Source organism: Nuphar pumila, chromosome 17 (genome assembly GCF_984573655.1).
Source record: "Nuphar pumila chromosome 17, dmNupPumi1.hap1.1, whole genome shotgun sequence".
Classification (NCBI taxonomy): Eukaryota; Viridiplantae; Streptophyta; class Magnoliopsida; order Nymphaeales; family Nymphaeaceae; genus Nuphar; species Nuphar pumila.
In genome coordinates, this window is record NC_143265.1 from 12,157,254 (window position 1) to 12,229,342 (window position 72,089).

A 72,089-nucleotide genomic window follows, 5' to 3' on the forward strand; every position below is an offset into this window, starting at 1 on the left:
ACCGTAAGTATTTTGTTTTCAATTATTGCATATCTTTTAAATATTTTATATTGATATTTACTGTGTAACAATTCATGTGCAACACGAGGTTTGAGCCACAAGAAGTAGTACGGGAGATTAGGAATTCACTTATTCAACATCTACCAGGACCAGTTGCTCAATGGAAAGAGTACCCAAAGGAGGTATTAGACAGATTGTGGTCTTCATTCATGGTATACAGTTGTTCCTCATAGTTAATGTGTTTCATATTTAATTTATTTAAGCAATGTCTACTAACTTTCTGAAAATATTTGTAGGCTTCGAATCGCTTTGCAACTACGGTGGAAGAAAATGATGCAAGGAAGGTGTGGCAGAAGGTGGCTGCCAATCGATTTGCAGACATGCTGCACACTATGAAGACTGCAGCAAAAAAAGCAGGTGAACCCAAAAAAGGTCGCGTGTTCGGGTTTGGGAGTAATATGAACACTTCACCAGTTATTGGTTCTTCCAGTTACGGCTCACCAACTTCTTGCGCCGACATAAGCTCCAAGCAGCCGACTATTCTTTCCGGTGATGATGTACGCGAGATCATTAATGAATCACTGAATAACTACTTCCAATACACCGTCGCCCCCTTTCTCCGAAATGAGATCAAGGCCGCTGTTCAGGATAGGGGATCTTCGATTCCAGGTCCCTCTCAGGTATAATCACATATATAGTTTTTTTGACTATCTTAAAGCACATCTGAGCATGGTAGAATCACATATAGAGTTTTTCTAGATGCCTTAGAACACATATGAACATGCTATAATCACATATTCAATTTTTTTACTGCCTTAGCACACATATGAGCATGATAGAATCACATATATATATATATATATTTAACTTTTTGTCTGTCTTAGAGCACATATGAGCATGATAGAATCACATATAAAGTTTTTTTGATTGCATTAGAACACATAAGCATGCTATAATCACATATTCAGTTTTTTTACTGCCTAAGAACACATATGAGCATATTATAATCACATATTCTATTTTTTGACTGCCTTAGCACACATATGAACATGCTATAATAACATATAGAGTTTTTTAACTGCCTTAGAACACATATGAACATGTTATATATCATTTATGATAGAATCACATATAAAATTTTTGGCTTTGCCTGCCTTAGAGCACATATGAGCATGCTATATTCACATATTCAATTTTTTTACTGCCTTAGCACACATACGAGCATGATCGAATCACATATATAGTTTTTTGCCTGCCTTAAAGCACATCTGAGCATGGTAGAATCACATATAGAGTTTTTTTATATGCCTTAGAACATATATGAACATGCTATAATCACATATTCAATTTTTTGACTGCCTTAGCACACATATGAGCATGATAGAATCACATATAGAGTTTTTTTATTGCCTTAGATCACACATGAGCACATGATAGAATCACATATAGTGTGTAATTTATTTCATTATATTTTGTTTATCAATACTGACTGTTCTTTTCTTGTGTAGGCTGCTAGCGATAATCAGGGTAGTGGAGCTGAAGGGACAGATAAAGACAATGAACAAGAAGACGCACAAAATCTTGGCGATGATTAGAGGACTGTGTTGAAGAAGTTCTATTTTTTTTATTTTTCCTAATTGTAATTGTTGAATTGTAAATAATTAAACTTCTTAGTTTTAAGGTGGAACGATTAATTATTATAGATACTTGTTATATGAATTTTTTTGTGTGGTTTGTTTTTTATTTACAGGAAATATAAATTGTACAGGAAATATAAATTGTACAGTTCTCCGTAATTAATTTTTAAATAAATTTTTTTTGATTTTTTTTCGTTTTTGCGACGGATTAGCGACGGATGATTCCGTCGCTATTCATATTAATCTAGCGACGACTTAGCGACGGAATTAAATCCGTCGCCACGCCGTGGTCGCCGTTTAGTACCGGCGGATTGGTGACGGAATATAGCGCTCGTTATTCCGTCGCAATTAGCGACGGACTTGGCGACGGAATTATTCCGTCGCCAGTTAGCGTCGAAATATTCGCGACGTAAGCATACTGTCGCCGCGTTGTCGCTAATCCGTCGCTAACATGGTTAGCGACGGATTAGCGACGGAAGGTGGTCATCGCTAATCTACTGCTTTGTTGTAGTGCCCGATGGGTTTCTTGGAAGTTTTTATCAAGCCTTCGGGGACATTGTCAGTAGTGATATTACAAGTGTTGTGAAAGATTTTTTCATCAAGGAAAAATGAGTACGTCAAGTTAATTCAACCATCATTCTCATCCCCAAGTCTTTTGAAGCTTTGTCCCTCAACAAGTATAGGCATATTTATCTTTGTAACTTTTTATTTAAAATTATTTTGAAGGTCATTATATTATCTCTGACAACCAGGGTGTTTTCTTTAGAGGATGCACTATCCAAGAGTGTATTCTCTTGGCCCATGAATTGGTTGATTCTTTCTCGGTCTACAAAGTGCCCTCTATTTGTGTCAAGGTGGACATTTCTAAGGCTTATGATAAGGTCGATTGGGACTTCTTGTCATGATCCATACAGCTTTTTGGGTTTAATGATCATTGGATACATCGTGTTATGCTTGAAGTTTTATCTCCTTTTCTATGTTTGTCAATGGGTCCCCGGGTGATTGGTTTTCTAATTCACGGGGGTTGCGCCAGGGCGACCCACTCTCCCCCTATCTTTCCCTTGTTGCCATGGAGTGTCTCACCCGCCGCTTGCTTTCTGCTGTTCATGGCGGTCACTTTTCTATATCCAAACTCCCACGGTGGCATGAACTTATGTAATCCTTGCTTCTTTGCTGATGATGCCTTGTTTTTTTTAACGTTGAAATCCATTCTACATGATTTTGAGATCTTGGCAGGGATGAAAGTGAATGCAAATAAGTCATTTTTCATCACCTTCAACGTTGATGAGAGATATGTACCCGCTATTCATTCCATTCTGGGTCTGCCCCTTTTGGAAGGCAAGTTGTTGGTGGAAGAATGCGAGGCAAGTTGTTATCTTTTCAAGTGCCGTCTTCCATTATTTCCATTCTAGAGAACCAAGCTTGCAAGTTTCTTTGGAATTACACTGCCATTGTCTAATCATCTTCACTTGGTTGCGTGGAGCAAGTTAACTTGTCCTTATGAGGAAGGTGGCATTGGTATTCATCGGCTCACTGAAGTGAATAGAGCCTATCTCGCATACCTTGCAACTATTGTCCTCCACCATCGTTCTTTATAGGGTCAGTTCATACATAATAAGTATTTGTTGGCCAAGAGTATCTGGTCGTTTGGATAGGTTAAGTTTTGGTTAAACCGATGGCTAGATCAGCTACTAGTGCGCTCCTTGACGATTGATCAATATATTGTGGTGGCTCTATTTCTTCATCACTTAGTGAAAAACAATTGCTCAATTCCTTCCTTCCCAGCCACCATTCTTACATCTGTTACCTCTACGGGCCCTTATTGTTTTTCACTCTTTGTCTACCAGCTGTGACTTTCTCATTTGGAAGGATTCCGATCCCCCTCTAAGACTATTCACGAAACTTGATTTGGCAAGCCATTCATAGTTGTGCTCCATCTGCCCCTTGGTACAACAAGTTTTGCAACATTCAGTTCATCACCCCCATGCTAGATGGACAGTTTACCTTTCACTATTGAACCGACTGCCTACTCTTGAACGTTTACAGCGTATGGTATTTCCTCGGCTAACCAGTGCCTCTTATGCTGCGGACAAGCTGAAGAGTCAAATCAACATTTGTTTATTCAATTCTCTTTCACTGCCAATCTATGGCAAAAAGTCACTTCTTCCTTCGGGGTTAAGCGTTCACCGACTAGCACCTTAATCTCTGAACTTCAGTGGTGGCAGGGGAGGCGGTTCTCCTTAGGTTGCAGCTTTGTTGGCTCTCTACATTTCACACTGTCATTTGGTGCATATGAACAGTTTGAAACATCATCATCCATGATGGGGTACACTATTCTGTCAGGCGTTTCAAGCATGAAATATGGGCCTCTTGCAAAGACATGTTTCAATGGGTCAAGGTGAATGATCATTCTCGCCGACTGATTCAAATGTGGGGTCGGTTTCATATTATCCCCAACACATAACCACAGATTCTACACAGAGATGTGCTAATTCAACTGGCCTCTGTACATATTGGTAATATTGTACATCTGGCTCTGCTGGTGCCACTTGTCGAAGGTGTGATCTGCTGTTCCATGAAACTTTAATCCCGTTGTCCGTTTCTCAAGTCACTCTTGCCTCCAATAATCGTAAGTGGATTTTCTGTTCCTTGTGGATTCATTGATGTTTATGAGCCTGTATGTACCCTAATATTGTATTTCTCAATAATAAGGTCGGGGCCTCTCCTCCATCGTTCTTATCGAAAGAATTCAAGGCAAAAACAATGATGGCTATCAATCACCTTGAGAAGAAAGTATTGTGATTGTGATTTACAATAGCAACATCCAAGAATCACATGGCATTGCAAATATGTTCAAAATACGAGCAAGATCAAACTTGCCATATAAGTTCGATTTTCTTAAATATGACATGAGAATATATTTTTAAGTGTTGAAAAAATTAACTTTTTTTTTTATATGTTAATATATAAAAATATATTTTATGAAATATTATCAAAATATTAAAAAAATAAAACTATATATATATATATATATGTTGGTGTCTTTGTGTCACCAGAGATGCACCACCAAATGGCTGAACCTTGTGACAGCCTGCATTCTAAGGTGCATGTGAAACTTTGAATGCACCTAGAAGGCCATGGACATGCAGCTCAAGATCGTATTTGATGTGGGGCTTAAGCTAGATCAAGCCCTTGGATATTAGATTCTTGGATTTGATATCCCTCAAAGTAGCTGACAACTATGGTTTTATAGTTTGATGCAGGGAAAGGAAAAGCATTGCACCAAAACATCATGGACTTGAGATCCGCGTATCTCAAATTCCAAGGATGTCTAGATCCTCAGATATGAGATCCGATAAGCCCCATCTGCACCCTAAGGGTCTGACTAATAGCCTGTTTGTTTCATATAATTTTTTCATGAAAAATTGCTGAGCTGGCATCTCCAGGCTAGCACAAGTGAGCCCCAGTTTTTTCCTACCACTTACCACTTTTACCTCCCTGAAAGCATTCTTATGAGATTTTTCCAGAAATCTGTGCCCATTCCCATGAAAGACCTTTTCTTTTCATGGGAATGAAACACATGAGTAGAATTTGAAAAAAAATGGAATCTTATTCCTCCCCACCCCACATCAATTCGTTTTTCTTTATTTGTTTTGTCTTAATATATGGGGAATTGAAATCATATTCCACTTAGGCCGTGTTTGGGGGGATGGTATCGGCAGGAAACGGATGACATCGTGCACGGTTACAGCTGAATAAGGAAACCCAGGGTCCACAAGAAGTGTTTGGAAGTAGGAATCCATGGGAACCGTGATTTTAGGCACGGAATCAGGGCCTCCAAAATCCGTTTTTTTTTTTCCTTTCTTTGAAATCCTTCACGACGAGCTCCTTATTTTGGAAGATTCCATTGGATAGATGAATCCCTTTCGAAGCTTCTCTGTTTTCAGAATCAAAACCCCTAACGTCTCTCCCCTTTATTAGGAAACCAGTCTCATGCTATTTAGCTATTAATTAGCTATATAACATGTAGACCCATGGACATATTCCTCTAAAATCCTTTTTCCCAAAGAAATATGTCTTTTTTTTCTCATGATGAGGTACCCTCGCCCAAGCGAAGGAAACCCCGGGTGGAGCTCCACGACCACCTTGTCTTACGTGGCCCACCTCTAAAAGCTATATGGACACACCCTTGCGCCAGCAGGGTTTGATCTGGTGCCTTCATCTCAGCACCCTCATAACCACCTTGCTGGCCACGCAGGCGGCCCCCACTGTGGTTTCCCAAAGAAATGCGTCATTTGATTCTTTCTGGTCACATTGCAAAAAATGTTTATACTTAGTTGCAGTAGATGTCTATAAGTTTTTAGTTTTTTGTTATTATTTAAGAATGCTAGCAAGTGATAGTTGAGTGTGTTTAATTAAATTTTCTTTCTTTCTTAATTCCATTTAGCACGTTTTTGACCAATTTAGCTTTTATTAAAGGTGAATATTCCAGTTTTGATGGAAACCAAGTAGATTTTGAATTGGATTTGAATTTCTATGAATTAGATCAGATCCAACTCTACTCCATGGTAACGAAGCTCATGCTGCACCAAATTGTTGCCCAAACATGATATGGATTAAATGTTGGTCCCTGCTCAAAAGGAGAGACAAAAAGTACTTGAAGCGGCCATGTTCATCTGATAATGACCGATTAATGAACCCAATGTGTATCGTCTCTGAGATGCTTGACTCCTCGGTCGATCACTACCCTCAATGAGTGCATGCCCTTCAACGATGGTGAGCATGATCCAATCCCAGAGCAATCAACTGTGTTGATTGTGTTGTGCACTATATTGGGGTCTCTCATCAATACCCCTTTTATAACATTAAACTTTATTAAGAAACAATTAAGATAACTATTCCCTCCAAATGGTAAGGTTTATCCAATAGAGACACATCTAGGAGAGTCCTTATACGTGGGTGACTCCAACATTCTTCCACTTGTTCCAACGATAAACCCTTAACGAAATACTTTATGAGAATAACTTGATGAATAAATTGGTCTTTAAAATTTATTCTACAAATCCTTAGTTGAATCTCTAATCCTTGTGAGATTAACAAAAATTACCATAATGAGAATCAAAATTGTATGTGATCACTTTATTCATATGCATATGTCAAAAAGAGTTTAACAAGCTCAACCTCAATACATGTTCGGAATACAATCCTGGTGCTAGCCCTTTAATAAGAGGATCAACAATCATCTCTTTGGTACCAATATTAACAATATGCACTAGATGATTCTCTGTCATTTCTTTAACAACAAAGTACTTTAATTTCATATACTTACATGACATAGTACTTTGATTATTATTCGAAAAGGACACTGCAACTTTATTATCACAGTAGACCTTCAGTGACTTCTCGATGAAATCAATCATCTTTAACTATGATATGAAGTTCTTCGACCATATGACCTACGAAGTAATCTTGTACAATGCTATAAACTCTGTCTCCATGGTGTGAGCATCATTTGTTGTCTGCTTTCCACTCCTCCAAGAGATCACGCCCCCAACAAGTAAGAAGACATACCCAGTAGTAGACTTTCTACTATTAAGGCATCCTCCTAAGTTCACATCTGAGTAGCCAATGACCTCAAGGTGATCAACCTTATGATACATTAACATATAGTCGTTTGTCCTTTGCAAATACCATATGACTTTCTTAGCAGTCTTCAAATGGGATATGTTTGGGTTAGACTAAAATCTACCAAACACCCCTACGGTGAAAGAAATACTTGAACGTGAACAAGTCTGCGTGTATTGCAAGCTGCCAACAACTTATGCATATGGATAAGCACTCATTTGTGCTTTGTCAATATCGTTATGTGGACAATCCTTTAGGCTCAGTTTATCACCTTTTAATATGGGTGATATACTAGAAGAATAATTCTCCATCCCATATCGCTTTAATATATTATTTATGTAGGATCTTTGGGAGAGACCTATAAAACCTTTTGATCTGTCTTAACAGATCTCTATGCCAAGTACATAATCAGCCTCACCTATATCTTTCATGTCAAAATGTGATGTAAGAAATAGTTTTGTCTCTACAAGTAACTTTATATCATTGGTTGCAAGTAGTATATCATCTACATACAACATTAATATAATGAACTTACTCTCACTTTCTTTAAGGTATATACATCGATCAATAATGTTTTTTGTAAACCTGAAAGTCATGATGACATGAGAGAATTTAATAAACCATTGTCAAGAGGCGTGTTTCAGTCCATATATTGATTTGTTAAACTTGCAAACAAAACAATCATTTTCAAAGAAACCAAGAGGTTGATTCATGTATACCTCTTCATTCAGATCTCCGTTAAGGAATGTTATTTTTACATCGATTTGATGTATCTTTAAGTCATAATAAGCTACGAGGGCAAAAATTATCCTCATTGACTCCTTAGTTGAGACATGAGATAATGTCTCATTATAGTCAATTCCCTCTATGTAGGTGAATCCTTTAGCAACCAATCTTGCCTTATATCTCTCTATGTCACCTTTGGAGTCTCTTTTGGTCTTAAAGACCCATTTACACTCTATGAGTTTTACTCCTTTAGGTAACTCGACAAGATCCCACACTTGATTCTTAGCCATAGAGTTCAACTCTTCTTTCATGACTTTTATCCAGTGCGAAGATTATTTGCTTTCAACATCTTCCATAAAAGTCAACAGGTCATCATCTATATCTATGAAATCATCAGGCTCTTGAAGGTATACCACATAATCAAGATATATGGCAGATTTCTTAACTCTTGTGGATCTCCAAACAGGTCATTTTATAAGTTCAAATTGAGCCTATTCATCATATTCGTGTTCTTCTACATTATCCACAACAGGTTCATTTTGGATTTTTGCATCAACAACCGGGTGATCAACCACATTGTTATTAGGGATAACAATATGATATCACTCGGTGTTTTCCTTAACATGTAGTGAGAGTAGATCCTGTATTTTCTCAAAACCAAGATTTTGAAGTGCACTTAATTCGATTGAACCATCTTTAAGGAATTTTGCCTTATCCATTTCAATAATCTATAGTGAATAAGATGGGCAATAAAACCTGTATCATTTTGATCTCTCTTGATAATCAATGAAATATTCACTGGTTGTTCTTGGATCAAAGGCTTTAATGTGGGGGTTATACATCTTAGCCTTTGTCGGACATCTCCATATGTGCATATAAGACAACGATGATTTTTTACCTATCCACAACTCGTAGGGAGTTTTAGGTATAAATTTTGTAGGAACCTTATTTAAAATATGCACAACAGTCCTTAAGGTTTCACCCCACAACTTGATGGAAAGTATTGAATAATTTAACATGACCCTCACCATTTCTTTAAGCGTATAATTTCTCTTTTCAGCTATACCATTCTGGTAGGAACTACCAAGTATGGTATACTAAGGCACAATGCCTTCCTCTTTAAGAAATCATGCTAATAGTCTTTCCAATTTGCCCCATCTCAGTAAATCTACCATAATATTCATAACCTCTATCAGACCTAACTATTTTAATAACTTTATCAGTTTGTTTTTCTACTTCTTTCTTAAATTTCTTAAACATTTGAAAAACATCAGTTTTTTTAGAAATCAAATAGATATACATATACTGAAAATAGTCATCAATAAATATGACAAAATATCTTTTGCCTATGTAATAGGGGTTAAAGGGTCTACATACATCCGTATGAACTATTTCCAATATTTCACTACTACGTTTGACACCCTCTTTATATGTGTTTATTTGCTTAGCCTTTATACAATCAACACATGGGTCATTGTGAATAAAATCTAAGGACTTCAAAATCCCTTTATTTATGATTTTTTTTATTCTCTTTTCAGAGATATGACCCAACCTTTGATGCCAAAGCATTTAAGACTTATCATTAATCATGCTATATTTGTTCCCAATCAACGCGTATTCAGAAGTCAAACACCCTTGAGTTTGGATCTTCAAGTTTAATTTGTACAAACCATTATAAACAAAAGCAGAACCAATTTTAATTGAATTTTGTATATGAATAACTTGAAGTTTTTTAATTTAAAACAATATCCAAATTTATCCAACCTTGAAATTAAAATAAAATTTCTACTATATGATAGAACATAAAAAATTATCTTGAAGATCTAAATCTACGCCTGTCTCTAAAGTAATCATGCAGGTTTCAAAACCCTTCACATGTGAACACATCTTGTTCCCCAAATAGATGCTCTTCTCATGCATTATTGATTTCCTTCTATTCAGGAACGACTGCAAACAGTTGACAATATGAACAGTAGCACCAGAATCAATCCACCAACTATTTTCAGAAATATGTAATAAATTATATTCATGAGAAACAAATGACAAATTGCCTTTCTTTTCTAACTCTTTTTTGTACTTTATGCAATCCTCCTTTCTGTGTCCCTTCTTCTTGCAAAAGAAGCACTTTATGAGAGTAGAATCAGGTTGTTTGCTCTGAGATGACTTTTCTCCTACTGACTTCTTCCTAGCATTTTTCTTAAATATATATATATATATTTTTGTTCTACCTTGGATCCATAAGAAGCCATATGTGTACTTTGCACCTTCTCTCCTTTCAATCTCTCTTTTTCCTTAACACACTTGGACATAAGTTTGTTGAACGTCCATTCATCATTATCTGTATTATAAGAGATCTTAAAAGGACCACATTCCATAGGTAGGGATGCTAAAAATAAATGCACTAGGAATGAGTCAGAAATGGTAAGCTTCATGCCATTCAACTGGGATGCTATGTTCATCATTTCTAAAATATGCTGGCAAATATTATTCCCTCCAAAATACTTCATAGATATGAGTTTTGACATTAGGGTACTGGCCCTGGCCTTATTCAAACTGACAAATTATGCTTCAATGGCACTCAGGAATTTCTTCATTATCCTGTATTGCGGGACGACACTACGAATATTCTTAGCCACCTTAGATTACAAAAGTAACAGGCTAAGTCTATTTGAGCGCTCCCACTTCTCAAAAACACTTTTTTGTTCAACAGTGCTTTGATTTGTCAAGGCAGTAGGCTCATCATTTCTTAAGGTTAAATCCAAATTCATATACCCAAATATGAAAAGTACAGTTTATTTCTAATTAATAAAATTAGATTCATCAAGAAAGGGAATAGTATTCAAGCTATCTAAAAGCACAAAACCAGAAACTGCATGGCAAAAGACCTGTATCAAAGAAAGCATATACGAGATAAACCTGATACAAAAAGCAATAAATAGAAGGCCCTTAATTTGATTATTTTTTAGCGAGTGTAGGGGTCACCAGAGTCCTACTTTGGTAAGAGCTTTGACACACGTAATCACTATGCCTACTGACCACAGCTGGTAAAACTAAAGCTCATGAGAAGCTAGACCATCAACACATGGCACCTTTGGGTACACATACACAATGTATCTCAACACACTTGCTTTATTTTACCCTACTTACATTCCAAACACAATAAAAATCCCTTTGGTTCACTTCATCCTTTCATGAATTTAAGTACAACATTAATATTGCATAAAATTATATGATAGAATAAAATTGACAACATACATGCATCCAGTTACTTTGGTAACATGAATTCACTAAGTTATCTAACTATTCTTGATTTCAATATCAATCATACATAATATATGCATAATCACAAATGAAATGCATAAAAAATAACAAAAACCAAGCTCAAATGGGTAAAACCCGGGGTCCTAAAGCAGGAACCGATCTGAAAACACTCTGAACCACTCTGAAAAACCTCGAACCGGTCATCTAAGGGTCTGAACCAATTCTAAACCTTATGAACTGGTGTCAAGTACGAACAAAAGTTCATAAAATCCTATAACTATATGTCAAAATCCTTGTATTTTCATATATTTATGAAAATAGTGTCTTAGCATCTTGAAACCAGTGAAAAACTGGAAAGAACTGGTCAAAAATGGCTCCAAACTGGTCTTGAAAAGGGCGGTATCAGTTCTTATTCTGGTTCAAGCCAAATAGTGCCTAGACCCTGCATGGATCCATTCCGGTTCAAATAAAATCCAGGTCTGACCTGATATAAACTAGATCTGGGTCTGACCCGGTACTAACCATATTCGGGTCTGACCTGGTATATTCTGGATCTGGGTCTGACCCGACACAAACCAGATCCAGATCTGACCCGACACAAACCAGATCCGGGTCAGACCTGGCACAAACCAGATCTGGGTCTAACCTGGTATAAACCAGATCTGAGTCTGACCCGATATAAAATCATAACTCGGTTCGAACATGGTCTTTCTGAATCAGACCTAGACCTAGAACCATTATGGGTTCAGGTCTGATCTAAAACCGTAATTGGTAGACCTGATCCACCCAAAATGGGTTTGGATCGAGCCTATCACCGGGTCGGTAAACCAGGTTACCCAACAACACAAAGAGGCCCATTCGATTTCTGAGAAACCTCAGAAACCAAACAACATGATGCCCTCCCATCAGTGACCCACATCGCCTGCCGATGACCCACGTCGCCTCGGTAACTAGAGGTCACCAGCACAGACGACCTGCTGAAAAAGCTGCCAGAAATGGTGATTCACATCGTCTTGGAGGCTCGTCGACAACTGCGACTCCCACCCTGCCCGATAGTAGAGGGGAACTCAAAAAAGGGCTAGTTTTCCCTACGGATGTTGCACGTCGTCGGACGTCCGATGACATAGGTGAAATGGCTGGCAAAAAGCTGCCTTCTTCCTGATAGATAGGTAGATGGAGCCTCGATGGCACGGGGAAGGAAAAAAAACAGAAAAGGAGTTTTTCAAACCTTGGTTGCCGCGTATCACTGGACTAACGCCAGCGATCCAACGAAACCCCCATCAACCCGACGACGATCTAACTGTAGACCCCAACACCAACAAAAGCCCCTACAGTCCGACGACCCCAAGTAAAATCTCACGACTTATCCTTATGTGTTTTTTTTATCTTAGAAATCACTGCCGAGAACGTTGTCGCCCCACGATGATAGTCGTCGGCGATCTACAACGACGGTAGCAGGTATGAGTCGGTTACCCCTTTCATTCTGGTGAAAGCCGTTTATGTGAGGGGGTACTCGAATTAGAAGAACGAGAGCATAAACAGGATGCTCCCAATGCACCCACACCCATAGCCAACCTATGACCTGTGTTGCCCCATGGTGACAGTCGCAGAAAAACACCAACAGACCCGTGCAATGGAAAATGGTGGTGTGGGCCCATAACCCAATGTTGGCACCTGCGCAAAAGGAGAGACAAAAAATACCTGAATCGACCATGTTAATCTGATAATGTCTGATTAGTGAACCTAATGCATATCGTCTCTGAGATGCTTGACTCTCCAGCCGATCGCTACCCTCAATGAGTGCAAGCCTGTTAGCGATGGTGAGCAGGATCGAATCCTAGAGCAATCAACTGTGTTGATTGTATTGTGCACTGTATTGAGGTCTCTCATGAGTATTCCTTTTATAGCATTAAACTTTATTAAAAAACAATTAAGATAATTGTTCCCTCCAAATGGTAAGGTTTATCCAATAGGGACACCTCTAGAAGAGTCCTTATACGTGGGTGACTGCAACATTAAAGAGTTGAATGCCTGAATCATTGAGAGATTTGATGGTGCTTTCAAACAATGGAGGAAGTTCCAAACTCCATTGAAAACCACTTACTTTCAAATTTTGTAATTAAACTTTCCCCAACTCCTTTAAAATACCTTCAAATGCCTCCTCCCAAACAGAGCCTTAATTCTTGATAATCACATTCTCTAATTTTGTCTCCACAAGGATGGGAAAACTGTCATCAAGCTTAGAGACCTAGCCATGCTGGCTATGCATGTCGTATTTACAAACACTTTTTCGATGGTGCAAACCTGTGGCACACCCCCCTTGTCCCCAAGGAATCACCTTGCTTTGGCATGAGCAAGTGACATAATTCCCTTGCTCCTTCTTATATGTAAGGGGCTAATTATGCCCATGGGTATGAAACCCTAATCACCTATCTAGCAGTCAAGGACCCCTCTCACTACACCAAACCCCTTTGGGCTGAATCACATTCCCTGATTAGATCAAAGTTTCTTTATTATCTTAAAAAACACAAGGACAAGAGACCCTTACTCTTGAGGGTCTAAACAATTAAGAGTTTTAACCTGAATCATACCAGATCCAACTAATATCATTAGATCTAGATAACATATATATGGATTCATATCGTTCCAAAATAAAGATAGATCTATTTGGATTGAGGTTGAAAATAGAATTCTCATATATGATTAGATTCTTGGTCGAAATTAGGTCCACTCTCACTTGTTTATCTTTTTCGCTTGAAGAAAAGAATAGGTTTTAACCATTTTCAGCAGGCCCAATATTCCATGGCCCTACTTTCAATTGGATCTGGACCTCACAAGACCCATGTTAAATTCATATTTAAAAAAGACCTAAGTCGATCGGTTTATCTCTTTCACTAAAAAGGCAATATGTTTCCACTATAAGAATTATGTGGATTAGCGACGGACGCTATCTGACGATAATCCATCGTAAATCCGTCATCAATCCATTTAGCGACGGATTAGCAATGGATAGAATCCATGGCTATTTCCTGGTCGCTAATTAGCGATAGAACTGATCTTTCGCTACTTTCGTCGCTAATTCGTGATAGATTAGCGAATGTCATGATACGTTGCTAATTCATCGCTAAATAAGAACTGATTTGGTTTTGCGACAGATACACATCCATCAATAATCCATTGCTAAAATTTAACGATGGATACATATCCGTCACTAAATTCCATTGCCAATTTATCGACAGATTACATTCCATCACAAAACATCGACTGATTTAGTTTTTGAGACAAATAAATATATGCCCCTAATCTATCGCTAAATTGGTGATAGATATTAGTGACGGATATTGTCTGTCGCTAATTTGTCACAAAATTTAAAAATAAAAATAAAAAATTGTATTTGAAATATAAATATCAAGAAAAATTTTCTTGTTATACAATTTATATAAGCTGTGTATAAAAAATAAAGTACATATAAAAAATACATATACAACGCATGTGAAACAAATTTAACACAAGTTATAAGTGAAACAAATTTAACAACCCACTATAATCTTCGCTAAGTTCTAATTAGTTATAAGTGAGCATATACAAAGAGTTTCATTTGAAATAACAAGTACGTGAAACAAATTCAACACATGAATCTAATCATCGCCAAGATTCAGAGCATCATCCTCTTCATTGTCTCAATCTGCCCCTTCATCCATGCCTCCATCAGCTCCTCTATGCTGATCATCTTCAATATTCTACAAGAGAACCAAAATGTTAGTATTGATAAACAAAATATAATGAAATAAATTATATGCAAAGCACCTAATGTAAGGCAATCAAAGTAACATGGTTGAATGACATATAGACTAGCAATAAAGTGAAGGACATTAACAGAAACCCTAATAACCTATCTAGCAGCCAATGACGCCTCTCACTACACCAAACCCCTTTGTGCTGAATCACATTCCCTGATTAGATTAAAGTTTTTTCAATATGTTAAAAAATACAAGGACAAGGGACCCTTACTGTTGAGGGTCTAAACAGTTAAGAATTTTAACCCAAGTCGTACTAGATCCAACTAATATCATTAGATCTAAATAACGTATATATGGATTCATATCGTTCCAAAATAAAGATAGATCTATTTGGATTTAGGTTGAAAATAGAATTCTCATATATGATTAGATTCTTGGTCGAAATTAGGTCCACTCTCACTTGTTTATCTTTTTCGCTTGAAGAAAAGAATAGGTTTTAACCATTTTCAGCAGGCCCAATATTACATGGCCCTACTTTTAATTGGATTTGGACCTCACAAGACCCATGTTAAATTCATATTTAAAAAAGATCTAAGTTGACCTGTTTATCTCTTTCACAAAAAAGGCAATATGTTTCCACAACAAGAATTTTGTGGATTAGCGACGGATGCTATCCGACGAGAATCCATTGCAAATCCGTCGCCAATCCATTTAGCGACGGATTGGTGATGGCTTAGTGATGGATAGAATCCATGATAATTTCCTGGTCGCTAATTAGCGATAGAACTGATATGTCTCTACTTTCATCGCTAATTCATGATAGATTAGCGAATGTCATGACACATCGCTAATCCATCACTAAATAAGAACTGATCTGGTTTTACGACAGATACATATCTGTCGATAATCCATTACTAAAATTTAATGATTGATACGTATCTGTCGCTAAATTTTGTCGTCAATTTATCGATCGATTACATTCCATCGCAAAATATCGGTTGATTCAGTTTTTGAGACATATAAATATATGTCTCTAATCTGTCGCTAAATTGGCGACAGATATTGTCCGTCACTATTTCATCACAAAAATAAAAAATAATAATAAAAAAATTATATTTGAAATATAAATATCGAGATTTTTTTTTTCATTATACAATTTATATAACCTGTGTATAAAAAACAAAATACATATAAAAAATACATATACAACGCAGGTGAAACAAATTTAACATAAGTTATAAGTAAAACAAATTTAATAACCCACTATAATCCTCGCCAAGTTCTAATTAGTTATAAGTGAACATATATAAAGAGTTTTGTTTGAAACAACAAGTACGTGAAGCAAATTTAACACATGAATCTAATCATCGCTAAGATTCAGAGCATCATCTTCTTCATTGTCTCGATCTGTCGCTTCATTCATGCCTCCATCAACTCCTCTACGCTGATCATCTCCAGCATCCTATAAGAGAACCAAAATGTTAGTATTGATAAACAAAATATAATGAAATAAATTATATACAATGCACTTAATCTGAGACAATCAAAGTAATATGGTTGAATGACACATAGACTAGCAATAAAGTGAAGGACATTAATATAATTTAAATATGTATTCTGAGGCTGACAAAAAAAAATCATAGTGATTCAATCATGCATATATGTGTTCTAAGGTTGTCAAAAAAAAATGTCATAGTGATTCAAGCATGCATATATGGTTTATAAGGCTATCAAATAAATATGTTATGTACTATTAAAGGGAATAACAGAATCAGATCTTGATTATCCGATCCATAGACAACTGTCTGGACCAGTGAGACTGATCTTTGACAGGTTGACGATACAAGCAGTCAATCAGTTTAGAGAGGGATTTCAAGCCCTCTGATGGAGGATTTTTAGAAAACTCTAAACTGAAAAATCGTAGATCACTTTGTGATCTTTCCAGAATGCCAAAGTTTGAAATTTTTGAACGACCCGACATGATTTTACATATTTTTGAAGTTGGTACATTTTCTGTCCTAGATATTTTGAAATGTGCAACAGGGGCTGATTCATGCAACAACTAAAAGATGATTTTTGAATATTCAACAAATCGATTCATGCAAAACTCAAAACATAAAAAAGATTTGACAGAGTATTAGCTAATCAGCACACATTTTAGCTTGAGGAACTAAGCACAGATGGTCGAAATATCCTGCAAACATCAAGTACTATTCAGGAAATAGAACAACCAGGATGAAAAATAATGATTTTTTGTAGGCAAAAAATGACGGTGACTTTAGACCAACATCAGCATCGATTCAACAGAAATCATAAACATTAAACCTGTAAAACTATGTGTTAACTTTTTAATAAATCAAACCATACAATTTTTCATGCAGCAGGCAGGGAAATATGCAAGAAATATGAAACACTATTAGGAAGTGTTTGGCGCTGGACAAACCTAAGAATGATTCTGTCCATTTAAAATTTAATAGCAATTTTTTAGGACTAAATAGAGTGATTCACGCAAAACCTTCAACATAAAGGTTATCGGGCTAGGTTTTAGCTTTTCAACAAGCTAAAGAACTCCCAATTTGGACTAGTATCCAGGCTAATATGAACAAAACACTGGGGTCATGTCTGACAACCTGAGTGCAGAACAACGAGTTTCTCAACAGAAATGAAGTTCGAACAAGCCACAACTTGCAGAAAACAAAATCAAGATTTGGGATCATTCGCTAACATAAACATAAATAGTTTCATTCATCAACTATTAGCAAAAGTTCATATAGGAAGAATAACCAAAAACAACACAGAAACTTGGAAACAACAAGAAATTCAAGATTTGAATAGGGTTATCTGATTGCAGCCAATGGAAAAGGGAGTAGCAACCTCCACCGCAATTTCAAATGCACAAGAAGCTTCAGGCTTCTCCAGAATCTTTAGCAACCCAGAACCAAAATCACACCTAATGTCTGTAAAATCAAGCCACTCTTCAGAAGTTCTCCTTCTCTCACCAAAATTTGATTTTTTTTTTCAAGAACCAAAAGCCTCCCTCTCATGGTCGACCTCCCCCCCCCCCCCCCCCCCCCCTTTAACATACATGGGGAAGGGGGCTCATAAAGAGAGAGAACCCTTCCCCATGCTTAGGGCTCTCCCAAGGTTGACTAGGCTAAAATTAGAACTATAGCTTTTATGAATTTTCAACAGCTATCTTGACTTTGGAGTCAAAGCTGAATTTCAAATTGAGGGCTATGGATGTCCACACAAGGTGGCGCCACCCATGGGTCCATTTAGGGTTTGGATCTTGACTCAGATCCAAATAATGTTGAAATACGGACCCTATACAAAATTGCATTAAAATAAAATGCAAATGAAAAATAAAAACTACCTTGGATCCTCACACACCCTCTAATACCACAAAAATAATTCTACAGGGCACTAGAACTATCTGGATCCGAAGAATCCGACACCTAAAAAAAATAACATAAAAAATAATAAAGACAAATGTCTCAAAAATGAATCCACGTTAAACACCATAAAATCAATACATCCAAACGAAGGAATTGGCGAGCATAGGATAAGCTACAGATCCACTTGGACTAGAGACGTCTTGCAAGCGAGTGGATCGCCTCGGGTAGCAATGCCCAGATCGGGTCTGGAGAGTTAGATTGGGATCCAACTCAGCTTCTTTGCTCTGCTCATCTGGATGCTCTGCATCAATGTCTCACACTTATGATTATGTTTCATTTTGATATAGTAAGAAAGCAATCCAAAATTATTCATATTATGAATGTTACAAGAATTAATATGTTATAATCGTGAGTGCCAAAGAAAATAGAAGTTAACCATGTAAACATAAGAAACATATTCATTGTTGTTTATCTTCAACATACCACCAGTGGCAAAACCTTTGTCCATAAAGAGTTTTCTTTTGGTCATAATTACAATCTCTAACTCAATCACAATTTTAAAATCATTTCGAGACAATAGATCTCTAGATATTAAGTTTTTACGAACTTCTAAAGCATAGTAAACATTTTCAAGTGTAAGGATTTTTTCTAATATGAACTTAATTTTCATAATCTTCTTGCCAGACACTTTAGTTGATGAAGAGTTTCTCATAAAAAGACTGCATCCCTCTCCCACTACTTTATACGACTTGAACAAATTTATATCATTTACCAATATCTATCAGTAGCCACCAAGAAGGTTTCAGATATTATAACAACAAGCTTTTTCATTGGCTCATTTGGCTTAGGACCAGTCTTCTTATAATCTCGGCATTCTCTTTCATAGTGACCAAACGTGCCATATATATAGCAGTTGATTTTTTTTATCAATTCTTTTTTTTTCTGCCATAAAATTCTTTTTGTTTTGCTGGGATTTCATTATTTTGTCACCTTTGTTACTAATCATATTCACTTAAGGCAATGCCTCTTTAGGAGTTAATTTTTTTTTTGTAACAAAAATGAGCTTCCTCCTCAATTCTGTTTCTCATAAAGATATTACATCCTTCTCCCACTACTTTATATGACTTGAACAAATTCATATCATTTAATACATATATAGTGTTTCCAGTGTCTAGGTACCAATCTCTATCAGTAGCTACCACGAAGGTTTCAAATATTACAATAACAAGTTTTTTTATTGGATTGTTTGACTTAGGACTAGTTTTCATATAATCTCGGCATTCTCTTTCATAGTGGACAAACTTGCCACATATATAGCGCTTGATTCTTTTTATTAGTTTTTTTTTCTGCCACAAAATTCTTTTTGTTTTGCTGGGATTTCATTATTTTGTCACCCTTGTTACAAATCATATTAACTTTAGGCAATGTCTCTTGAGGACTTAAATTCTTTTTGTAATAAAAACAAGCTTCCTCCTCAATACAGATGTCAGATGTCCTTAAGAAGATCATTTAAAGAGATTTTCTTATTTTTTATGTTTGAAGTGATTCTCACATTCTTTTCAAAAATCAAGTAGTTTCTCAACAATGACTGCAACTTGAAAATCATCATCAAAATATACCTTATGTATTGATCCTATAAACCAATATTTGCATTTCGTTAATTTGAGCAAGTATGAGCTTATTATTAACAATAATAAAATTAACATAATGATCTATGAGAAACCTCTTATTGCCAATATCTTTTGTGTTATACATGATTTCTATAACATTCAACAACTCTTTAGTTAACTCAAAAGGATAATACAGGTCAAAGGGTGAATCGGCTAAAGTATTCAGACTGTGTCATTTTCATCGATAGTTGTCTATACGACACTTCTATTTCTCTTTCTTCTGTTCTTTTATTTCGGCATCTCCAACAATAACAATGGGATAAGATTTCTTGAAAATATAGTCAATGTACAACTCAAACACCAAGAAGAAGATCTTCGATTGCATGCCATTATTTGAAGTTTGATCCATAAAAAAGATCAATCTTTTCAAGGTCACAGGTCAATAGATTGATGGAGTTGGAGTTTGATGTTGAATCATAGGCCATGATTGAAGTTCTATAATTATTGGAACATGATAGCAAAAAACAGGTTAAAAAATCCAGATCTCAAGCCTAAAGGCATGTTCTTAAGATTGTGTCTTTAGAACTTCAATCTTCCTACTTCAAAATTTTTAAAGATGCAAACTGAGTTTATGTATAATTGAGTCTCTATGATACAACTAGGCTCGGACCTCGAGAGTATCACTATTTCACAAGACCAAGTGACTTCTCTCGCACACAAACTTGCAAGCCAAAAAGATAGAAAGTAAGAAAGTTTGAGGATAAGAAAATATGGTAATCAAAAGGTCAAAAAAAGTGTTTTTATAACTTAGGAAGGCTAACAATGTTTTGGGTGATAAATGAGATAAATGGTCATACACCTAACATTTCAAAAAATAAACAAAAATAACCCTTGAACGGTCACTCGCCTTGGACCAACGGCCAAGGACCTAAAAAAAAAACGCTCATAAATATCTTTAAATACTCTCAAATGAGCCAAATCAATGAGTAAAACCGAAAGTCAAAGTTGGCTTGAACAAAAAGTCAAGGTAGGCTTGGTTTGGTCAAAACAAACCTAGGAACCTCTCAATGCATCTCGCACCACATTGTGTGTCAAGCACCATGTGCACCATCTAAGCACCACATTGCACCTCAAGTGCCCTTATGCACATGCACGTGCATGGGCGTGTTGTGTAGCAATGTCCACAAGCTACCTTAAAACACAAGGGTTTTTAAAGTATTAAAAATAGAAAAAAAGATTCCATATAAACCACCTAAAGTATATATAAAACTAAACACTTTTCAAAGATATTTTGGTAAGAAACAATAAATGAACCAAATCTTTATAAACAACAAGTGATATGTACATTTTTATCATAGAAAATAGTTTATTTTCAAACTTTACCAAGAACGACTTTGTTAGTCTACTTAAATCTAATTGCTTTTGTTGTGTAAGGGCATTTTCAAATAGCTTTCAGAGCACAAGTATATGTTGATAAGACTCCATGGCAGTGTTCCAATTTACAAACATGCCATTTGGCAATTTATCTGGTTCAATGATGGCTTTGGATAATACATGAGAGAGAGAGCAATAATAATGATAATTGAAAGGCCAAATTTGAAAAAAAAAAATTAGTGAGAGCAACATAACAGGCTAAATTTGGAAAAAAAAAATCAGAGTATTTTTTTTTTTATAAAAAATAAAGAAACCTTCAGAATCAGAAACCTAATAGCACTAGCTAAGCCTGTGATACTTAAAGGTCGCTGTCCCAAAGTCCAATAACTGGCCAAATTAGTAGAGAGAGGGAGGAGTTTCTTGTTAATCACACGAAGAGGAATCTGCCAATAGTGCTAGTGAAGGTGGAGCCCGCAAAGTAGCCTATTTGGTTTCCACTGTGAGCGGTATTGTTCCCCATTAAACGGTGTTTGATTGATTTTCCACTTTCCACGCCAAATCCACAGAAAACGTATAAATGAAATTCTTTTGCGGAAAAGTATTCCTTCAAACAACTACTTAGACCACATGAGGTTGGACAAACATTTCTGAGAAAAAATAAAAAGAATTCATCGGAGCATAGTGACAAAAGTTAAAAACGGTAAAATATCGGCAGTAAAAAACTCACGAGAATTTTATTTTTTTTAAATCTCACATTTTTTGGCAAATCTCAGCAACAAAAAATAAATAAATAAATATTTATAAGAAATTATAAATAAAAAATATTGAAAAATAAAAACCACAGTTTTTTAACGAAAAACAACCATTAAAAATGTAAATATCGCATTTAAATAGTGATATTTATGTTTTGATGAAAAAATCATGATATTTTGAATACGATGTGTTTGTATCGTATACCCCACCACCCTCTCCTTTTCCCTCCACTACAACTGCTCCTTATTCCAGTTGGCATTTTCAACTCTTTCACATGGCCCATGTGAATACAAATCTGGGAATTTGGTCTTGCTTCACTGTCATCGTCAGTGACAAATATCTGTGATGTTTTGATAATATCCTATGATATTATCTTACCGTTTTAAACTTAAAAATCTTGTGATATTTTTCGATAAAATCTAACTATCGTGTTTTTGTCATGATATTTACGTTTTTATCAAGAGATTTAAAATAAAAAAAGAGACCCTTGCTTTAAATTCATTTGAAATACATTGAACATTAATAAATTCTCATTAAAAGTATCTTTTAATGCATCTCTCTTTCATTAGTAATAAAGCTTCTTATCATCCATCAAAAATATAAAACGAGTTTCTCAAGAAGGCAGCTTTGGAAAGTGTTGACAATAGAACACTGTTTCCTAAAATCTAGTAAATTAAAAACTTTAAATGCGTTGAGAATAGGAAAGGTATCCTAGAGTCCAACTTGTAAATTAAACTCTTATTTTGAAGTTTTAAATTATTTTATTTAGAAGTTTCAAGTTTGGACAAGTCCTTAAACCCATATCATTTTCTAAAATCTTTATTTTACCTCATATTTTATTAAATATTGATTTATTTATTTTTAGCCAATAATTTTAAAAAAAAACTCGAGATAAATAAAAACTTTCAAAATCTCACGAGAAAATTCTTGGCATGCCATTTTAAACTTTTGTCAATATGGTACTAGGCAAGCAATGGATCTTCTCTTTCTTAAAGCACAAAGGCTTAACTCTCTCTCTCTCTCCCTCTCTCTTATTTTTTTATAGCACAAAAGTAACAACTGGCTTTGTAGTGACAAAAAAAATTACGAAAAACAGGTCTAACTTTTGACTTAATTACAATTGAGATTTTACAAATAGGCTCTTAGGTTAAGAAAATAATGCTCAAACAACCCCTTAGGGCATTACAGTTGGTAAATCACTGGTTAGATTATGTCAAAAGAAACTTCAGGCTTACTTGCTTCTACGGTCCTACCGATTTTATCAGACGTTGGTCCTAAGCCTTAGCAGAGAGAGAGAGAGAGAGAGAGAGAGAGAGAGAGAGAGAGACGATGGTCCTAAGCCTTCTAGCACTTGGATACGACGGAGAGGGCAGGCCGCAATCGGACGGGGCACAATTCCGGGGAGCGATCTAGAGGGGAGGGTAAGGGAGCGCTAACAAGGGTTTTAATGTTTTTTAATATTGTATATTCATCTCTTAGCTTAAGCAAACCTGTGTCAAACCATGGTTAAATCCTTAAGGTTAGGCTGAGCAGTCATTTGAGCATTATTTTCTCAACTAAGCGTTTATTCATAAATTCTCAAAAGGTAGGCCGGTGTTTGTAATTAGGTCAAAAGTTATGCATGTTCTTGTAAATTTTGCAAAAAAAAAACCAAAGCTAGGCATGGGGTTTTTACACCAATGAGCTGTCAAGGGAACGAGGGTAGTTTTCCTCGGTTGTCCAAAAAATCTTTCCTGCAGGTGGGAGTAAAGATCTCATGATTTGACATAAGATGGGTTTAATCTTGCACTCAATCCTAATCATCCAATCAATGGTTAAGATGGGTCCACATTTTCACTTGGATGCAAACTGATCCTGGCTGTCCAGATGCTTCAACTGGACGGCTAAAATCTGTCAAAGGATGGGATCTTTTTTGGGGACCAGCACCAATGCAATATTGCATTGCTAGATTCAGGTTGAGGACAATCCTAATCCACCCATGAAATCCATTGTCAGATTCGATTCTCTGTCCGGTCATATGTCAGACCTTCTATATACAAATGTATATATTTTCAAATAGTTATTCCACATGATACACAACATATATGTGTATATATGTGTGGATAAAGGAAGCTTAGTTTTAGATAAATTTTAACGACCTCAGGTTAGGGCAAACACCCGATTGTCTGTATGGACGGAACGATATCCTGAGCACCACAGACCAGACCCGTATCCAATTGGGTATGAGTCCCGGATCCAGAAAATTTGTTAACATGGTATCTAGGTCCAGTTATATAGAAACGGATTGGATATCTGACAAGATCAATCCATTGACAGCCCAATGTGGGACGCTAGGAGCCACTGAGAAAGCAAAAATAGCCGTTTTCAGGTGATTCATTTTTCTCTGAGAGCGAAAGACAAGTATTTCAGCCAAAGAAATCAACCTAAGAATCCTATTTCTTAAGAATACACCTATCATCTTCCCTAAGAAAAGAAAGAAAAAGAAGAGCACATCTATCATCACTCTTGAAGTAAATAAATACATAAAATAAACAATAAGATTGGAACAGAGGATAAGTCTTAACCCTTGAGTTGCATGAAATAGCCAAACCCTTTAGACTTGAGGTGTTAACCAAGAAACCTGGTATTAAATCATGCTTCCTAATCAAACCAAGAAGAGAAAGAGATAAAAAGAACATTAACAAGTATGTTTCTGAAAATAAATGAAAATTCCGTGCAGTATCAAACTTCCACCTATCTTTGGAAATCAGTTGAAGCTTATGTCACCTCAGAATCAATTTACACATCTATGATTGTTATTTTTTACAGTTTTTAACTCTAATAAGAAAATGCTGTTTGTGAAGGACATTTTTGCTGTGCAGAAGATCAAACAAAGAACAGTGGAATTGCCAATCACGTGAACGTATGAATTATTGTGGACTATGCAAGAGGGAAACTTAAGCAGCACATCGAATACAACCAAGCCATCTTTTAGAACAAGTATCTGAAATTACAGATTGAGCTCCAATCATATAAACCCCAACTAGAAAGCAGATTCCAACGGGAAATCTCACCTGCACAAGTGCACGGAGACAAATCCACCTAAAACTCAACTTGCATTAAACTATGATTGCTAGATGATCATGTACAGAAAATCTTATCCGTATTTATAAATAGAGCAGGAAGAACAAAAAAAGGACAGAAAAGGATCCAAAGTATTGCCTCTGACCTGGCAATTACTCTAAATTAGATCCTGTCCACTGCACAAAATAAATTATTTAGCCAGTGCTAATTGTCTTCTCCACCTGTTCTTCTGCTCCTGAATATCTGTGTTTTCACAACCACTAACATCACCTGAATCAGTTGCTTGCTTCTCTATTGACCGCAAGTTGTTCTTATCATGTGGACTTTCACGAAGTATACGCCCCGGTTCTCGCCCAATTCGACGATCCTGCACCATAGAAAAAAGCTGCAAATAAGCACCAAGCAGTCAAGACAACTCCTTACACTATTTCTCCATTTTCCTTCAATGAATAAACTTAATGATAAATAGTCGAATGATACACAATTTGGATACAGAGGTAATAAAGCATTTTGACAACAAAAGAAATGCCTCTAATCTACAGTTCTCCAGAGTTTAATGTGGAGTACAAGCAGATAAGAATGAAAAGAGGTAGCAAAAAACAAAAACCAATGATTGAATAGCAATACCATAATGCTACTCAAGAGATAGGAGAGGAACAGAATAAAATTTTGGTGGAACTTTGAACATGTTCAGATAAGATAGTAGCATACATCTCGGTATGGAAAATCATCTACTTCAAGCATATGTATGACATGGCCCATCTTCGGCCTCTTCTGCGCATCTGGATCCACGCATCGAAGAGCAACCAAGAGGGCCCTCTTCAATGCTCTTGAAGATGGCTTCTCAAGCAACTTGGGGTCCACTATTCCCTCAGAATTCCTATTTGCAACCATTGTTTTGAGCCACTCAACCAAGTTCACCTGATAATCATAGTTTCCAAATAAAAAAGAAACATGAATACCTTTTTAATCAGTTACAGGCCACAAATTGAAGAAAACATAGGGGGCAAAAAAAGTTTTCCAAGATCCTAGAATCAACCTCTCCAGGAGGCCTGCTGTAATCAACCGGGTTTCTTCCAGAGATGATCTCCATTATAAGGATTCCAAAACTATATACATCACTTCTTTCGTTCAACATCCCGGAGCTTGCATATTCAGGAGCTACATACCTATATAAATCATGCAACAAAAGATTATTGAAATTCGAATCCAACTAATGGAACAGAAGAAAAACTAGTGGTTCAATGAATATTAGATCATACCCAAATGTCCCCATTACGCGAGTCGTGACATAGCTCCTCTCAGAACCCAAAAGCTTGGCAAGACCAAAATCAGAGACCTTGGGATTCCATTGCTTATCTAGCAATATATTACTTGACTTAACATCACGATGAACAACTTTAGGTTCGAGTCCCTCATGTAGGTAAGTCAGCCTACATTGTAGATGAAATTTCACCAGTAAAGAGCAGTGTGGCAATCAAAGTAATGCAAAATTCACTTGAGATTAAGGATGATAAAAGCATTGTATACCCTTTGGCTGTTCCAAGTATAATGCTCATCCTAATTTCCCATGTTAGAGGGCTATAGGTTCCAACGTCCCCATGAAGCCATTGTTCCAAATTCCCATTGTCCACATATTCATAAACAAGCAACCTGATGATTAACCAATCAAATCACAAAAAACAAGAAAAAAAATAAAAAAAAAATGCTGTGCACAGATCCAAATTATATAAGGTAGAGAACAGAGATCGTGTTAGAACTAAATGATCGATCACCTATGAGCTCCTTCAGCGCAATAGCCAAGCAATCTCACTAAATTCTTATGCCGAACCCGCCCGATTGCTTCAACTTCCACTTTAAACTCCCTTTCTGCTTGGCCCCTGTTAGCATCAAGAACAGAGAAATTCACAAAAAAAAGTTCCTTGAAGACCATCCCAGACTGTTAGAAGAAAGAAAAGCACAACTTTGTATGCTTTGGAAGATGTTACATTAAGGCACTTTACAGTTTACTAGCCCTAAATGGATAGAAAACAAACGAGTTTCCACCATTCACGGAGCGCGCAAACTCCACCAGTGCAATGCAGAATCTTATGTGGTGGCGAGGAGGTGGGCTGATACATTCACCCACTTATCTCACAAAAATGGGATATTGCATTTAGGGAAAAGGGCAAAAAAAATTCCTCAGTTCATTAAAGTTTTGTTTCCTATATTTGTATCTTATGTGGTGGTGAGGAAGTAAGTGGTTGGATGAATTCACCCATTTATCACGAAAAACTGGGACATTGCATTTGGGGAGAAGGGTACAAAATCCTCAGCAACCCATTTATCTAAACGAGTGAACGTATATGCAAACACTCAAAATTCTTCGAAAAAGAAAGAAACGAAGCGCAACACAGAGAAATATCCTGCCTGTTGTTGAGCAAATTCTTGACGGCAACTTGGTTGCTGTCCTGGAGGACGCCGCGGTAGACGATGCCGTAGCCGCCCTCCCCGATCACGTTCTCGTCGGCGAAGAAGTTGGTGGCGACCTCGAGCTCGCGCAGGGTGTACCAGTGTCCCCACCCGAGGTGGGAGACCTCCGGCGTGGCCACGGCCGCGGGCGCTGCCGGATCGGCGGTGGACCGGCTCTCCCCGCTGCAGTGGGACGACGACGTGCCGCCACCGCTGCGCTCCGGGAAGGCGATCCGGTGTTCCTTCCCGATGTCGATGCTGATCTCGTCGCGTCCGACGCGGTCGGTCTCGCCGGAGATCTGGTCGCCGCCGGATTCCGGCATGGGCAGCGAGAGGATGTGGAGGAGCGGCTTGTTCTCCGGAACGGGCTTCTGGGTGTCGTCGATTCTGATCTCTTGGATCTCCTTGCACACGTTGGGGATGTTGGGCTTGGAGTTCGGTGGTGATGTGTGGTTGTTGGTGCCGTGGGTGTGGGGAAGGGGAGTGGTCTTGTTCTTGTTGTTGTTGTTGGTGGTGGTGGTAGTGGGCCGGCGGTTGTTGGTCCTGCGGGAGGTGAGCCAGAGGGAGAAGAGGAAAAGGAGGAGGACGATGGCGGAGCCCACGGAGATGCCGAGCACGACCCACAGCCTCAGCCCGAAGATGGAGGTCCTCTTAGACAGCTGGTCGTTGATGCGGCTACCGTCGTAGAACCCCATTGTTCCTGCAGCTGCTGCTGCTGCTGCTGCTGTTTTGTTTCTCTGTGCGTCCACTCACCAGGGTGGGTTCATTGGTATAGAAAGAGAAAGAGAGGGAGAGATGGGTTTGTACTCCGTACCGTTTGCTGGATTCGCTTGACTTTTTCCAGTAGAGAGAGAGAGAGAGAGAGAGAGAGAGAGAGAGAGAGATGACGAAGGGAATAGCGGAGGATTTCCAATTATCAAATACAAAGTTTGCTTTCGTCTTATCTCTTTCGACTGTAACCGGTTCGAATCGGTTTCTCAAAGAATGTCACCCTGAGATGGATCTCCCGGTAGTTTTGTTTGGAGAGGGATAGTAACTTGTCACGGTAAGTGGAGGTGAAGTACTAGTGCAGTTGAGATCAGGTGCAATGCGATTTCACACTTAGGTGGTAATCGGGCCTAACAGCACATTAAAAATGTGCAATCACATTGCACATAATCCTCTCTCTGGTTTAGACTGTGGACATCAAAAACAGAGTTGTGGTCAGTCAAACATTCCACTTTTGGACTCATAGATTCAAGAATTGTCTTTTAAGAAATTAGAATCTAAGTTGCTTGATTACCTTGAGTGTGAGTGAGCTACATGTCTCATCAGCTATTCTACTTCCCATCAAATCCTTCAAAACTCATCAAACCAATGTTGCATTTAGGCCCTTAGTATCTTTGAATGGACGGTAAGGATGTCAAAGCATGAAGCACGGGTGATTTTGTCATATCACTTTATCTGCTCTACAACATGCAACGGAAGAGCGAGGCCATTTTGACTTGTCGGAAAAATAACGCTTGTCGAAAATAGCTTTTATCTCCGCCTTTTGAAACAATGCTCTCTCTTCAGTAAATTGCATTAATAGCAATTGGAACCAGTTCATGTACAGCAAACAGGGGCATCATATCCCTTCTGGTCATCGTATTCATAGCAGCCTCAGTAACTTAACGAATGACGCGTTATTTTCAACTCTCGATGCAGTGTCAACACTTACTGCAAAGCGGTAAGATGTTTTTTTTTGGAGTTGTAACTCGAACAAACCAACCCCCCACCGGCACCAAGACCTGGTCGCATTGGCTCAGCCTGCCATACCTGATCTGCTTCCACATAACTGCCCTGAGTGGGTTCCATCTATTGGTGTGGGGCCTAGGCGGTCAGATGGGCGCCCGGCAGAGGTTCGACTCCTGCAACCATCACTAGGGATGACAGTGGACTGGGGGAAAGCGGGGCCCCGCCCTGCCTCGCCCCGTTTGGACCGGGGATGAAGGGTATGAAATGGGGATAGAGGCGGGGACGAAGGTTAAAATCCATCCCCGTCCGGGGGTGGAGGAGGGGATGGACGTGCACTTTTCCCCGCCCCGCCCCGACCACTTTTCCCCGCAATATCCCCGCTCCGCCCCGCCTCATCCCCGTTTGAACCGGGGATGGAGGACATGAAACGGGGATGAAGGCGGGGATGGAGGATAAAATCCATTCCCCGCCGGGGATGGAGGCAGGGGTGGAGGATAAAATCTTGAGGCGGGGCAGGGGTGGAGACCTTGTCCCCCGCCCCGCCCCACTGCCATCCCTAACCATCACTCTGTTGCACAAGCTGACATAACATAGGTCATGGAAGACAGGTCCTAGCCTAGGAGTTTTATACCTCTAAACCAATAAGTATACTTAATGGTAAGTTGAGCCAGCACAACCAGGTCTTCGAGCCCAGACAGTTTTTTTGGACGACAAGCTAAAAAAAACATAATATAACCCTAAAGAAGGCTGACCAACATGTATAACGCTTGAATTAAGCCCTCATGAACTTTGAAAGCTTGGTCACCTTCATCTTTAGCCGAATCTTGTTGAAATTTGGGCTCTGTTTGGAAGCCTTGAATCGGAAGTGTGTTGTGATTTCTCCCATGGCTCACATGCTCTCTGCTGTTTGGGAGCATGCATTTGCAGCCCTAACACCATATTTTAACGTCATTAATAAGAGGATGTTTTCGGCAACTCCATCCACAACAGATTCTGACAAAACCACATATATAATATTAAACTGGATGTGGTTGTAGATTTATACCTGATCCAGATCCCATTTGGTTGGCACTTGCATGAAAGTGGGTTTAATTAAGTCTGCAAAAACCATATTGCATTTGCTTTAAGGCTGATTGGTTCGTATCACATTTACAGTCTACAGAAGAGTGGCATGGATAATGGAGGTTACTGAACAAGGATCGATCGTGTCCTATCACGTATGTTACTACACATGATATGTCAATCCTAGCCGTCTAACCAAATTCGTCCAGGCAGTCCACATTCTCATTTGTTGATCCTAACCATCCAGATGCCTTCAGTTGGATGGTTAGGATCGATATATGATGCACAACGTTATATGTCATAGGATACGATCCATGTTAACTAAGGGTGTGTACTTGGTCCAAATTTGCCTTGCTTTAAGCAACTCTGACCATCTTGCACGTTTTCACATTGTATGCTTTTAGTGCGCAGCTGCAGCTGACCTCTCTCCATCTGTTGTTGGTTCCTACAGCTGATAGGTTGTATTTCAAAAGTGAAGGACAGTAAGGTGATAAAGCCTACTAAAAACATGTAATGTGATTGTACCTGATCGGCCCTCTGTGATTCGAACCAGGGTTACCGAAAGTGTTACAGGGCATGGGAAAGCACGAAAGATGGTGATTCCGAAATATGCTGGGAAGCGCAAAAAAAAAATTAATGTGCTTCTTTTAAATGGTAAGCTCGCTTCTTTTTTCATTTATTTTGTGTTTTTATTTTAAATTTTCCTTTTTTTTCTCTTTTTTTTTAGCTTCTCCCTAGCTTTCAAGGTGGCTTCTGGTTTGTTTCCTAAGTCGCTTTTAGTTGGCTTCTTAGGTCGCTTCTGGTTCGCTTTTTAAGTCACTTTCGAGACAATTCTTGATTAGCTTCTAAGTTGTCTTATACTTATACTTCTAGCTTCTTAAAATTTTGAAAGTAAGCCGCTTTTTATTTCTGCTGTCTGAATCTCTTTTCACTCCCGCTTTCCCGAGTGACAACTTTGATTGGAAAAGGGGATCAGGTCATGTTGTATATGACCAATTCTTCTCTTATATTCATTCTCCACGGCTCATCTCACTCAGTGGAGATGTGTGTGGGATCTGCTCTTACAATTTTCAGGTGAGATGAACATTTTCCAAGTAAGATGTGGGGTGGAGATTGAGTATTACTGTTGATGGGTTATGCACAATATGACCTGATCTGCGCTCGTTTGTTGTGTCCATGTTCAAAACCCTAGAAGGTAGAGTTGGTAAATGAGCTGAAAGAACGGAGCAGCAGGTGTTCAAGCTCGGCTCCTTTATCTGAAGCAAAGCCAAGTCAATCCTTGGCTCCTGAAGAGCCTAAGTTTTTTTTTTTTTTTTTTGAAGATAATAGAAAAGAATTTATTGTAAAATACGGCAGATTACAAAAGATGAGGATGAGGTATCCTCAGCCTGTTCAGAAAATATTGGGTGTTGAGAAAATTCATATCTCACAGGTCAACAAACACAAGTTCAGATACATCAAAGAGAGGGTAGTCCGCATGCATTCGGATCCAAGTTGGACCCTCGTTCGGCCACACCACCTGCATCGCAGAGACAACGTTCCATCTGATGTGACAAGCAATGGCACTGAGTTCCTTTCTTCCCATATTGACCACCATGCTGCCCAAATTCACTATCTCCAGCTCCTGAGCCATTTCTTGGATTGCCATACAGCTAGGGGGTCCCAGAATAAGCAGTTTGAAGTTTATTACTGCATCTGTTTCCACCTGATTCCTGCAGTCAATACCCGGCTAGGTTTTAGCCAGTAAGGTTTGGAAGAACCTGTACTCCCAGAATAAATGAATGGCAGTTTTGGGACACTGACGACATATTGGGCAGCAGTTTGCAAGTTGGTAGCCAAGTTTTTGCATAATTTCTCAGAGTGTTAATGCTACACATGAGCAGCGTCCAAGCAAAGAACATTGCCCTTCGGTGAGTGCCCCATCAACGATAACGTTTTTTGGCGCCCAAAACCAATTGACACCGTCTTCAAGGCAAAGTACGTTAAGTAGATGCTGTTGAGAAAGTCCGTTATCATCGCAAAATTTTACTTTTGCAAGTCAAACTGACATTTGAAAAAGTTTTTGAAAATAACTCGCCTCCGTTTTAAAATGCAAGATAATTTCGAAGAATGGGACTCGCTTGTCGGTACGAGGTTCAATCGTTCCTGACACTATAACTAGGGATAATCGAACTAAGGTTCAATCATGAGCTTTGCTTTGCTCGACTTGTCTAAATCGATGTTATATTCCTAAATGCACAGAGAATCAGGCATGTGCTATGACTTTCAGAAAATGCAGTTTTGAAAAACATGATGTTTGCTTGAAATAATTGGAAATATTTGAAAAAAGATACTTTGAAAATCGTGAACTATGTTGAGAGAATATTTCTTAAGAAAAGAAAATCGATTTCTGAAGAAATCTTAATGTGTTGTGAAAATCGATTTCTGAGAAAATTCAAATAACTTTGAGAAAATTGATTTTTCTGAGATGAATTTATAAAATATAGCAAAAGGGATGGGTGTGTGGCCCTATGAAAATCCTTTTATGATGCAATCTAACTTAGATGAATGAATGCAATTTTGAAGAAAACGTTTTCTGAAAAACTTTTGAGAAAATTATTTGAAAAAGACATTTTTGTGCCTTGTAGAATTTCAAGAAGATAGATTCTTCTCGTATCCCTGACTATGACCACAAATATGGATTGAATCTAATCTCTTTAATTCTAAAAGAAAAAAAAATATTTAAAAAACTTTGAAATATGCAATTGTTTTTTAAAATGGCCTAAGAGTGTAGGCTGATTGTAGCTTAAAAGAAGATGATAAATCTGGATTTTGTTCATATTCTGACTATGGTTATAAATACGAACTCAATCAAGTTTATTAACTTCTTATAAGCTAGTGCACGTACCATTCGTGTAGACCACGGTGGAATTAAAATATGCATGAATCACCATTCATCACACGAATCATATTATAAAAGAATAAGTTATATGCAATGCAACCCTATTCTAAGCAGAAAAGTAAATTCTTATTCCAAATTTATATTTAATTTACATCATTAATTGAATTTAAATAGAAGAAAATAAAAATAAATACATCTTGAATATCCTTGCAAAACTAGAAAGCTTGTTAGTGAAAATATGTTGGCTTTTCTGGATTTATCTTGTAACATCAAAAAATTACTGGATTTATCTGGATATAAGCCTTTTTTCATGTTTTCCTGAGATAAACATAATAAAATATGATGTAAAATTGAATAAATAATAAAAATAAACAACTTTGAAATTCAGATTTTAGAGAAAAATGACAAAAATACTCCTAAAAACAAGACTATGGTCTTAAAATCAGGGTTTTCAAAAAATATTTTGGTAAAACTTTGGATTTAGACCTCAAATGGATTCAAATCAAAGCTAAATCGGGTATGAAGTACCCTAACATGATTATAAACATGATCAAACCCTAAAAATATGAAAAACATGCATAAAAATTTGAAATATCACAAAAAAGCAATTTTTAATAGTGTTTTACTCGAATCGGGATTCCGCGGGCACCCTGTTTTCATGATTTAATCAAATAACATATCAAATAAACTCAAAAATTATTAAAAATCGACATGGATAGTTTTGATAACCCTAAAATTAAATTGCATTCAAAAAAATATATTTTTGATATTATTTTAATATGAAAATTGAATAAAACCCCAAAATATGCGATTTTTGCTCGCGAGTACATACTTGTCACAGTGTCAGACCCAAATCAGGTATCAAATCACCATAAAAATTCATAAAAATTTACAAAAAGATACTAGATAAAAAACAGAGATTTTCTTATTTACAGATCAGAAAAATCATCTTCTTTTAGGTAGATATCGTTTCGGCAATATAGGCTTAATTCTGAAGAATATATAACGAGTTGAAATACATGTATCCGATTTCGGGTACAAAAAAATATAGCAAATCACATTAAAAAATTATAAAATTTTAACAGTGAATAACAAATACATAGAGTAAGATTTTACTTTCTACGTATCATCAATCAGATCTCCGGTTAGGAAGATACGATCGACACAAGTCGATCTAGGGTTTAAACAAGGTATAACAAGCTCTGAAAAACCGATTCTGCCTTCTGAGAGAGGAAAAATAGCAGACACATGCATAAAAACATGAAAAAAATATAGTAAATACTAGAAATCAAGATGGAGCCACTGCAACTTATAGATCATGAATCAGATCTTTGACGAGAGAGATATTGCCTCTGCAAGTTGTTCCCGAATCCCAATAGCGATTTCACGGGTTAGAAATCATGGTTTGGTTTTCTATTTTTTTGGCAGAGTTTTAGAACCCAAAATAATTCAATTTTTTTTATAAGAAATCAATGACAAACCCATGAACCAACACTAACAAAATTTGTATTTTTTTGATAAAAACTTAAACATAAAATAACAAGATTTCCGCGTGCCCAGAATAAAAAACGCGTATTATCTAAAAAACACATGAATAAACTTAATTTAAACATGCAAAAAACATAAAAAAAAGATAAAATATGCAACGAATCATATTTTGATGCTTGAACATGTAAAATAAGCATTAATATGATAAAATAAATAAAAAAAATCAGAAAAAGCATAATTGAAATTTGATTTAGTCATTAAAAGAAGGATTCAACCATTGAACGGTTGAATCTCGATCTTTTTTGGGTGTTTAACATAATAAACATGATCTAAATGTTTTTAATGAATAAAAAATGTGTAAATCATCTTAGATGATCAATGGATCATCTTATTCAATCATGGGTCATGGGGTTTGTATGAAAAAAATAAGAAGATCATGCATAAAGGGGCGACAATGGTGAAGAGTAAAAAAAAAGAAAGAAAGAAAACACAAAAAGAAAAAGGGGAAGATGACTTACCTTGGGGCTGCTGCTGGAGGAGAGCTTGAAGGAGGAGAGCACCATGGTTTTTAGAGGGAGAGAAGGAGAAAAAAACATATAGGGGTCTACCCCCTTGGTCCCCTTTTATAGGCTCTAGTTAGCATTAATTAGGAAAAATTCTAATTGTTTTGAAATTCTTCAATTAAGTTGATTAGGGGGGGGGGGATTTTGGCTAATTGGTTTGACTTTTCAACTATTCTAATTAGATTCTAATTAAGTTAATTGAATCCTAATTGAACTAAACAAAGTCCAAATGTGGCGCCACCTATTATGGGCTCACATTTGGTTTTAAAGGCTTAAATCTAAAAATTAAAAATATGTTTTGAAAATACTAAAGTAAAATAAAGTTTTAAAATCAATTTAGACTTTTTCAAACTCCTAACCTAATTAGGACACTGGCTAACCCTAATCTAACCCTGACACACTCAAATGTGGCGCCACCCAGAGTGGGCCCCACTTGATTTTCAAAACGATTTTAAAAACTGGAAAATAAGAGATTTTAAAAGAGGTTAAAAGGAAATTGGATTTGAAATTGAAAGTTTTAAATCCATTAGAGTTCTGAATGGATCGAGACTCCTCCAGATATGGCGCCAACTGTGTGGGCCCCACATCAGAGTTTTGAAAAAGTTGGAATAAAGATCAGAAATGGTTTTAAAACAGAGTTAAAATTACTGAATGAAAATAAGAGGTTTTGAAAATAGAGTCCTACGTGAACTGAAACTCTAGACCAAAGTCCTAAACCAACTGAAACTCTAAAATTTAGATTTTTGAAAGCTAAATGAAGAGGTTTTTGAAAGATTTTCTCAAAATGAGTAAAAATAAGTCAGAAAAGCAGTCAGGGTTAGAGTCCTAACTCAACCAAAACTCTAAAATAAAGTCCTGAATCAACTGAAACTCTGCGAAATAGACTAATTTTTGAAAAATCAGTAAAGAGAATGAAAATAGAAGTAGAAACAAAAGTCAGAATAGAGTCCTAACCGGATTAGGACTTTGGGACAGAGTCCTGATCAGACTGAAACTCTAGATTTTTTATATTTTTGCATAGCAAATGGAAAGGTTTTCAAAATTAATTGAAGAATAGAGATAAAAAATGAAATCAGGATAGAGTCCTAATCCGATCAGGACTATGAGACAAAATCCTAATTCGACTAAAACTCTAAAAATTTTGATTTTTTTGAAAACAGGCAAGAAGATTTTGAGAGCGTTTTGCGAAAACAGGTGAAAACAAGATGAAAACTGAAATCAAAATTAGAGTCCTGATCCAACTAGGACTCTGGGACAGAGTCCTAATCCAACTAGAACTCTTAAAATTTAAGGTTTTCTTAGAAAACAAATGAAAGGGTTTTTAGAAAACAGGTGAAAATAAGATAGAAATTGGAGTCAGGTTCAGAGTCCTGATCCGACTAGGTCTCTGAGGAAGAGTCTTCGATCGACAGTTGTATCAGTTTAAAAAGTGATAAAATTGATAAAAATGAACAAAATGATTCAAGAAATGATTTTTGTCCCTACAGAGCTAAGAGTGACACTGAAAACTGGGGTTTTAACTGGTTTGAACTGAGTTTTAGGGTTTCAAAACTCAAATAAACTGACAAGACACTGGTTCAACTAAACTCCTAGACTAAATGATCTAGAAATGACATCATTTCTTAGAGAACTAATGAGAAATGATCACTGGAGTGAAGTGAGTTATGAACAAAAACTGAGTTTGAGCTGAAACAAAGATCAGTAATACTGAGATGAACTAAAACTGAAGCTCAAACACTAGCTCAACTGACTGGACTTAGCCCAATTTTAGTTGAAATGAGATGAAATGGGCTAAAATGGATTCCTAGATTGTGGAAAATGGATTTGGACTGGAACCGCACTACTTGAACTCCTGGTGAGCTCAGATTAGACTCAGAGGAATAGGGTCGACTGAATTTGACTGACCCGGGAATAATTGACTGGGATTCAGGTTAGAAATGAGCTTATTTCTCAAGAAATGAACCCATTTTGGCAGAAATGGTCAGAAATGAACATGATCTGCTCATCGTGAGCTCAGGTGAGCTAGAAATGACTGACATTCTAACTGTTCTGAACTTAAAAATGAGCTTTATCGACTCTGATTGACAATGATCTAAGGTGATCTAGGAAAAAAATGAGAATTTTACTGACAGAATGGGGTAAAATGACATCTAAAAGGAGACAGACCTAGGGTTAGACTTCTACACTGACCTGCAAGTTTGGCATCTATGGCAGGGGGGTGTTTGGAAGTGAACACGAAAAATTTGGGGTGTTTACAAAGTCCCATCTTTGCTAAGTGTCCAAGTGATGCTGTGATCATTACTTTTCAATTTAACAAACTGCATAAAAAAAACTGAAAACAGATGCCAATCCCTTTCAAAATGTCGATCCTTTCTTCCAAGCAGTACAGGGGCGCCAAATGTCGACGTTTCCACACATATTAATTATATTTTCCTTTAATGAAATTGGTCATTGGTGAAGATTCAGTTGCGAACCTCCACCACCAACCACACTGGTTTGCTGCACCCAATTTCCGAATTTTAAGACCCCCACGATTTAGAGGTGATGACAACCTTTTCCATGCTATTAGGGCCTTCGCAGGGTTGGACCCTCCTCACAAGAAAGATATAAAGATTGGTCAAGCTCAGGGCTACCAGAAGCGCCATAATACATGGAAAAGCATGCTTCTCGGAAGTGCATTTTCAAAGCGCGAAACATGCCATTTTCGAAACATGCTGAAAAGCGTAAAAAAATTAGGAAGCACACCTCCTAATTTAAGGGAAGCACACTTCCCATTTAGAGAAATCTCGCTTTTTTTTGTGTTTTTATTTTTATTTCATTTTTTTTGCTTTTCTCTTGCTTTTGGTTCAGTTCTTATGTCACTTCAAGTTCGCTTCTTAGGTTGCTTTCGAGACGATTCTTTATTCACTTTTAAGCCGTCCTGCACTTCATGTTTCTTAAAATTTTGAAAATGCCTCGCTTCTCGCTTTCGCTTCCTGAATCGCTTTTTGTTCTTGCTTTCTCGACTGACAACTCTAGTCCAACTTTATTTCCACCATCCTAAGAATGCCAAAAAGCCTCCTCATGTACAGGGTTATGCAGTTTAGGACGTGACATATCAGGGTCACACATCTCGGCTTGGAAAGGCATTTTCCTTGCCATGACTGTAACTTCCTCTTTATTTACTTTCAATCTTAGCCCATAAGGTAACAGGGGGCCTAAGTAGAACGAGCTAAGCACAAGTCAGCTCGTTTTAAAAAATGAATATTTTAAGAGTTGAAAATAATAAAGTTTGGACCCTAAACCAATTGAATCAAGCTTGAACTGGCTCGTACACAAAATGAATTCTAAACTTATAGCTTGCAAGCCAAATACTTCAACCATCTAGACTGTATGATATAATAAAATATAATTAATGAACCTTCATGAGCCGAACATTTAGGGCTCGGGTTTAAATGGAACCCCAAACCTGAACCCGTCTAATTTCAAAATTTTATTGTTATTAAAAATACATATAACAGGTCAGATCGGGTTTTAAAGATTTGACCTTTCCCACAAGAATCGCCCTAACAAACTGACCAACCCGTGACTGGCAAGATTTAGAAAAACGGTCAGCATTCTTACGTTTCCCATATCTTGGGCTGCAAATGGATCGGATTTTTTCGGGCCTCTGATTCAAATCTTAAGATCCAAAATGCCATTCGGATCATATTTGGATTTACCCATTTGGATAATTTTCATATTCAGATTAACATTTTAAATTGAGTCTGTTTGGATTTGATCTGGTCGGATGGAATTTGCATATTTCACATGTAAAAACCTTTTTCTTGGTCTTCTTTAACAGGATCTAGTATTATACCCAACATATTTTGCATCCAAAAATCAACTTTACATCAGCAGATCTCCTTCAGATCGGGATTCAGATATACTGTACAAAGTTTGGATTAAGATTCAGATCAGGCAGGTTCTGACCCGCCGTTTGACCTACTCATATCCAACATAATCAATCTCTGGAGAAAAAAAAAATACAATGCCCTTACATTCATTGGACATAAGTGATTTTAATTATAATATTTTTTTTGAAAGGCATGATTTTAATTATTGATCAGATTATATTTGCCATTTTTTTTATTGAACATGGAGCAAATGCCAATTATTGAATTTCTTGCATGATTTTCATGGCATCAATGTTGCCTCACTAATTACTTCTAGCTCATGCTTGCACACCCACCTCTTCTGTTTTATTTATTTGGTCATCATTTGGTCTAAATATCTAGTACTGGATATCTTATTACAAATCCAAATCCAAATCCAAAAAGCCATTTGTATGGATGCCCATGCTCAAGCACTCTAAGGCAATTAAACAAGTGTGTCCGTACTGATCCTCCATTATCATTGTCGTCTACTTCTTCAAACACTTGCAACATCTACACATGGACTGCCTTCTATATCTGTCCTTCCCCATTTATTTCTATACAAGAGAGGCGTAGGACCACTGCACGTTCCAGACTACTTTTGTCTCAAATCTCTTATAAAATTTCCCTATCATGTGTCCTCAAAAGGATATTTGTCTTCATTGATTGCACTGTATTAGCCTACGTAAGTTCTTGTAGGAGCCAAGTTTGATTTTTTTTTTTTTTGAAATAATACATGAGGACATTGATTGTTTTTTAATCAATAAAAACTATTTTTTTGATGTTTTACTATTAAAAACTAAATTTGTACATAACATTGAAAAACATTTTAAATTGTTAAAAAGTGTTAAAATAAGGACCATATGTTTACTATTAAAAACTAAATTTTTACATAACATTGAAAAATATTTTAAATTGTTAAAAAGTATTAAAATAAGGACATGTGACAGTGTGTGGGAGTGTCTCATTTCATCATACAACACAGTAGCCTATGCATAAAAGTCTCCATTGTTTATGCTTTGCCCTAGATGAGAAGAACTGTAAACATAGAAATGACTGACTTGTTTTCAGAACGAAGAACCCTAGCCAAGAACCAGGCCACTAAATGGACCCACCCCCAGCGAGGAAAACCTTGGGTGGGTCCCATGTAGGGCTGCAAAATGAGCTGAGCTAGCTTGAGCTCGTTTAAACCCGACTCGGACTCGTCCGACTAAGTAAACGAGCTGAGCTTGATCAGGTATTCAAGCTTGATTAAGCTTGATTAAGCTCGATTAGCCTGATTAAGTTCGTCTAATTGTGTCATATGGCGACTAATTTTAGGATATGTATTATTTTTGTGGACTTTTAATCACAAAATCTGCTTTTCTTGTAAGAGGAAGGTGTTGGGTTCAAATTGTATCCTTTATGCAATTGATTTTTTTTAAATGCAAGTTAATGAGGGTCGAGCTGGGCCGGGTTTGTACGTAACTTTTCAAGCTCGGCTCAATTCGAGCCGAGCTTTTTGAACCTGAGCTCGGCTGGAGCTTGGCTCATGTGCACACCTGTAAACCTGAGCACACCCCTTGACCCTATAGAGCCACCGACTTTAACTTACACAAGGGGAATAACGCCTGAAGGAATCGAACCTAGCATGCCTGTCTAACAGTTAAGGCCTTGGAGTAAAAAGTGGCTACGCATGAAGTGAAGCGTGAAGCGAGAAGCGAGAAGCGAGAGTCTTACGGCAATTTTGAACGTGTAAAGCACGAAGCCTTTAGGAAGGGCATTCATAAAATGAGTAGGAAATGACATAAAGAGATACAGTTAAAACTTGTGTTATTGACTGAAACTAAGTTTTGAAAAATTTTGTAATATATATTGGTTATAATATACCGAGAAATTGGTAGCTTCTCACACGTTAGGTGAGAAATGATACATGCTAAATGGGTTTTTCTGCCCTTGTGTTTTTTTTTTTTGCAGTTAGGGCCGCATAAATGTGTTAAGCATGGTTAATTTACAAGGAATCTACATCTGGATCCTGTGTTTTCCATGAAAAAAATGATATTTGGAGCCTCAAATTTACAAAGATTTTGGACCATTGATTTTTGGAACCTTATAAAAACCCACCCATGTGTTGGAATCCAACTCTTCAAGAGCTGATCCCTATAAAATCAAGTACATAGATTACATCGGTATGGTCAGAATTTAAAAATAAAATAAAAAAGGCTGAAAAACAAATACAATTATTTGACAATAAACAAAACATTTACAATATCAAAGAAAGAGTAGTAAGTAGTTGTATAATCACTTTAGAACATGACCAAAACTAACTTGGGTGGCAATGGACGCTCAACATCATTATTTTTGCATAAGTACTTTTAGCGGCGGTAAAAAGGGTGTGGGACCTTTAGTGGCGATAAAAGTTGTAGCATCGGTGACTTTTTGTCGCGAAAGGTGTTATTTGACACAAACTTGCACTGCACGCGATGGATGCTCAACACGAGATCGTTCTGGTCGAAAGTGATCATGCACCTACACATTTTCGATAAAAAAAAATCATTTTTATTTTAGTATAAGCATGCCCTAATGATTGCTAAATGATTCATCAGCCCCTGAGTTAAACTTAGTCCCCAATTTTTCTGCTGATTAATCGAGACTTGCCAAAAAAAAATCCCGAGAAAATGTGGAGGACGTGTCCAGCTACTATGATTAAAGCATCCATAAGGCTAACCAGTTCTTTCTATAGTACATGTTGGTAGGTTAAATGTTTCACATGCAGGAGCATAAATTTTTAACAAATCTATAATACATATTCCAATCTACCAAACGTTAGATTAATGGATCGTTGGTTTATGGAAATTTTACAAAAAATACTAAAATTTAGAGGAAAAGTGTTATTTTTTCCTCTTAAACAAGAAAGAGAGTCAAACCAAAACCATTTAGCTTCAAACCTAGGGCTGCACACCAGCCAAGTTCGAGCGGCTAGAAAAGCACTTTTTGTCCAAAAATACATATATTCAAGCTTCGCTTGAGCTTGAGCTTGAGCAGAGCTTGAACATTATCTGCAGAAACTCGGTAGGGGACATGCTCATGAGTCTAGCTCGAGTGAGCTGATTTCATACCCCGATGTGACTTTGAGGTACTGATTTCAGGTTCGGTCCTGGGTCGAACTCAACCTACCATAGGAAAACCATAATTGGGTCCTATATACTCAAACTGCACCCAATCCATACTCGATACAAAGATATTTTTTATAAAAAAATGAACGTACCGTATGACAAAAAAAAACGTTTTCCAAAATGTCCCACAATTTTCAAAATCCACCCCATGTCTAAATTTGCAAATGCCCGACCCTTTTAGGAATATTTTACCCTTCGTACAAGCGAACCTCTTGAGGTTCACGTGATCTTGCAACCTCTCAATAAAAAGTACATTCACACGACAATTCTACGAACCTCACAAAGTTTGCATAACGAACCTTTTGCAACTAAAATTTGCATGTCTTCGCAAATACCATATGAAATTCACATATATAGATGACATTCACGAGCTACCGTGCGAATCTCCTTTAACTAACCATCAAAGAGGTCATCAAATAGGTGACAACATTTGCATATCAATGTTTGAGAATGAATTCGATCTTCACACTCTGGTCGATATTCACAAATAAAGTACTACCTTCTCATATATAGTACGACATTCATGCACTACTATGCAAATCACTTTTAAGTAAATGATCTGTAAGGAGGTCTGCAAATGTATGACGACGAGAATGTCCCTGACCTTTGCACTCTTGTATGAAGATCACAAATATAGTGTTACTTTCGCAAATAATATATGACCTTCATGAAGAGTGCTCATGAATCTCTCAAGACAAAATCCTCTTCAATGAGATCAACAAATATGTGCTTATAAGCACAAAATTTTAGCATGCACAAAATTTTAGCATATGAATTTTGCACATTCACATGCTTGCTTAATCATATATAAAGTTATTTTTTTATTGGTTTTGAAAAGAATCCTAACCTTTTTACCTCTAGAACCCCTAACCGTTTTCCCTATCTCCTTGCTGTGATTTCAATGGAATCTTTTTGCTCCATTCCGACGAGGTTGCAGTATCCTTCTCATCGACTTCTCCGATTATTTTGAAATGTGAGGTCCATATAAACAATATATTTATTTTATTTCATTATAAACTTTTTTTTTGTAGATAAGAGCATTTAATATCCCTGCAATATCTATATTTGGTTGTTGTTGTGGATGTTTTATGTCTGTTTTCTTATGCTTTATTTAATATTTAGGATTGAATTTACCATTTAGGATTTTTTCCTATATATATATTTATATATTTGTTAATATTATAGATGATTTATGTTTGTTTGTTTGTCTTTTATTTAATATTTGATGATTTTATCTTAGTGTAATAGGGCTAGGGTTGACTGTGCACAAAGCATTCAATTAGTGTGATGAGGTTGAGGTTGACTGTGCACAAGCATTGAATAGGGGTTCAAAGATTATTGTTGGTAGTTGGTTTTCAAAGCACTAGATGGCATGATAGTGCCAAAACTACTCATAACTGAAAAAGACCAAAGCAGAATCCTACGTAAGAGATTCCAAATCTAGAAGAACTTGGTCTGAACCCAATGAACTCTAGAATGGTTCTATTTGCAAAAAAAGTTAAACTAAGAAAATGAGGTCAAGACCAAAATCTCGATAAGAAGATTGAGTGTGCTTACTCATCATGATGCACCTCCATTAGTGAGGATTTTGAAGAAGATACATCCCAACAGTCCTGGGACCACTATCATCAAAGAAGATTGCATTGGTTTACTTCGTCAAAGCTACATGGAAAAGTACCACCACTACCTGAATACAATACATTAAAGCGGCTATGCAGATCTAGGACCGATGAAGAGGAATTCTCAGATAGTGAAATGATCCACACCTAAGGGAATCAATAAAACTCAAACTACTATGATTAAGAAGAAGACCTAAAGAAGCATACTAGTTAAAACCCATTGATAGTTGTTGGGAATTCTATTTGTGGAAAACACTCTACTGATTGGATGTCGAAATAGAAAAACCCACTCCAAAATAAGGGGCAGAGCATGTTATAGCCTTGATATAAGACCAATAATGGAACCTTCTGAGGAGCCAAAATATATCCTGGCTTTACCCGCACCAGCATGAGAGCTTCTCAGTTCAGACGAAAAAGACGACTAGCCATGTCTTGTAGACCTCGTCATACCAACTTTTAAACCAATCATAACAAAAGAAGCCGGACCTAGTGTCAGGCCAAAACTCAAAATTTTTGCAGCCAACCTTGGTATCACTCATGACTATAATGAACGGTAGTCCCAGATCAAAGCACCTTAGGTCTTAGGCAAAAGAAAAAAATGATGGTCAGAGTTTTTAGACCAAGCTCTCGCCGATCTTTGACAGGAAATGCAACTGTATGGATCACTAAGATTGTTCCATTAGGATCTCTATGTCCAAAGAAGATGGATCAGATTTGGCTAAATTCAGGCTGATATAGATGACCTCTTCCTTGAAGAATCGTACCCTTGGAGTACAGGTCTCTCCCAAGAATATGATGACTCAAAGGAAAAAAGAGTGATGACGAAATTCAATGTCACAAGGTTTCAAACTTGTGACGTCCTATCAACTTGGTGGCATTCACAAGTCGCCCTGGAGCCCTTGAGACAAGAAAGCTGCCTGATGTCAACATTGACAAAAGTTTAAGACAGCAATTTATTAGCCATGATTTCTCATATGACTCAAAATTATTTCATTTTTTTTTTAGCTTTTTTCTTCCGGCTGTGGTGGTGGTATGTGTGTTTTGGGGGGGGGGGGGGAGGAGGAACATCTTGAAAAGAAAAAAGGCCACGCTAGAAAATAAACAAATTTTAAGCTGAAGGAGATAACTCCACTGGGGTTCGAACCCGAGAACCCTCAGATAGGATAGTGTGCCTTAATTATCCAGCTATCCCATTTCGCCCCAAATAGAAGATTTTCTTATGAGAATTTGCAATAAAGACACACACACACACACACACACACACACACACATATATATATATATATATATATATATATATATATATATTGTGACATATTCATTTAGAGGACTGCCCTATACATTGAAATATATCTCAATTTTATCAGTGTTTATAATGCTTAATTACGAAATAATAGTTTTTTTTTGTAATATCCTTAAAAATTTGGAGAAACTTCCCAACCAGCGGGGATCTCCCATTGGTAGCCCTAATTTTACTCGATGATAAAAAGACAAGGGAAATATTTGTACTCAAACACTCAGGTACCAAGATCCGACTTTGAGATGATTGACCCTGACTTAGCTTGAAATGCATTAACCAGTCTTAACGCAACCTATCCTCTAACTAGGTTCAACAATCTGGATACAATTCTCTTGCTTGGGTCACGTGCTGGATCAGGCCTGGATCCAGATCCAACTCAGACAATACAACTAATCTACATGAAGCATGTGAACAACAACTTCGTATTAAAAAAGTAGGGTGCAATCTCTAACTTCACTGTGAAATAAGCAAGGTATCTATGCCTTATACCTATTTTTGTTGCTTTAATGCATATATATATATATATATATATATATATATATATATATATATATATATATATATATATATATATATATATATATATACACACACACACACACACACGAGCTTCACCAGGTTCTACCTTTAGCAAGTTCAATCCACCTCAAAATCAGAGTTTGATCCATGTTCGCTTTCCCTCCCACAAAGGGCGACCTGCTTTAAATACACTCACGAAGGTGACGTTAGGCTGCTTTCCAATATCATGGAATAGCATGGCTTGAGGGTAACGCAAGTATTGCATCTCAATCCGCAACAACTATTGGAACTACTGATGCTGGTGGTGCTGGCAGCCATGATGCTAGGTAGTCATGATCCACCATTCAAGTCGGTTCAGTGAGGGTGACCACGAAAATCACCACAATTTCTTTAAGAACCTCATCCACTCGAACCACATTGGACAAGTGTGCATTGATACGATAGAGAAGGAAGGGTTGGAAGCATTCACTCACTGTCCAGAGGAGGTTTCATAAAGCCTAAGAAAGTCTAATAAGTAAGCCTTGCACTGATCATTTGCAACTATTAAGAAAAACCAGTGTCACCGATGAAAAATAATTGAGTGACGCAGATTTCGCTGAGGAGATTGCAGAGGAAGTCAATGTAATCGTAAATGGAGCTGCCAATACAACTTTTGATGAAAGATTTTTGTGCCTCCTCCCTGAATGCACTTGGATCTATGATGACTAGATTGTTACAAATCATCGCTCCTACCACACTTACTGCTCACACCCTCCGACTTGCCAGCCCCTAGCGCATAGCACGAACAAGCAAGACAAGGGTTATATGAATGGATCGTAATGCCATTTGGTCTGACAATCTCACCTGCAACCTTGATGCAGCTGATAAATGATGTTCTTAGGCCTGCCAACTCTGGCATGTCAGCTTAGTTATCCTCATCAAGCCACTTCCCAACTGGCAGACACGAATGAATCATGGAATTCTGGATATACTCGCCATGATCCAGCCTACAACAATTTTTTTGAAGTCTCCATCCAATTCGTTGAGAGGGCTCCTAATGGAAATGATTTTAATAAGAGACCAAGCAAGAGGCATTACATTATATACTTGTGAGAATCCTTTTATAACATTCCTCTACTGAAACATCTCTTATTCATAGATCCACACCCACCATTCTACAGTTAGACACAAAATTCTCCGTCGATCTTATAACGCCTTATCATTGTGAGAAAAAATCAAACTCGAAAGTGTTCCTCACATGTGTTGGACATGTTTTAGCTATAGGAAGTATGGTTCCCAAAGTGACTTTAGTTCATCAGTTCAGGTTCAACTCCTTGCAAGACCTACAGGTCTGGCTGGGGCAAAGCACTCTTTCTTTCTGTGTGGGATGATGCTGGGGAGAGAAGGGAATGTGTTGAGGTGACTAACAACAACACAACCACATCTTTCTTCCCTCTATGAGATGAGCCCTTTGCATTGGACCAATGGATAAGATAGGATGATTTATGTACAATAAATGGTTGGCCACCCTTTTTTATGTTAATATTAAAGATCTATCCAAACGTGATCATGCAAGTTTTTTATGCCACTAAAACCAACAATCAAATGTAAAAATATTGGAATGTATCTGCCATTTGGGTCAAAGAATTTATGGAGGAAATTAGGTTTAAATTCTAGAAACCGCATGATTATATAGCCAAAGGGAATACACCGTGCCTAAAATCCCATTAGCACTCTTGTCCAGAGTGAAGAGAAGGCAAAAAAGTGTTGTCTAAGTTTTGAGAGCTTTCTGGGCCTTCACCCTTTTAGAACCACCCTCACTTTCTCTTTTGAAGAAGCCCCGCTCTGCAGCTGAGCCCACATCATAACAGGAAGCGACAAATTCATCTATTTCCTTTTGATTCCATAAATGCCTCACCACTGATGCAAACTAGTCGTAGCAGTGACCGACCTCAAAAAAGGTGCTAGCGTTGCTTATCCATTCTAGCACACACATAGGCGAAAGTCGTAGCTTGCTTAAAAACACTACAAAAATCTCTCCTTATTAATCGTAAAATACTTACACAAATAGCTATATCAAATAGGAATTGCCTTTACATTATTTTTAATGATATCATCAAATAAGGAGATTGATCGCGAGGAATCTCACAAAATAATTTAAACAAAACAAAGTTTTCTAGAGAATTTCTCACTTTTGGGGTTAGAAATAGTAATGATGCCAATTATTCCATATATTTCGATATTGAAAATAAGATTTTTGAGGAAGCCAACCGCTTTTGAGATATGGCTATCAAGTTAATGTCCCATTTTTAAATGAAACAAGCATAAGTCTGTCACATTTCTTTCTCAATAAAAGATTGTCTGTCCCGATTGGTGGGAGTTCCTTTATGTTCTTTCTTCTTTGGGGGTACAATATGCATATTGTATTTTTCTTAGAGTCATAAGGCATGCACTTGAGCATTGTTGCTCAAGGTGAATACCTTATAAAAGGGTGCCATGAGTTGGTTATGTACTGGTCTTGCAAACCAGTGCAGAATAATGACCTGGATTCGCAGACTCCTTACATATTCACTGATGTGGAGAGAGAAAAGAAAAGATCAAGAAACAACCCCCCATAGTGGCAATTCGTGAAGGAACCAGACTTTGGAGGGGCCAGCCCTTTTTTATGTGTCGCTTTACTCAAGAAGGAAAATGAGTTTTGCTCCACGATGAGGTTGGTCCCTCTTTTTCAAGACTTTGATATTCATGAACAACGAATGAAAGTGGTAGACCACCAACCCTCCTTCTCCCATAAATCAACCTATTGTTAGGCATCCAAAATGTATGCCATGTATAGCACTCCTCGAAATAGGGATGGCAGTGAGGTGGGGCGGGGGACAAGGTCTCCACCCCCGCCCCGCCTCAAGATTAGAACCTCCATCCCCGCCTCCATCCCTGGTGGGGATGGATTTTAACCTCCACCCCCGCCTTCATCCCCGGTCGTTTCATGTCCTCCATCCCCGGTTCAAACGGGGATGAGGCGGGGAAAAGTGGCAGGGACGGGGCAGGGCGGGGATTGTAGCGGGGACGGGGCGGAGCAGGGTGGGGCGGGGAAAAGGGTACGTCCATCCCCGAACGGCAATGGATTTTAACCTTCGTCCCCGCCTCCATCCCCGTTTCATACCCTTGATCCCTGGTCCAAACAGGGCGAGGTGGGGCGGGGCCCCGCTTTCCCCTGGTCCACTGCCATCCCTACCTCGAAAGCAGACAAACTGACTGAGCCTGGAAGATAGGAGCCCATAGTGGGATGGATGGGAGTAAGGAGAGAAAGAGGGATGAGAGCTTAAAAGGACAGATATTGGGGTAAGGTCAATGCCCCATGTGAATTTCATACTCAGTCACCCGATGCAATGGAGGGTCCCACTCTAGTATCAACTTCGATTCATGTAGCTACTATATACGATAACAACAAGTGTTTTCATGATAGCAAGGTGCTCCCTTTTATTTTTATACCATCACATTATTCATTGATCTATTGGTTGGATACCTTTTTCCAAGCAAGCCAAGAATGTCGCCATTTAGGTTCTTGCCCTAGTTAAATATAAGCTTTCAAGCCCTTCTATAATAGTTATTGAATAATGAGATACATAGTGGTGACGTCCAGATGGGCACATTTCACTCGAAAATCCAGAGAGAATTATGGTTGGGCCAACGCCTGGGATCAGAGGTTTTTGCCTCACTTCAAGTGTTGTAGAGTTGTTGGTGTAGGTTCGTTTTGTCTTATCTTTACTACTTCCGGGGGTCTAGCTTCACCCATTATTTTCCACCCGAGGTTAATAGGGTAATCAATGGGTCTAGTTCGTTCCCAAACCTCCAAGGGTGCATTGGCCTTTCTCCCCTATACTTAACTAACCTTCTCTATTAAGCGTATAAAAAAGCAAGGAAGGATATCTCGTACATCGTCTTTCTCCTGAGTCATGTGGTTCCCATGCTGCAGCATTTCCTTGTCCTTTTCTTTTAGTGCAGTTTCTCTTTTATTTTTAATTTAAATGCAGTTTCTCAAAAATATCGATAAGACTGGGTTTTTAACACGATTTTTCAAAAGATCATGCATAAAATTGTATGAATAAAATGTAAAAATATATGCATGATCACTCTCGTTAAAAAAAAAAATCATGAACTATATATGAACTATGGATGCTTTGGTGGCAGCATGGAAGAAGGTTGGTTTTTGAGGTTTTGTTGGTCCTATTCCTATTCATACGATACCTGATATGTCATATCCTTCATAATCTAGTTTGGGTTGGCTACACTCGCTCTATAAGATTTGTATTTGGTCAAAAAGCATTGAGCCCTTGAATCAAATCTCTAAGTGGGATTTGAACCTATGACCAGTCAGTTAACAGCCAACTCTACCATATGCCCTATTTGGTTCTATGGATACCTTGGGTCTACCTTTCATCTATCGACAATCTACCTTTCCTACACTAGGGAATTACTCTTATAATGGTTTGTCGGGTCTGTTGTTATTGATCCTCTCTTTTCTAACTACTTTGGTGATTTGAAGGTGGCCGAACAACAATGCATTAGTTGTAGTGGTGGATAGAGATTGGGCTGTGAGGGCCCAGGTTGCCTAACTCAATCTACTGACTCATGGCGAAGAACTAGCTACTTGTCTTGTTTGAAAGTTAAAGTTTGAAGGAGGGGAAGGGAGCTAGGACCGAAAGCTGGAACACTCCCTTTTTTCTCGCGTCTGATGGTTGGGGGGTGATCGACCAGTTTGATCAACTTCTCACCCTGATATATGCTTGTCCAACACAGCGGTGCCTACCCAGAATTACACTTGGATCCTTGCTTGCTAGTCAAAATCATATAGAGCATTACATCTCAACAATCTATCTGGCCAGGTTATCTCGCTCGCACTGGACTATCCAACATGTGTAGGATGACAGAGAACCAAGATCGTTTAGATTTTATCATTCAACTTATGGATGGGAGGGAACCAGGATTATTCAGTAGATATGCACTTCGGGTACTTGAACCCACTTGGATTACATCTAGACAAATAGAAGCACGACATGCTCAATGGCATGACAAAAAATATGAGTATGTATATTCCCTTGATTTGTTGTAGCCATGACCTCACTTAGAGCTATATGTGCACTTTCATCTGTGTTATGTGAGAGGTTTGCATTGAATGGGAGGGAACAATGTGGTTCTCGGCCCACGTGTTTAGTTGTCACCATTGAGTTTGAAACCCTAGACAGACTGCTAGTGATAAGCAGAAGGAATGTGAGGATGATGTCAAGTCGTCATGACCCTTATAACCTGAGCAACACGTGTTACAATGGCCCAAGAAGCGGTCAGGATGCATAGACACATAGTCAAGATCCCTGTGTTGTACTTTGCTCCAACGAGAGTCCATCACCGAGAAGTTAAAGTAGGAACACTAATGCTAGGACAACTCAAAAAAAGTTTTTTTTTTTTTTGAAAAATTGGATCGCCAATGTTGAAATTGATCTTTAAATTGCCAATAAATAACACGTTTTTGTTTTCTAAAATTGGAAATAGAACTTTGTAGCACTAGCTGGTAGTCAAATGAATTTGATTGATTGTTACCAACAAAAGGAGTTGTGGTTACTGTTGTACAAATGTCAGACATTCGGTGAGGAGGGATCACCCACCCTACCTCCCTACTATCGGAACGAAAAACTGAAGATTCTAATGACAGGTTGTCTTGAAGGAACCAGCTCTCAGGGCAGGACGAAAAACGAACAAAGGATCATAATCATGGCTGTATCTTCTTTTTAATAGAGAATGCTGGGGTTAGGCAGACCCCTACCAGTTACACAACCATATCATTTGGATTCGAACTTACAATGTCCCAACACAAAGTGACATGCACTAACTGCTCCTACCAAGACAAGCAGAGCCCTTCATTGGTATCACTATCATGGCCCTCTCTTCTTGTTTTTTCTGTGTTCTGTCTTTTCTTTTCTTTTTAAAGTTTATCCTCCTTTTCTTTCTTTTAGAAAGCTGCCGATCTCCACATATGGAAGTTTGCCCCTCCGGACTATATGCCACCAAGTTCAACGGTACAAGAAATCCAAAAGTCCACCTCCTTCAGCTATTCTTTCTTGTAGCTTAACTTGCCAGCTATACACGAAGGAGTTTACATTCTTGGTTAGAGACAATTGTGGTTTCACATGGGATGACTACAACTCAAAACACATGGAGGGTGCACCTTGCCCCCAAGGTCAAAGTTAGGTGCACCCTTCTGGTGATCCGGAAGACCTTGAAGGTTTTATTAATTGGAAATTAACCTGCCAATGTGTGTTCAGTGATTAGGAACATTAAAGGCTTCCTTCAATTGCCTGGTTATTGCACATTACGATTGATCATGTTGCCATAACACTTGATCACTAAACATGAAACCCACAAGCGCACTCTCCCATAGAATTGGCTGATTGCCCTGATCCCATTTAAGGGGAGGGTACCAGGGCCCCTCGACTAGGCATTTTTGTCACTTTTATCGAGACCACGAACATGAAGAATTTAAAGTATTATATTGATACTATTCTTTTTATATTAAGAGCCCCCCCACATCTCCCATCGTTCTTATTATATAAATAAAAAGTTTGAACAAGGTGTACAGATTAATTATGCATCCAACATAACACATCGTTGTTGCCACCAATGCTAATTAACAAATAAAATCGCGATCACCCACATATATATATACCTTAATTATGCATTCAGCATACCACATTGCTGTTGCCACCAATGCTAGTTAACAAATAAAATCGCAATCACCCAATTGTAGGTTATATATATTAGAATATGAGAACTGAAAAAATGATAACTAATTATGAACCATTATTTTCATGGATTTTTTTTATTTTTTTATTGAATCTAACCATATGGATGTGATCTACATGATTGGATTTATGAGAACCCTCTCTTGAATTATCTGATTTTGTTGCATAAACATGATTTTTTTAAGATTTTAAAATCAATGGCTTATAATCTTCATAAATAATCAAGCATTCAAAAAATATTTCTCGTTCTACTCCATTAGGCCTCATTGTTTGAAGTGTTTTATGATAGATCTGAACCGTTAGATGTGTTTAGCATGATCGATTTAGTAGGAATTGACTCTTGGATCATGTTTTTTCGATGAAAATGTATTTTTATAAGCCAAAAAAATTTGATGCCTTCATAGCCACTGATTTTGGATTATTGGAAAACCCTATATACAGGTCAGAAGTCAGATTCTGGTGATCCAAAAGCCTGTTTTTACTAAACAAAACCTATAGATCACATCTATGGTGTTAGATATGAGAAAAAACACAAAAACTATGATTTTTGAAGGGACCTAACAGGCAGAGAGCAAGAAAAGGGGACAACACCAGTACATTATTCTATATATATATATATATATATATATATATATATATATATATATATATATATATATATATATATATATATATATATATATATATATATAAACTAGAGTATGTAAACCAGCAAAATATATAAACTAGTATGAACCGAGATTTTTATAAGGTTTTTTGCAAATCTAAACCTGCATATGCAATCGGCATGGTTTATTTGCTTGGAATCGACTATTAGATATCATCGTAATCGGATCAAGAAATGTAATTGTGTATGCTCGAATATTTACAAAATTGTTGAGCCGTTGATTTTAAGCCTTGAAAGATCTTTCTTATACATCGTGATCAAATGATCTAAGAGTTTGTTACTATAAAACCAAGCATCTAGATAGCATCCATATGGTAAAATTAAAAAAAAAAAAAACTATGAAAATTTTCATGCATACGAGTTTACATATTTTGCTGGATTACATATTTCAGTTACCCATATATATTGTTATTGTACAAAAACATACTCAATTTTTTAGTATAATTCATTTTCATACTTGAAAAAAAATCATATTTCAAATACATAATTTTATCTTTTTTATTCAAATGCATATGCGCTGTGTGTGTGTGTGTGAGAGAGAGAGAGAGAGAGAAGTCTACCATCTATTCTAGTAGAAGAAACATGCTCGTGCAATGAAAATGGGCAAAGATGGATCGTGCATTGTAAAGCTTTCATGATTCTTTAACCTTCCATAAAAGTTCATGCAGGTCAATTGAGAAGATGTTACTGAGATTTTAGAAATTGGAAATAAAAAAATGAAAAAGAAAAGGTTTAAGGAGATGAGAGAAATAAGAAAACAATTGTTATGGGTTAAAATGACTTTTTCAAAAATTAAGAGGGTAAAATGAAGAATTGTGAATGAAAATATGAACCGTTACCTTAAGAACTAACCTCAAGTATAATTTTCGTTAACAACTGAATAAATGAAGTATGTAATTGAAATATCAATCTTTTTGGGTGTATATTTGAATTATAAAAAAACTGGGTATGTTTTTGTAAATAACCCATATATGGGGTTTTTATATTTTGGTTTGAATCTCACAATGCAAGTTGTTTTGACATAATCTAAAATCATAAATGTGTTCAGCATGTTTTTTTGACAAAAAAAACATGCTTTCATGAGTTGAAAAAAAATGATGCCTTCATAGCTATTGATTTTTGGATCGCTGGAAAAACTTTTATACAAGTCAAATTCCATCGATCCAAAAGCCGATTCTCACTAAACAAAACATGTAGATCACATCTATTATGTTAGATGTATGAAAAAAAACCAAACAAGGGGTTCCACCCCATTTACTAGGTCCTTTGCACACAAACAATTGTAGTAAATCTTATATATATAGGGTAACTGAAATATGTTTACCAAGCAAATATGTTAACTGGTATGAACTAAGATTTTTATAGGTTTTTTTATTTTTTTCAAAAATTTCACGGTACTAATGTGATCTAGATGCTTGGTTTCATAGAAAGAGACTCTTGGATCATCCAATTGTATATGAAGGATCTTTTAAGGGTTGAAAATCAATGGCTTAGAATTTTCATAAATATTTAAACACAAAAAATTATATTTCTTAATCCGATTAGGATGATTCAACAGTCGATTCCTAGCAAATGGACCACACTAAATGTATTTGCAGGGTTAGATTTGCAAAAAACCCTATGAAAATCTTGATTCATACCAGCAAACATATTTGGTTGTTTTTTTTTTTAAATTTCATATGATCTAGATGCTTGGTTTTATAGAAATAAATTCTTGGATAATCCAATTAGGATGTACAAAAAAGATCTTTTAAGATTTGAGAATCAATGGCTTAGAATTTTCATAAATATTCAAGCACAAGAAATTGCATTTCTCCAACCGATTACTATGATCTAACAATTGATTCCTAGCAAATTGACCATTCCAGTCTCTCTCTCTCTCTCTCTCTCTCTCTCTCTCTCTCTCTCTCTATATATATATATATATATATATATATATATATATATATATATATATATATATATATATATATATATATATATATATATATATATATATAAGACCCAAACAAACCACACTGGCCATGAATACATAGTCAGTGACAGCATAAAATTTCGAGGCTAGGACCCTTTCTCCCATGGCTTATACTGTGTGTTAGCTTATGTAGGGATAGCGACTGGGAGAATGAAACCTTGACTGGCCGTATGACAGCCACAGCAGGCTCTAGCTATGCTAACCCCTTTGGTCGCTTGTAACATAACTAATCTTTAAAATAATACAATTAGGCTGTATATGCATCTGTTCATTGGATATCCATTAGGGGTGTCAACGGGTCAGACCTGGTTTGGACCCAGGTAGGACCAGACTCGGATCTGACTTTGAGGTGTTGGTACTGAGTCCAGACCTAAGTCTAATCAGGTCCACCATAAGAAAAATTATACCCTGGTCGTTTAAGGATTTACATGTACCAGACCTGGTCGATACCCGATAAACTAATATTTTTTTATCATTTTACATTGAGAAATCACAGATCTGAATCAGAACTCCGGTTGGACTCGTGTATGGTATGAAATTTCACAAACCATACCTGACTCTATATTCATAAAGAAATCATATTTGTTATCATTTTTACAGTGAAAAATTGTGGGTCTTAATCGGAACTCAGTTCGGGTTCGGGTCCGGTATAAAATTTCACAAACTATACCCGGTTCATGTATTAATCGAACATTCAGGTCCGGATTCGGGTCTTAATTTGGTCTTCTTATTTATACCAGAACCCTATATGGTTTGGTTGGGGTCAGGTCAGGTACGGGTAAACCAGGCCCATTGACACCCCTAGCCTCCATGGAATACTTGTCTTAATTTAAGGGGTGTTTGACTCGCAGGACACACTCAGATGGGGACAGACCAGTCCATGCCTGGGTGCTATCCCACGTATGATACACGATGCAGGGTGCATCCCAGACAAGACAAACAGTGTTACACCAGCTTGTTTTCAACAGGGCATGTTGGAACCTGTGAGTCACACAGGAGGGTGCGAGTCCCGGGTCCTGAACAAACACTGCCCAGAATGTCCAGGAGGCGTTTGTTCACTGATTCAAACACGCCCTTATTGCACTATATCGGCCTACTATGTTATTGTAGCAGTGTCTCATGTCAACATAGTAGTAGCCTCCAGTTAATAAGACCTGCTTAACATAAAAATGACTGACTTGAACAACCTACAATTACCAACCTAAAAAGTGGTTATGCATGAAGCGAGAAGCGAGAAGCGAGTGTTTAAGCAATGCTTGAATGTATCAAGCATAAATTAAGCTTTTAGGAAGAACAAGGGTCGGCGAGGAAATCAATAAAAATGAGTAGAGAATGACATAAAAATACAGTCAAAACTTGCGTTCTTTACTTAAATTAATCCTAATAATTTCATAAAAATTTACTATAATGTAGTTTTTATAATATAAAAATTAATTCTAAAAAAAAGTATAATTCGTTTAACACAAAACAGACATTTATATTGTCCATGAATTCAATTTCATATTGGGTGGAGCACGCTTTGATAATTGCTGAGTCGTTCCTTGGTTTCTTAATGAGCCGTGCTTAATCACCAATTTTTTGTTCCGATTAATCACAATTTGTCAAAGAAGACAATTCCCAAGCAATTGTAGAGTTATTCGGCTATTGTGGAAAAAATATCCATAGCTCAAGCAGCTCTTTTCTATATAGTACATAGTCGTGAGGAAAATGCTTCATATGCAGAAACATAGGTTTTCAACAAATCTAGCAAGTAGGTTGACATGTATAATAAATGCCATCTATCAAATGTTTGATTATTAATATAATATACATCATTGATTCGTGAAAAATACAAAAAAAAAAGAAATTTAGAACAAAAGTATTTCCTTTGCTTTTTTTCTTTAAACAAATAGAGAATAAAACCAGGTTCATTTAGGTTAGGAACAAATCTAGCAAACTTTGTATTTTTTTAGTACTTAAGCTACTCCCCAAGTCCAACTGTCAGTAGCCACAAGGAATCTTTTTTTTTTTTTTTTTGGGGGGGGGGGGGGGGGGGGGGGGGGGGGACAATGACTTAGATCTCACTCACTTTTATTGAAAATACCATTTCTAACCACAAGTTATTACATGACCAATTTACTGTTCACTTGACACTTTTGCCCTTTGTTGCCTACCCATTTAGGGGGACGGAACCATTTTCGCGGAAAAGGGGGTTCTATCGTGTAAAATGGCATGGGCGCCGATGCAAATCCGTGATGCCCTGTTTGTTTTGGCATCCCTGCGTAGGATTTGTCCCGGGAATCAAACGCCCCCTTAGTGTTAGACTTTTACCTAAGCTAATCAAGGCTATCACAACCTTTTGAGATGCCAACACCATGTTAGAGAAGCTACCAAAACCATGTGATAATAAAGATTACAGACATAAGGATGCACATATATGACGTATAACACCGAACACTATGACATGTATCACAGAAGGCTACTTATCTATTTCCGGCTCTGACCAGGTCTAGCCATAAAGAACTTTCCAAGGATCCAACTGACCACTACAGTAGCTGGAATGAACAGTGGATAACTCTTGAAAGCCCTTCCACTCCTCACGGGGCTTAAGAACAATGGGGTGCTCAATGGCAGCTGAATCAATGCACAGCATGATCTTGTAATCTTCATCCCCAAAATCTGGCAGTGCCTTGGCCTTCTTGTCCCATGGGTTCCAAACAACTGTAACACACCATAGATAAGGGGACCAATAAACAGAAGGGGGACCCTAAAATGAAAGAAAAATACCAAATACCTGCATCAGGCAATCCTTCCTTTCTCAACACAAAGGTTCTCTTTTTCTCATGGTCTATGGTTGCAATCTTGGGTGGGGTGCTTAGATAAATTCTGTCTACCTGTTAAAATGAAAAAGGTAACTGTTGCCCATCTATTGCACTTCAAGCAAAGCAGTCCGAAAAAAACAGTTGGGAACCTGAAACTGCTGTTTCCAACTCAAAAGTCACAAGATGCATAACTGGAAGCAATCAAAATGACCTTAGAAAATCCGAATCTGGAAAGTACCTCTCCGTCAAAAGTGACGGCATCTGCCTGCTCTGTAAACCTTCGTCTTTGCAACAGATTATCAAAGTAATCCAATGTCTCCAAACCCTCCACACGGATTTCACTGACAATCAAATTGTAACATGCATCTGTCAACGATGAGGGGAAGTTTGTCTCCAGTCACAGATTGTGCTGGAGGAAGATAATCTCACCAAGCAGTTTGCTGATTAGAAAATAGTATGAAATGTAATGAAGTGCCAAATGAAAAGAGCAACGTCTCCAAGTGAAAGCACGGAAGCACGCACATACACAAGATGCCACTAAAGGGCAAAATAAACCACAAAAGTGGTCAAGCACAAAAAGAAGATAAAAATATATCTCACTTCATAGAATGCTTCAAAAGAAGCTTAAGGAATACATGGGGCTGAGCCCCTTATTTATACACAGCAAGGGACCCAAGGAGGGGCTCCCATAGAGTCGTTGGAGCCCCTCCAACGGTCATATTTATGACCGTTGGAGGGGTCCAACGACTCTATGTGGACCCCTCTCAAATGTAAAAAAAGGAAAAGTAAAAAATACAAAAAGGAAAAAGAAAAAAGGAAAAAGAAAGAAAGGAAAAAGCATATCAAGGATATGCGTGTACAGGTGAAATGACAGAAATACCCCTGTGGGGTTTTACAATATATATATATATATATATATATATATATTTATATATATAGATAGACACGTAGACATATATATATATATGTATATGTGTCGTAATCGATATATATAGATATATATATATAAGTATACATCATATTTTAACACCCCCCCTCAAACACACGGTGAAATCACCGAGAGTTTGCTAAGGAGGAAATAGAAGCGAGGCGAAGGCAAGGCTTTGGTGAAGAAGTCCGCCAACTGATATTCGGTAGGAACATATGGGAGTTGAATGGTGCCACGTAGGAACTCATCTCGAACATAATGACAGTCCATCTCAATATGCTTCGTTCGTTCGTGAAAAGTGTGATTGCTAGCGATATAAATGGAGCTCTTGTTGTCACAGCATAGCTTTGAGGGAGTTGAGAATGAGACACCCATATCTTTAAGTAAGCTTCTTAACCATATAATCTCAGTTGTGGTGGTGGCCATCGCACGATATTCAGCTTCAGTAGATGAGCGAGAAACTTTACGCTGCTTTTTACACCTCCAGGAGATAAGTGACTCCCCAAGAAACACACAATAACCTGTGGTAGAAATACGATCATCGGGGTTACCCCCCCAATCAGAGTCAGTATACGCAAGTAAAGTAAGAGGTGAAGAAGAGGATAAGAATACTCCCTTAGTTATGGAATCTTTTAGATATCTGATAATCCTCATTACTGCTGCCATGTGAGTGGTGGTAGGAGCAGTCTGAAATTGGCTTGCACTATGAACTGCATGGGAAATGTCAGGCCTGGTAATAGATAAATATGTTAATGATCCAATCAATTGACGATAAGGCGTGGGATCTGCTAAAGGAGTGCCATCATTGGCTCTCATCTTGGCATTGATCACTTCTGGAGTCTCCACCCTTTTGTCATCTGTTAGCCCAGACCTAGCAATAATATCAGAGGCAAGCTTCATCTGAGATAGGACATACCCCTTGGGTGAGTATGCAACTTCAATTCCTAAGAAATACCTCAAAAAACCGAGATCAGACATATCAAAATTTTTCTTAAGAATATTTTTAATAAGATCAATACCTTTCTTATCATTACCTGTGATAATCATATCATCAACATATAATAACAAAATGGTTATGTATTCATTAGAGGATTTAACAAACAAAGCAGTATCAGTGTAACATGAGGAAAAACCATTATCAAGAACTACTTTGCTAAAGAGATCATACCACGCTTTTGGCGCTTGTTTTAACCCATAAAGAGCTTTGTTTAATTTTAGAATATTGCCTTTCCCAATTTCAAGACCCGGCGGAGGATCCATAAGAACTTCTTCACATAAAGTTCCATTTAAGAAAGCATTTTTAACATCAAGTTGGTATATAGGCCATTGTTTGATGGATGCTAAAGCAATTAAGGTTCGTACACTAGTCATTCTGGCCACGGGAGCAAAAGTTTCTTCATAATCAATCCCATATTCTTGGGCATAGCCTTTTGCTACCAAACGAGCTTTGTATCTTTCAAGAGACCCATCACTTTTAGTTTTGACTTTATATACCCATCTACACCCAATTGCCTTCTTCCCTAAAGGTTGAGGAATAATGCTCCAGGTTTGGGCCTTGTTAAGAGCCTCTAATTCGATTTTCATGGCTTCAATCCAATGTGGGTGATCTTTAGCTTCCTTGAAAGATGTAGGTTCGTGATACGAATGTATTAACATAAGACAGGCCCTATAATTTGGAGAAAAAGATTCATAGGACACAAACTTTTGTGGTGGCCTACTGGTACGAGAAGATCTCCTAGGTAGATTGTTGTTAGTAGATTCTTCTAAAGAGAAGTCTTGAGAGTATCTGTCAATAGCAGGTTGATGTTCATTTCCTATCCGTCGGGTATAAACATTTATATCATTAAGGTTTTCATTTTGGGAGGTATTGTCATGTTGTTGTATATTATAATGTGAAATTCCATCACAACTAGTATCACAAGAAATAGCCTCAGGAGACTCAAATCTAGGAGCTAAGTCAAATAGAAAAGAATAATCGATGTCTTCCTTAGATGTGTGGATATCGAAGCCATTTTGTTCTTCAATAAAGTTTACATTTCTCGACACATATAATTTATTGTTTCGAATATCAAAACATCTATAGCCTTTTTTATTCTCACCATAGCCAATGAATACACATTCAATAGCTTTAGGTGACAACTTATCTTGTCCTAAACTAAGTACAAAACATTTGCATCCAAAGATTCTTAATCTATTAAAATCGGGAGTAATTTTAAATAATTTTTCAAAGGGCGAAACATTTTTCAAAGAGGAAGAGGGCATACGATTCACAAGATATGTTGCGGTAAGAAGAGCTTCGGCCCAAAAGTTTTTAGGAACACATTTAGACACAAGAAGAGTTCTTGTGGTTTCAATTAAATGCCTATGTTTCCTTTCCGCAAGACCATTTTGTTGCGGAGTTTTAGGACAAGATCTTTGGTGCAAAATTCCATTTGTTTTAAAATAATTTTGGAAGTCTTTAGACATGTATTCTCCTCCTGAGTCAGATCTAAAAATGGCTATATTGTGTTGGAATTGATTTTGAACAAGAGCGTGAAACTCTTTAAAATTAGTGAAGACATCAGATTTATTCTTGATAATATAAACCCATGTGTATCTAGTAAAATCATCAATAAAAGAAACATAATAAGAGAAGCCTCCTTTGGACATAATGGGTGCCGGTCCCCGTACATCGGAATGCACAAGTTCAAAAGGCCTTTTTGACACAAAATTGCTATGAGAATATGGAAGAGAGTGAATTTTCCCAAGAATACAATCATTGCATGTAAATGTATTTGTATTACAAAATTTTTCCAAAAATGGAAAAAGGTACAATTTGGAAATACTAGGGTGCCCAAGTCTCTTATGCCAAGTCTCAATATCTTTGGATTGAACATGATTACAAAATGATTTGGATGGCAAAGACAAAAAATCCATATAGTAAAGGTCCCCTCTTCTATGGCCTTGCCCAATCCGCTTCCCGGACCGGAGATCCTGCACATAGCAATGGGTTGGTGAAAAAGAGACATTACACTCAAAATCGGTGATTTGAGAGACGGAGAAAAGGTTTAGATTAAGTTTTGGGATGATTCGGATTTTGGGAACAAAAAATTCTTTGTTTTGGTCATAAATTTTCTCAAGGTTTCCAATACCCTCAACATTTAAAGAAGTTCCATCGGCGGTGGATACATATGATTTAAACTTATTGAGACTTGGTTTTGACAAAAGTGATGCATTTGGAGTCATATGGAAAGAGGCACCCGAATCAAGAATCCAAGAAGACATACCTGGGAATGAAGAGATGGCGGCACCGAAAGTGGAAGGTGAGGATGATGATGTAGAGGCGTTCATCTTCATAAATTGTTGGAGAGTTTCGGTTAGATGAGCGATGGAATCCTTTATGTCACCATCCTTCTTTGAATCTTCATTGATGTTTGAAGGAGTTTCTCCCACAGAAGCTACCTTCTTCTTGAATTTAGGGCAATCGGGACGAATATGGCCCGGTTCATTACAATTATGACAAATGATTTCCCTTCCTCCACCATTGTTCTTCCAAAAATGTGGTGGTTTATATGATCTTACATTGTTGCCGGGTCTAGACACGGCATGTACTTCATCAACATCCCTTTTTAAGGCCAAACGGGTTTCTTCTTGACATAAATCGGCCAAAATATCACTTAGAGGAGTAGAGGCTCTATGGAGTAGAGATCCTCTAAGTTGTTCAAATTCGGGACGAAGCCCATGAATAAATTGAAAGAACCTCTCTTTTTCCATTTGCTCTTGTCTCATAGCAATAGCACTTCCTTCCCATTGAGGTTCGAGAAGGACAAGTTCATCCCATAAAGAGGATAGAGCACTATAGTAGTCTCTAATGCTCATATCACCTTGCTTGGTAGCTCTTACCTTTTCTTGAAGAAAAAAATGCCTAGCAAGGTCTCTTTGAGTGTACATACCTTTCATGAAAAACCATGCTTCATTAGCCTTCTTGAATTTAGCAAGATTTGCACAAATCTTCAATTCGACGTTATTCATGAACCACGCTAAGATTTTAGCATGTTCACTTTCCCAATCTTCCATTTTAGAAGAGTAATCAAGAATAGCCTTTTCTTTTTCTTCTTCATTTAAGGCCTTTTCTTCACCTCCTTCAAATTTAGTTAACTTAAGTTGTGGTTCCGGAATGGTTCCACATACATAACCCCAAAGCCTTTTACCTTTGAGATTATTCTCCATAGCGGCTGCCCACATACGATAATTGGTCCCATCCAATTTGAATGAGAGATCGATTTTTGCATCTTTGTTGGCCATTAGAAGAAAAATTTATAAGACAAGAGAGAGGAGAGGTATTACTTGTCAATGGAGGATCCAATGAAGCCTTCTTAACCAAGGCTCTGATACCATGTAATGAAGTGCCAAATGAAAAGAGCAACGTCTCCAAGTGAAAGCACGGAAGCACGCACATACACAAGATGCCACTAAAGGGCAAAATAAACCACAAAAGTGGTCAAGCACAAAAAGAAGATAAAAATATATCTCACTTCATAGAATGCTTCAAAAGAAGCTTAAGGAATACATGGGGCTGAGCCCCTTATTTATACACAGCAAGGGACCCAAGGAGGGGCTCCCATAGAGTCGTTGGAGCCCCTCCAACGGTCATATTTATGACCGTTGGAGGGGTCCAACGACTCTATGTGGACCCCTCTCAAATGTAAAAAAAGGAAAAGTAAAAAATACAAAAAGGAAAAAGAAAAAAGGAAAAAGAAAGAAAGGAAAAAGCATATCAAGGATATGCGTGTACAGGTGAAATGACAGAAATACCCCTGTGGGGTTTTACAATATATATATATATATATTTATATAGATAGATAGACACGTAGACATATATATATATATATGTATATGTGTCGTAATCGATATATATAGATATATATATATAAGTATACATCATATTTTAACATGAAATACTGCCTTACCAAAACACATGCATTTTGATAAATTCTATTGTGGATCTGAACCACAATACTGTACAACGGTACACACGCTCTGTTTGCATGGATCTAGCCCCTTATCCTTTGGCCTAACCACATAGACGTGTTTAGCATGGTTCATTTACTATATGATTTGAATAATCTTTAAATCATCTTTAATATACCATAAGACTCAACTTTCAACATACTGAAAAATCAACACAATCCATGAAGATGAGGATGATCTAAAAATGCCACAAACTGTCATCTTGGAATCAACTTTAATATATGAAAATAGTAAGTAGAACATGGTAAACAGATTCCAGAGGTTAGCTTTCATCTTTTGGGGATTATATCTATGCAAATCAAGTGTACGAACATAAAGTCATGGTAGTTCAGTACCACAATAGACACCAATAAGTAAATAAATAAACATATATATCTCTCTGTGTGTGTATGGATTATGTGCATGTATATGACAAAAAATAGCTTCTACGCAAACCTCAAACCTGATATCTGAGACAGACAAGTAGTTACGGATTGCAAATGTGAAGGAGAAGGCTCTATTATCAGTATTCCGCACTCGAGGAATCAAAGTCAGCCTACCAGGACCCAGTGAAATACGAAGTCGCAACTCAAAGCTGCAACAAAATTATCATGAAAACTAGTGGATTTTCCAGGCGATGGAAGTTATCTATTACTAGAAGAGTTTCTGGTACCTGCGTGGCCAAGTTTTTAAATCCTCATCGGTAGACTTCAGAATGAGATCAACAGACGATTGGTTATTTGCAGGTGACAGAGGTGAAGGGCAATCATCTATAGACCATAGACTGTTCCTTGCAAACCCATGCTGTTCTAATGTACCAAAATTGCTAAACTGCAAAATCAGGATATTGGTTAAATGAAAACCCACCACTCTCTAGGCCCTTATCAGCACCGTTTTAACATTTTATGCATAACTTAACCTGAGGAAAGCACATGGGTATTCCGCCCCTAATGGCTTTGGGTGGCTTTAGAATTGCCTGTGGAACAACAGGAAATGTTTATACAAACATGAGAAAAAGAGCCCACTGATTCGCATAATCTGGAACTCAGGCAATATTTCATAAAGCCCAGAATGTTACAAATTATGTTACAACAAACAACATAAATATTCTCATAAGTTTTCCAAATATTTAAAACGAAGTTAAATTAAGCTACATGACCACTTCTTGGTGACAGTGTTGTGATTTTGAGATTTCTCACTGTCCCATGCAACCAGATTCCTTGGAATATTAGTTGGAATCAGATTATGTAGACCAAAATAAACCAGCATATCATAAAAATAGAAGATAAAAACAGTAGGAAGGATTGTCACCACTGAAAAAATAAAAAAAGGAGCATCTTCATCTAAAGATCAAAAATGCATGTAGATTCCTAAACATGAAAAGGAGTTTCACCATCATAATGCCAATCTACATTAGATTGATCACATTATGATCCAAACCAAGAGGGAAGATGACACACTCAAATCAAACTTACCACTAACAGAAAATTGAACTCAAAACATTTGGTAAAATTGACATTTAAGCATGCTTTGCCCGTAAAAAATTCTCCTCCATTCTTGAACCTCCTTACCCACTTTTATACTTGCAGAATGTTGCTTCTTCTTAGTAGAGAACCGTTGCTCTATTAAAAAGGATGGATGGTACCAACCAAATTGTAATAGATCAAGTTTTACAAAAAAGAAAAAGAAAAATCAGCATAGTATTTGACATGAACTCCCTTGATTTCAACACTTGGCTTTTGGATCAACCTCAACCTCTGCTTGAATAAATAAAGTTCAGATTAAATTTTATGATAAATGGCAAAAATGAGTTTGGCAAGCCAAAATGGTTGCTGAATGATCCCTTTTAGCATTCAAAATGGTCTGTTCTTATAAGTGCTCTATGTCACATAAGTGTGGGTGCAGATGTGGCGATGCGGCACTTTAAAAAAACTTGGGTGTGGGGAGGATATATATATATATATATATATATATATATATATATATATATATATATATATATATGAACTTGATTAGGGTTAACTGAGTCTACTTTTGGATAGAAATGGACCTCAGTGTGGTTGACTTCAACTAACACAAAGGAAGCTGTGTCCAAATGTCGCACCCGCCTGGGAGCGGGTGTGGTGCCCTGTTAGAAGAGTCTGTGTGACATAGTAAGTGCTCAATAACAGAAAATACCACAATTTTCATAGGTGATTTGAAAGTTATGTGCTGTTGAAACTAGTTCTGACCAGCAGTTCTTGCTGACCTAAAACCTCACCCAAATGGTCCAGAATGTCCATGGTTCCAACTAGATTATCCAAACTCACATGTGACAATCCCAACTGAATAACCCAAAAATTAACTTTCAGGCAAGCATAATCTAGAGTAGTTTACTTACGCAATGCGGCCAAACTTCAAATGGCTTATCAACACAAATCTTGCTAACATGTGGAAGTGTAAACTCAGCATCTATGATGATTTAATCACTCAAGATCAATTTCTTCTTAACACTGGAAATGAAATCACATTGATAAGCATCATATATAGTAATTCTCTAGTTTGCAGCCACAGAATTACAAACCAACCCCCCTTAAACTGAATGCAAAATACCATTGTTCAAGTTTCACCTTCTTTAAGGTTTTAATCCCAATATTGTTCAAAGGTCTCTTCAAAATTTTGTTCTAAAGAATAGCATGTTATCATCCTTGCCTATGTGACTAATTATTCCACAAAGACTACTCTTCAAACTTATGGCTTCATTTTACCGTGGTAGCAATCACTTGCAAGAAGTGTCAAACACAAAGGAAAAGGTGGCAGCAAGATGACTGTACATGCTGAAAGAAGCATTCGATGAGAAACAATAACTAGATGACTGAACAAGGGGCAAGCAATGTGATATAAGATGAAATGTTACCAATGGAATGGAAAGGAGTTTCTGCATTTTCCATGTCCATTTCCTTCCCTTATTCTAAGGAAATAATAGTAAAAATAATATTTTTCTTCTTTAGTTTCTTTTTCTTTTTGCCAATCTGTGATTTCTATTCTTTTCTGGCTCATAATCTTCTTATGTAAACAACATCCATATCTTTTTTTGTTATAATTATTTATGCCTGAGACACAAGGATTCAAGCAATCTTTGCTTGCATTTCCTATATGATTTTTTTTCCTAGTAAAAGAGAGTCGATAGTTGCTATTCTATTCTATCTTTGTCTTCCAAGTGAAGCAGTCATAACCCATCTTCTTCAGCAGAAAGTACACGCAGGAGCACATCAAAGGGAGTATCATCGTTTTCAAGAATTACACATGAAGTTCCTAATATATACATAATATGAGTGGGAAAGAAACTCACAGAAACTGAAAGATGTGGTACAGGGCAACCTACTAAAGGAGGTGAAGAAAACTCCATATGCAAGATAGGAACTGATGAATCTTTACCATCTTTTTAGGTACGGAATATAGGATGAATGGGATTGCTCTCATGAAATTGTTCACTTGATGAATGTGATCATATATGACATCATACAAGGAATATTATAAAATTGAAATTCTCAGGGATTAGATGAGCAATAAAAGACAAGTTAGGACCCTGCACTTTCCTTCCCACCGGCAACTCCCACTCCCTCTCCTCCTTCTTTCCTATTCCGAGTGAGGGATGACATAAAAATTAAAGCAATAGATTTGCTTCAAGATTTGCATGTCAACCATGTGAAATGTGATCTGAATAAGTGAAAATAATGGCAAAGCAGAACACCAATTCTCTTTGGTTTACAAATGGCATAAACAACATATCGAGAGGGGAAACTACATCAAGGACCTGTTAGCCTGATGGGAAATCAAATCTGCCCCCATGTATCCATCTCTCTTGATAGTGAATTTCTTATTAGATGGGTAATTTACAAAAAACTGCCTAACTTATCAACTATTTATGAAAAGATACCCGACATTTCAGTTATTACATTAACTGCTTGATTTATCTAAACACATTTGAAAGATCCATTTGAGGTATAAACTGACATTTTTGTCCTGGTGATAACTCATCTTATGTTCTTCTATTAGACAGTTCAATAATAAGGGCATGTTAGTCATTTTATTTTATTAAATAAATGTCAACTGAATGATCCTAAGCAAGTCCTTGGAACATAAATGAAAAAATAGGTAGCTGAATGTAATAGTTGAAATGTTGGCAGCATTTCATAAATAACTGATATGTTAGGTGGCTTTTGTAAATTATCCTCATTAGATTTGAAAACAAGGACATGTCTTACCATCAAAGCAATGGATATTCGGTGGCTGTTGGACATGCTTTGCTTATAGAGCCATGGGACGGAATGGGGTTCCCTAAGTTTCTGTTAAAATATGATGTATATTTATATATATATATATATATATCTATATATATATAGATTACGACACATACACATATATATGATATATATATGTCTATGTGTCTATCTATATATATAAATATATATATATATATATATATATATATATTTTTTTTTTTTTATTTTGTAATACCCGATAGGGGTAATTCTGTCATTTCACTTGTACACGCATATCATTGATATGCTTTTCTTTCTTTTTTCTTTATTCTTTTTCTTTTTACTTTTTAGTTTTTCTTTTTATTCATTTGAGAGGGGTCCACATAGAGTCGTTGGACCCCTCCAACGGTCATAAATATGACCGTTGGAGGGGCTCCAACGACTCTATGGGAGCCCCTCCTTGGGTCCCTTGCTGTGTATAAATAAGGGGCATGGCCCCATGTATTTCTCAAGCTTCTTGTGAAGCATTCTATAAGTGAAATATATTTTTTTACCTCTTTGTGTGCTTAACCACTTTTTGTGGTTTATTTTGCCCATTTGTGGCCTCTTGTGTATGTGCGTGCTTCCGTGCTTTCGCTTGGAGACTTCGCCTCTTTCATTTGGCACTTCATTACATGGTATCAAAGCCTTGGTTAAGAAGGCTTCATCGGATCCTCTCTTGACAAGTAATACCTCTCCTCTCTCTTGTCTTAAAAATTCTTTTTCTATAAATGGCCAACAAAGATGCAAAAATCGATTTCTCATTCAAATTGGATGGGACCAATTACCGCATGTGGGCGGCCGCTATGGAAAATAATCTCAAAGGTAAAAAGCTTTGGGGTTACGTATGTGGAACCATTCCGGAACCACAATTGAAGTTAACTAAGTTTGAAGGAGATGAGGAAAAAGCATTGAACGAAGAAGAAAAAGAAAAAGTTATTCTTGATTACTCTTCTAAAATGGAAGATTGGGAAAGTGAGCATGCTAAAATCTTAGCATGGTTCATGAACAATGTTGAATTGAAGATTTGTGCAAATCTTGCAAAATTCAAAAAGGCTAATGAAGCATGGTTTTTTATGAAAGACATGTATACCCAAAGAGACCTTGCTAGGCATTTTTTTCTACAAGAAAAGGTAAGAGCTACCAAGCAAGGTGATATGAGTATTAGAGACTACTATAGTGCCCTATCTTCTTTATGGGATGAGCTTGTCCTTCTCGAACCGCAATAGGAAGGAAGTGCTATTGCCATGAGACAAGAGCAAATGGAAAAAGAGAGGTTCTTTCAATTTATTCATGGGCTTTGTCCCGAATTTGAGCAACTTAGAGGATCTCTTCTTCATAGGGCCTCTACTCCTCTAAGCGATATTTTGGACGACTTATATCAAGAAGAAACCCGTTTGGCCTTGAAAAGAGATGTTGATGAAGTGCATGCCGTGTCTAGACCCGGCAACAATGTAAGATCATATAAACCACCACATTTTTGGAAGAATAATGGTGGTGGAGGAAGAAAAATCATTTGTCATAATTGATTTACATTGTTGCCGGGTCCTAAATTCAAAAAGAAGGTGGCTTCCATGGGGGAAACTCCTCCAATCATCAATGAAGATTCAAAGAAGGATGGTGACATAAAGGAGTCCATCGCTCATCTAACCGAAACTCTTCAACAATTTATAAAGATGAACGCTTCTACATCATCCTCTTCATCTTCCACTTCCGCTGCCGTCATCTCCTCCTTTCCAGGTATGAATTCTTGGATTCTTGACTCGGGTGCCTCTTTCCATATGACTCCAAATGCATCACTTTTGTCAAAACCAAGTCTCAATAAATTCAAATCATATGTATCCACCGCCGATGGAACATCTTTGAATGTTGAAGGCATTGGAAATCTTGAGAAAACTTATGACCAAAACAAAGAATTTTTTGTTCCTAAAATCCGAATTATTCCAAAACTTAATCTAAATCTTTTTTTCCGTCTCTCAAATTACCGATTTTGAATGTAATGTCTCGTTTTCACCAACCCATTGCTATGTGCAGGATCTTCGGTCCGGGAAGCGGATTGGGCAAGGCCATAGAAGAGGGGACCTTTACTATATGGATTTTTTGTCTTTGCCATCCAAATCATTTTGTAATCATGTTCAATCCAAAGATATTGAGACTTGGCATAAGAGACTTAGACACCCTAGTATTTCCAAGTTGTACCTTTTTCCGTTTTTGAAAAAATTTTGTAATACAAATACATTTACATGTAATGATTGTATTCTTGGGAAAATTCACTCTCTTCCTTATTCACATAGTAATTTTGTGTCAAAAAGGCCTTTTGAACTTGTGCATTCCGATGTATGGGGACCGGCACCCGTTATGTCCAAAGGGGGCTATTCTTACTATGTTTCTTTTATTGATGATTTTACTAGGTACACATGGGTTTACATTATCAAGAATAAATCCGATGTCTTCACTAATTTTAAAGAATTTCACGCTCTTGTTTAAAATCAATTCCAACATAATATAGCCATTTTTAGATCTGACTCGGGAGGTGAGTACATGTCTAAAGATTTTCAAAATTATTTTAAAACAAATGAAATTTTGCACCAACGACCTTGTCCTAAAACTCCGCAACAAAATGGTTTTGCGGAAAGAAAACATAGGCATTTTATTGAAACCACAAGAACTCTTCTTGTGTCTAAAAATGTTCCTAAAAACTTTTGGGCCGAAGCTCTTCTTACCGCAACATATCTTGTAAATCGTATGCCCTCTTCTTCTTTAAAAAATGTTTCACCCTTTAAAAAATTATTTAAAATTACTCCAGATTTTAATAGACTAAGAATCTTTGGATGCAAATGTTTTGTACTTAGTCAAGGACAAGATAAGTTGTCACCTAAAGCTCTTGAATGTGTGTTCATTGGCTATGGTGAGAATCAAAAAAGCTATAGATGCTATGATATTCGAAACAATAAACTGTATGTGTCGAGAAATGTAAACTTCATTGAAGAACAAAATGGTTTTGATATCCACACATCTAGGGAAGACATCGATTATTCTTTTTTATTCGACTTAGCTCCTAGAATTGAGTCCCCTGAGGCAATTATTTGTGATACTACTTGTGATGACACTTTACATTATAATGATATACCACAACATGATAATGTTTCTCAAAATGAAAACCTTAATGATATAAATGTATATACCCGGCGGTTAGGAAACGAACATCAACCTGCTATTGACAGATACTCTCAAGACTTCTCTTTAAAAGAATCTATGGACAACAATCCACCTAGAAAATCTTCTCGTACTAGTAGGCCACCACAAAAATTTGTGTCTTATGAATCTTTCTCTCCGAATTATAGGGCTTGTCTCATGTTAATACATTTGTATCATGAGCCTACCTCATTCAAGGAAGCTAAAGATCATCCGCATTGGATTGAGGCTATGAAAATCGAATTAGAGGATCTGAATAAAGCCCAAACCTGGAGCATTATTCTTCAACCTTTAGGAAAAAAGGCAATTGGGTGTAGATGGGTATATAAAGTCAAAACCAAATGTGATGGGTATCTTGAAAGATACAAAGCTCGCTTGGTTGCAAAAGGCTATGCCCAAGAATATGGGATTGATTATGAAGAAACCTTTGCTCCTGTAGCCAGAATGACTACTGTACGAACCCTAATTGCTTTAGCATTCATCAAACAATGGTCGATATATCAACTTGATGTTAAAAATGCGTTCCTAAATAGAACTCTGTGTGAAGAAGTTCTTATGGACCCTCCCGGCTCTTGAAATTGGGAAAGGCAATATTCTAAAATTAAACAAAGCTCTCTATGGTCTTAAACAAGCACCAAAAGCTT

General features: G+C 37.1%; 3 protein-coding genes across 5 annotated transcripts in view; 1 reads left to right on the top strand and 2 right to left on the bottom strand.

The window, feature by feature from the left end:
- The first annotated feature begins 432 nt into the window (after nt 1–432).
- LOC149811651 (uncharacterized) lies at nt 433–1,688 on the top strand. The gene is made up of 2 exons (XM_089993904.1): nt 433–680; nt 1,509–1,688. Exons 1-2 carry the CDS (start codon nt 459–461, stop codon nt 1,593–1,595), a joined length of 309 nt encoding a protein of 102 aa, XP_089850030.1. The 5' UTR covers nt 433–458; the 3' UTR covers nt 1,596–1,688.
- Nucleotides 1,689–25,074: 23,386 nt separating this feature from the next.
- LOC149811652 (putative serine/threonine-protein kinase At1g01540) lies at nt 25,075–28,503 on the bottom strand. Its single transcript, XM_089992557.1, has 7 exons — nt 27,594–28,503; nt 26,960–27,064; nt 26,715–26,837; nt 26,447–26,617; nt 26,224–26,353; nt 25,896–26,105; nt 25,075–25,551 (listed from the first exon to the last, which is right to left on the bottom strand). The coding sequence occupies exons 1-7, from the start codon at nt 28,328–28,330 to the stop codon at nt 25,375–25,377; spliced, it is 1,653 nt and encodes a 550-aa protein (XP_089848683.1). The 5' UTR covers nt 28,331–28,503; the 3' UTR covers nt 25,075–25,374.
- Nucleotides 28,504–57,611: 29,108 nt separating this feature from the next.
- The window catches only part of LOC149811653 (putative glucose-6-phosphate 1-epimerase), a 19,497-nt gene continuing 5,019 nt past the window's right edge, over nt 57,612–72,089 (bottom strand). For 2 of the 3 annotated variants that reach the window (XM_089993499.1, XM_089993501.1), the window contains 6 exons: nt 64,887–64,943; nt 64,641–64,798; nt 64,431–64,562; nt 58,262–58,391; nt 58,023–58,122; nt 57,612–57,949 (listed from right to left, as the gene is read on the bottom strand). In XM_089993499.1, coding sequence (XP_089849625.1) covers nt 57,738–57,949; nt 58,023–58,122; nt 58,262–58,391; nt 64,431–64,562; nt 64,641–64,798; nt 64,887–64,943 — 789 coding nt within the window. In that variant the 3' untranslated portion in view covers nt 57,612–57,737. The remainder of the gene's footprint in view (nt 57,950–58,022; nt 58,123–58,261; nt 58,392–64,430; nt 64,563–64,640; nt 64,799–64,886; nt 64,944–72,089) is intronic. The other variant, XM_089993500.1, reaches the window with a different exon arrangement.

Bases quoted from the DNA above. Each gene is read 5' to 3' on its own strand.
- LOC149811651 (XM_089993904.1), top strand. From the start codon at position 459: ATGAACACTTCACCAGTTATTGGTTCTTCCAGTTACGGCTCACCAACT. The intron at 681-1,508 runs GTATAATCACAT...TTTCTTGTGTAG, and splicing joins CGATTCCAGGTCCCTCTCAG to GCTGCTAGCGATAATCAGGG.
- LOC149811652 (XM_089992557.1), bottom strand. From the start codon at position 28,330: ATGGGGTTCTACGACGGTAGCCGCATCAACGACCAGCTGTCTAAGAGG. The intron at 26,354-26,446 runs GTATGATCTAAT...TGATTTATATAG, and splicing joins CGCGTAATGGGGACATTTGG to GTATGTAGCTCCTGAATATG. The intron at 25,552-25,895 runs GTATGCTACTAT...TCTATGGTGCAG, and splicing joins ATGATTTTCCATACCGAGAT to GATCGTCGAATTGGGCGAGA.